Raw genomic sequence first — 63,884 nt, forward strand, 5'->3', positions numbered from 1 at the left:
CTACCATGTATAGTCGAACAGATGCACACCTGTACCTGTATAGTCGAACAGATGCACACCTGTACCTGTATAGTCGAACAGATGCACACCTGTACCTGTATAGTCGAACAGATGCACACCTGTACCTGTATAGTCGACACAGATGCACACCTGTACCTGTATAGTCGAACAGATGCACACATGTACCTGTATAGTCGAACAGATGCACACATGTACCTGTATAGTCGAACAGATGCACACATGTACCTGTATAGTCGAACAGATGCACACCTGTACCTGTATAGTCGAACAGATGCACACCTGTACCTGTATAGTCAAACAGATGCACACCTGTACCTGTATAGTCGAACAGATGCACACCTGTACCTGTATAGTCGAACAGATGCACACCTGTACCTGTATAGTCGACACAGATGCACACCTGTACCTGTATAGTCGAACAGATGCACACCTGTACCTGTATAGTCGAACAGATGCACACCTGTACCTGTATAGTCAACACAGATGCACACCTGTACCTGTATAGTCGAACAGATGCACACCTGTACCTGTATAGTCGAACAGATGCACACATGTACCTGTATAGTCGAACAGATGCACACCTGTACCTGTATAGTCGACACAGATGCACACCTGTACCTGTATAGTCGAACAGATGCACACCTGTACCTGTATAGTCGACACAGCAGGTTTCGGTAGTTAAGCGACTGCCTCTGGTGCCAAAGGTTACATGTTCAAATCCAGCGATAGAAAGTTGTTTTTGAGATTTTTGTTTTAAGCCTATCCAAAACTTGAATCCTTAATACCTAACCTTAAGATGTCAGAGTTAATGCCTAAACTTAACTCTAACCTTACAAATGTGTATTTCATGTCTAAGCTTCACCTTAAACACTTCAAAACATTACGTTTAATGTTTGAGAAACATGGATGAAAGTCTAATTCTGATGTGAGACTGTGAGAGATGGTTGTGTATAGTTTAGCATGCACACACTCTTCATAACACTGAAGACACACACACACAATTACTTACATATAGTACGCAAACACACTCTTTCTCTCACACACACACTCTCATTAGCCTAGCACCAACAGGTTCCAGAACTGTTTTTGTTTGCACTTCGTTATAGTCCCTGTGTGTGTGTGTGTGTGTGTGTGTGTGTGTGTGTGTGTGTGTGTGTGTGTGTGTGTGTGTGTGTGTGTGTGTGTGTGTGTGTGTGTGTGTGTGTGTGTGTGTGTGTGTGTGTGTGTGTGTGTGTGTGTGTGTGTGCGTGCGCGCGTGCGTGCGTGCGTTACATACAGATTCAGTTGGGCAGGGAAAAAGAACTATAACACAGAACTGACTTTAGATCAGTTGACACAGTCCCTCTGTAATCCCATCCATATAAACAGATCAGTTGTCACAGTCCCTCTGTAATCCCATCCATATAAACAGATCAGTTGACACAGTCCCTCTGTAATCCCATCCCTATAAACAGATCAGTTGACACAGTCCCTCTGTAATCCCATCCATATAAACAGATCAGTTGACACAGTCCCTCTGTAATCCCATCCATATAAACAGATCAGTTGTCACAGTCCCTCTGTAATCCCATCCATATAAACAGATCAGTTGACACAGTCCCTCAGATCAGGTAACACCTCTGACCTGTCTTAATGCAGCTTTAGTAGGGACCTCTTTTCATATGTGGAGAGAAATGACTGTGATACAGGGCAACATGATGGCTTATGGACTCTCTCTAACTGTAACGTCGACGCAGGGAGTCAGGAAGCAGGTGCTGTTAGTGAGTTTAATAATAATGAACGTGGAACGATACAAAACAAGAGTAGCGTCTGGACATGAGCACAGAACCAATACTGCCTGACGAGGGATGCTAGGGAGTGCTAGATAAAGGGGAAGTAATCAGACAAGTGATTGAGTCCAGGTGTGTCTAATGATGCGGCTCAGGTGTGCCTAATGAGGGTTGCCAAGGGGTGCGTACAAATGGGTTGCTAGGACCGGTGGTTAGAAGACCGGCGACGTAAGCGCCGGAGAGGGGGAGTGGGAATAGACGTGACACTCACCCACAGTACCCTGGGGTAGAGCACATCTACACATACACACACACACACACACAAATGTGCACACACACGCACGAAAGAGCTATTGAGGCATCTACGTCTCCAGTCACACATCTCTACCACATTCAGCATTGTTCAAATCCTCATCTCACCCATTATATCCCTTTCTCCCTCCATTCTCCATCCGGACAGTTCAGGGTGTTTTATATGGAACGTTACACTCACAGATCTAGGCTGTGTCCCAATTCCCACCCTATTCCCAACATAGTGCGCTACTTTTATGGGCTTTGGTCAAAAGTAGTGCACTTTCATAGAGTCTGGTAAAAAAAGTAGCGTACTTTATAGTCTGGTCAAAAGTAGCGCATAGTAGCTGTGCCACTAGAGATCCTGGTTCAAGTCCAGGCTCTGTCGCAGCCGGCCGCGCCTGGGAGACCCATGGGGTGGCGCACAATTGGCCCAGCGTTGTCCGGGTTAGGGGAGGGTTTGGCCGGCAGGGATGTTCTTGTCCTGTGGCGCTCTAGCGACTCCTGTGCGGCTGACATGGTCGCCAGCTGTACGGTGATTCCTCCGACACAGTGGTGAGGCTGGCTTCCGGGTTAAACGGGCATTGTGTCAGGAGCTGGGTTGTGTCGACCTTCGCCTCTCCTGAGTCCCATATTTGAGTTGCAGCGATGGGACAAGCCTGTAGTGCATATAGGAAATAGGGTGCGATTTGGGGTCAAATCAAATCAAATCAAATGTATTTATATAGCCCTTCTTACATCATATCTCAAAGTGCTGTACAGAAACCCAGTCTAAAACCCCAAACAGCAAGCAATGCAGGTGTAGAAGCACGGTGGCTAGGAAAAACTCCCTAGACAGGCCAAATCCTAGGAAGAAACCTAGAGAGGAACCAGGCTATGAGGGGTGGCCAGTCCTCTTCTGGCTGTGCTGGGTGGAGATTATAACAGAACATGGCTAAGATGTTCCAGTGTTCATAAATGACCAGCATGGTCAAATAATAATAATCACAGTAGTTGTCGAGGGTGAAACAAGTCAGCACCTCAAGAGTAAATGTCAGTTGGCTTTTCATAGCCGATCATTGAGAGTATCTCTACCGCTCCTGCTGTCTCTAGAGAGTTGAAAACAGCAGGTCTGGGACAGGTAGCACGTCCGGTGAACAGGTCAGGGTTCCATAGCCGCAGGCAGAACAGTTGAAACTGGAGCAGCAGCACGGCCAGGTGGACTGGGGACAGCAAGGAGTCATCATGCCAGGTAGTCCTGAGGCATGGTCCTAGAGCTCAGGTCCTCCGAGAGAAAGAGAAAGAAAGACAGAAAGAGAGAATTAGAGAGAGCATACTTAAATTCACACAGGACACCGTATAAGACAGGAGAAATACTCCAGATATAACAGACTGACTCTAGCCCCCCGACACATAAACTACTGCAGCATAAATACTGGAGGCTGAGACAGGAGGGGTCAGGAGACACTGTGGCCCCATCCGATGATAGCCCCGGACAGGGCCAAACAGGAAGGATATAACCCCACCCACTTTGCCAAAGCACAGCCCCCACACCACTAGAGGGATATCTTCAACCACCAACTTACCATCCTGAGACAAGGCCGAGTATAGCCCACAAAGATCTCCGCCATGGCACAACCCAAGGGGGGGAGCCAACCCAGACAGGAAGACCACGTCAGTGACTCAACCCACTCAAGTGACGCACCCCTCCTAGGGACGGCATGGAAGAACACCAATAAGCCAGTGACTCAGCCCTTGTAATAGGGTTAGAGGCAGAGAATCCCAGTGGAGAGAGGGGAACCAGCCAGGCAGAGACAGCAAGGGCGGTTCGTTGCTCCAGAGCCTTTCCGTTCACCTTCACACTCCTGGGCCAGACTACACTCAATCATAGGACCCACTGAAGAGATGAGTCTTCAGTAAAGACTTAAAGGTTGAGACCGAGTCTGCATCTCTCACATGGGTAGGCAGACCATTCCATAAAAATTGAGCTCTATAGGAGAAAGCCCTGCCTCCAGCTGTTTGCTTAGACATTCTAGGGACAATTAGGAGACATGCATCTTGTGACCGTAGTGTACGTGTAGGTATGTATGGCAGGACCAAATCAGAAAGATAGGTAGGAGCAAGCCTATGTAACGCTTTGTAGGTTAGCAGTAAAACCTTGAAATCAGCCCTTGCCTTAAATAGGAAGCTAGTATATCTCTTGACACAAGCCACTCTTGTGTCAAGAGATATAGTCCTAAAACACTTGAGTGTCTCCCTTGATCCTAGGTCCTGGCAGAGTTATGCAGACTCAGGACAACTGAGCTTTGGAGGAATACGCAGATTTAAAGAGTCCATAATTTGCTTTCTAATGATCATGATCTTTTCCTCAAAGAAGTTGATGAATTTATTACTGCTGAAGTGAAAGTCATCCTCTCTTGGGGAATGCTGCTTTTTAGTTAGCACTGGAGTAATTTTTTGCTTCTAGTGCTTCTAGCACTAACTGAAGTTTCTTTAGTGCTTTATCCGGGTAGCTGGAAAGTAGAGCATTGCAGTAGTCTAACCTATAAGTAACAAAAGCATGGATGAATTTTTCTGTATCAACTTTGGACAGAACATTTCTGATCTTTGTTATTTGATGGAATGAAAAAAACCTGGAAAAAAGCTGTCCTTGAAACAATCTTGATATGTTCGTCAAAAGAGAGATCAGGGTCCAGAGTAACTCAGAGGTCCTTCACAGTTTTATTTGAGACGACGGTACAACCATCAAGATGAATTGTCAGATTCAACAGAAGATCTCTTTGTTTCTTGGGACCTAGAACAAGCATCTCTGTTTTGTCTGAGTTTAAAAGTAGAAAGTTAGCAGCTATCCACTTCCTTATGTCTGAAACACAGGCTTCCAGCGAGGGCAATTTTGGGGCTTCACCAAGTTTCACTGAAATGTACAGCTGTGTGTCATCCGCATAGCAGTGAAAGTTAACATTATGTTTTCGAATGACATCCCCAAGAGGTAAAATATATAGTGAAAACAATAGTAGTCCTAAATCGGAACCTTGAGGAACACCGAAATGTACAGTTGATTTGTCAGAGGACAAACCATTCACAGAGACAAACTGATATCTTTCCGACAGATAAGATCTTGTCATGACTGTCCTGATCAGGTCAGGGTACAGGAGACCACCACCCTACAGATTATCTCCCAAAACCCCAACAGAGGAGGAGAGATCTAGGGGTCTGAAGATGTGGGGGGTTTTATGACACCTCACGCCCATAATAAACCTTAGGCCACTGAGAAATTCCTTTGTCCTCTCACTATGGAGAACTGGCCTCAGAACATTAAAACATGCAATAAAGGGACTTTGGAACAATGGTTTCCGTCAGCCACAATGGTGGTCATGACGAGAGGTGGAATATGAAAATGTATGTAACTTTTGAATTGTTATTAAAATGTTAAGAGATGACGTTATTATGAAAACATTGTACCTTTAAGAGTTTTCCCAGTATATGCCTGATGTTTATACATTGTACGTTGTGTGGAAAATATCCAAATCAAAGAGAATGTTTTGGTAAAGATGAGATGTGAAGGTAGTGTCTAAAATAGGATTTTAGTCTAAATCTAGGCCTTGCCCCTTAACTTGGTCCGCCCAGAGAATTGCCCTAAAGGCGGTTACACCCACTTCTGACCCGAGGGTATAAGACAGGAGAGTGAAGAATTAACATAGGGGACTAAGTGACCCCAAGCTGCAGCTAAGGTCTAACAAAGTCAACGAACCCCAAAACGAAACACAAGGTTGAAGACAAATAAATATTTTTCTACACGTGCTACGGACGAGTAGCTGTGTCTAAGCGGGTGAATTCAAGCCGAACCACACTCTCCATTGAATCGTGGTATATACACCGTTCGAGTCCGAAGCTGTGAGCTCTGAGCTACAGAGCTGTCTGTCCTCAGAAGACCCCTTTCAGATCAAGGGCGAGGGATCAGACCACTTAGCCAAGAAGGACACTGACATCGTGAGGACAACCAAAGAGTTGCGCCGGAGAAGTGCGTCATTGAGAAGCCTAAACGACACACGCGGAGCTTCCCACCTGAGACCTCCAACACGTAATTACATCATTATATTCTGACCCATAAGAGCGGCAGTTCGGGGCAAGGCTAGGTTTAAATAAGCATGGCTGACAAATGAATCCAAATGTATATTTCTCTCATGTACTTTCTTGATTTCTCTCTCTTTTAAATCCCCATTTTGGGTAACACGCGCCATAGTGTGTTGGCCCGTTATACTAAGTCCTAATCAATATCTAGACTGTGTTTTGTGTATGTGTAATTTTATCATCATTTTAGCTTGCTAGTAAATAAATAATCAACTAAGATTGGTGTGGTAAACTCATTGGTGAAGCCCGGGTCCGTGCAGATTCCCGGATTATGCGACGTTCAGAATGAGACTGTAGAGGAAATTGATTAATTTAGCGACTGTTGTAAAATCGATATTCTGATATCCTTTGAGTTAATTTGGGAAAGAGAAACTCAATCAAAATACTGTTCCCATGGTGCCCCAGGTTGATGAGTTAATAATTGCTTGATTCATCGCTTAATTCATTTAATCACGCAATTATAAACCGTTAATCATTCGATGAGCAACAGTCGTCACATTAACTAATACAACGTCACGACAATCTAAACCAGGCCAGAACTTGTCCGTGTAGACCAATTTGGGTTTTCAATCTCTCCAAAAGAATGTGGTGATCGATGGTATCAAAAGCAGCACTAAGGTCTAGGAGCACGAGGACAGATGCAGAGCCTCGGTCTGACGTCATTAAAAGGTCATTTACCACCTTCACAAGTGCAGTATCAGTGCTATGATGGGGTCTAAAACCAGACTGAAGCATTTCGTATACATTCTTTGTCTTCAGGAAGGCAGTGAGTTGCTGCACAACAGCTTTTTTCTAAAAATATTGAGAGGAATGGGAGATTCGATGTAGGCCGATAGTTTTTTATATTGTCTCGGTCAAGGTTTGGCTTTTTCAAGAGAGGCTTTATTACTGCCACTTTTAGTGAGCTTGGTACACATCCGGTGGATAGAGAGACATTTATTATGTTCAACATAGGAGGGCCAAGCACAGGAAGCAGCTAATTCAGTAGTTTAGTTGGAATAGGGTCCAGAATCCAGCTTGAGGGTTTAGAGGCCATGATTATTTTCATCATTGTGTCAAGAGATATAGTACTAAAACACTTGAGTGTCTCCCTTGATCTTAGGTCCTGGCAGAGTTGTGCAGACTCAGGACAACTGAGCTTTGGAGGAATACGCAGATTTAAAGAGTCCATAATTTGCTTTCTAATGATCATGATCTTTTCCTCAAAGAAGTTCATGAATTTATTACTGCTGAAGTGAAAGCCATCCTCTCTTGGGGAATGCTGCTTTTTAGTTAGCTTTGCGACAGTAACAAAAAGACATTTAGGATTGTTCTTATTTTCCTCAATTAGGTTGGAAAAATAGGATGATCGAGCAGCAGTGAGGGCTCTTCAATACTGCACGGTACTGTCTTTCCAAGCTAGTCGGAAGACTTCCAGTTTGGTGTGGCGCCATTTCCGTTCCAATTTTTTGGAAGCTTGCTTCAGAGCTCGGGTATTTTCTGTATACCAGGGAGATAGTTTCTCATGACAAATGTTTTTAGTTTTTAGGGGTGCAACTGCATCTAGGGTATTGCGCAAGGTTAAATTGAGTTCCTCAGTTAGGTGGTTAACTGATTTTTGTCCTCTGACATCCTTGGGTAGGCACAGGGAGTCTGGAAGGGCATCAAGAAATCTTTGGGTTGTCTGAGAATTTATCGCACGAATTTGGGGTCTGAGCAGATTATTTGTTGCGATTTCAAACATAATAAAATGGTGGTCCAATAGTCCAGGATTATGAGGAAAAATATTAAGATCCACAACATTAATTCCATGGGACAAAACTAGGTCCAGAGTATGACTGTGGCTGTGAGTAGGTCCGGAGACATGTTGGACAAAACCCACTGAGTCGATGATGGCTCCGAAAGCCTTTTGGAGTGGGTCTGTGGACTTTTCCATGTGAATATTAAAGTCACCAAAAATTTGAATATTATCAGGTATGACTACAAGGTCCGATAGGAATTCAGGGAACTCAATGAGGAACACTGTATATTGCCCAGGAGGCCTGTGAACAGTAGTTATAAAAAGTGATTGAGTAGGCTGCATAGATTTCATGACTAGAAGCTCAAAAGACTAAAACATTTTTCTTTTTTTGTAAATTGAAATTTGCTATCGTAAATGTTAGCAACACCTCCGCCTTTGCGGGATGCGCGGGGGATATGGTCACTAGTGTAACCAGGATGTGAGGCCTCATTTAACACAGTAAATTCATCAGGCTTAAGCCATGTTTCAGTCAGGCCAATCACATCAAGATTATGATCAGTGATTAGTTCATTGACTATAACTGCCTTGGAAGTGAGAGATCTAACATTAAGTAGCCCTATTTTGAGGTGTGAGGTATCACGATCTCTTTCAATAATGGCAGGAATGGAGGAGGTCTTTATTCTAGTGAGATTGCTAAGGCGAACACCGCCATGTTTAGTTTTGCCCAACCTAGGTCGAGGCACAGACACGGTCTCAATGGGGATAGCTGAGCTGATTACACTGACTGTGCTAGTGGCAGACTCCACTAAGCTGCCAGGCTGGCTAACAGCCTGCTGCCTGGCCTGCACCCTATTTCATTGTGGAGCTAAGGGAGTTAGAGCCCTGTTTATGTTCGTAGATAAGATGAGAGCACCCCTCCAGCTAGGATGGAGTCCGTCACTCCTCAACAGGCCAGGCTTGGTCCTGTTTGTGGGTGAGTCCCAGAAAGAGGGCCAATTATCTACAAATTCTATCTTTTGGGAGGGGCAGAAAACAGTTTTCAACCAGCGATTGAGGTGTGAGACTCTGCTGTAGAGCTCATCACTCCCCCTAACTGGGAGGGGGCCAGAGACAATTGCTCGATGCCGACACATCTTTCTAGCTGATTTACACGCTGCATCTATGTTGCGCTTGGTGACCTCTGACTGTTTCATCCTAACATCGTTTCATCCTAACAATATCCCTATACTCTCTACACTCAACGGTTTTAGATTTAGCCAGCACCATCTTCAGATTACCTTTAACGTCGGTAGCCCTGCCTCCTGGTAAACAGTGTATGATCGCTGGATGATTCGTTTTAAGTCTAATACTGCGGGTAATGGAGTTGCCATGGACTACGGTTTTCAACTTGTCAGAGCTAATGGTGGGAGCCTTCGGCGTCTCAGACCCCGTAACGGGAGGAGTAGAGACCAGAGAAGGCTCGGCCTCAGACTCCGACCCGCTGCTTAAAACCTCTCTGGGCTAGGTGGGACGTTAGCGTCCCACTCTATTCAACAGCCCGTGGAATCGCGTGGCGCGAAATACAAATACCTCCATTTGAAAGGAGGTATTTGAAAGACAAGACTCTCATTAATCCAACCACGCTGTCCGATTTCAAAAAGGCTTTACAGCGAAAGCAAAACATTCGATTATGTCAGGAGAGTACCCAGCCAAAAATAATCACACAGCCATTTTCAAAGCAAGCATATATGTCACAAAAACCCAAACCACAGCTAAATGCAGCACTAACCTTTGATGATCTTCATCAGATGACACTCCTAGGACATTATGTTATACAATACATGCATGTTTTGTTCAATCAAGTTCATATTTATATCAAAAAACAGCTTTTTACATTAGCATGTGATGTTCAGAACTAGCATACCCACCGAAAACTTCCGGTGAATTTACTAAATTACTCATGATAAACGTTGACAAAATACATAACAATTATTTTAAGAATTATAGATACAGAACTCCTTTATGCAAACGCTATGTCAGATTTTAAAATAGCTTTTCGGCGAAAGCACATTTTGCAATATTCTGAGTACATAGCTCAGCCATCACGGCTAGCTAATTTGACACCCACCAAGTTTGGGGCAACCTAAACTCAGAATTACTATTTGAAAAATTGGATTAGCTTTGCTGTTCGTCGTCAGAATGCACTCCCAGGACTTCTACTTCAACAACAAATGTTGTTTTGGTTCCAAATAATCCATAGTTATATCCAAATACCTCCGTTTTGTTCGTGCGTTCAGGTCACTATCCGAAGGTTAACGTGCAAGCGCATTTTGTGAGAGAAAAAATTCAAAATATTCCTTTACCGTACTTAGAAGCATGTCAAACGCTGTTTAAAATCAATTTATATGCTATTTTTCTCGTAAAATAGCGGTAATATTCCAACCGGACAACGTTGTATTCATTCAAAGAGTGAAAGAAAAAAATGGTGAGGTCTCGTGAATGCGCATCTCCAGTCTCACTGTCCCCAGGCAGACCACTTACAAACTCTGCTGCTGTACTTTGCCCAGAGACAGGAGACGCGTCATTCCGCTTTCTGAACGCTTTAGAGAGCCAATGGAAGCCTTAGAAAGTGTCACGTAACAGCACAGATTCTGTAATTTCGATAGAGATGCAACAGAAGGACTACAAATTGTCAGACAGGCCACTTCCTGCATGGAATCTTCTCAGGTTTTTGCCTGCCATATGAGTTCTGTTATACTCACAGACACCATTCAAACAGTTTTAGAAACTGAAGAGTGTTTTCTATCCAAATCTACTAATTATATGCATATTCTCATTTCTGGGCAAGAGTAGTAACCAGTTTTAATCGGGTACGTTTTTTATCCGGCCGTGAAAATACTGCCCCCTAGCCCAGACAGGTTAATGGGGACCCGCTCCGACCCGCTGCTTAATTCAACCATACTGACAGTCTCTAAGATGCTAATAGTGTCTCCTTCAACCATACTGACAGTCTCTAAGATACTAATAGTGTCTCATTCAACCATACTGACAGTCTCTAAGATATAAATAGTTTTCTCCTTCAACCATACTGACAGTCTCTAAGATACTAATAGTGTCTCATTCAACCATACTGACAGTCTCTAAGATGCTAATAGTGTCTCATTCAACCATACTGACAGTCTCTAAGATATAAATAGTTTTCTCCTTCAACCATACTGACAGTCTCTAAGATACTAATAGTGTCTCATTCAACCATACTGACAGTCTCTAAGATGCTAATAGTGTCTCATTCAACCATACTGACAGTCTCTAAGATAATAACAGTGTCTCCTTCAGCCGTACTAACAGTCTCTAAGATACTAGTAGTGTCTCCTTTAACCATACTGACAGTCTCTAATATACTAGTAGTGTCTCTGTCAATGTGACTGCCAGATTCCTTGAGAGGCCTATGGCACCTTGGAAAGTTCTTCCTGCGTTATATAAACTCCACCAGCATAGAGGTCAGAGGAGGGAAAGAGAGAGAGATAGATAGAGAGAGAGAGATAGAGAGCTATAAAAAGAGAGAGATGGAAGAGAGGGAAGATCAAATAAAGATATAAATAAAGGCGTTAAGATAGAATGGGTCAAACCTGTATCATGATAATCATGGTCATCAAAAGCAAACCTTTCATTTTTTAATACAGTCTTGTTGATAGAGGAGGAACAACAGATCAGGGGGAAATTGGAACCAGAGGGACGGCAGCTTAGCAGTGAGCATCCAAAAAGCTGGGAAGAAAGAGAAAGAGGAGAAATATAAACATTGTATCAGACAGGTTGGCCTCTCGGCAGCTCTAGTCAAACCATGGATACACCCCCGGAGAGCACTCCTTATCTTACCTCTGAAGCATACTAGATACAGTTCGATATTTTATGATAACTTGGGGATAGTTTTCTTTATTCTTACATATGAACACAAAATGGCAGCGTCTCAAATGACACCCCATCAAATATTTAGATATTAGTACAATTTATCATTTAATACCATCTCTGTGAAACCTATTCTTTATAGGGAAAATAATATCATTTTGGAAGCACACAATCACCTTCAAACACTGAACAATATTGAGTTGTTCCTAATCATGTGACTTCACCAGGGCAAACTCAGGACCCTACATTAGGTCCATCAGGCTTGGGTTTGGAGAAGGTCCCAATCAGGCTGTGGCCAAGACTGAGGTTAACATAATGTGTTTTTTAATGGAGAATCATGGCTGCTGTCTATCATCTGTCAACAGGTGACTCCCATTGTGAAACCATTGGCACAATTGGTAATTTTCCCGAGACAAAATCTCTGTCTGGCTTACTGGTCTTAGCCTTAGTCACCACAGCAAGGTTCTACTTTGCCAGGATGTGGGTGATGATTCATCTCCCGAAATGCCTTGCAGGTGGATCATACAGTAGAAGATTTCTGTTGTTTTTAGAACATAGCCTCAGACCTTCCAATAAGCAACGCTTGTTCATAACATATGAATAGGTATCTATGACAATGCCAATTGGACAACATTCTCAGCAATGACTTCATTCTCACAGACAATTCTAGATCTGTAGACTTCATGTCATCTTGTAAGGTGTGAATTCTGCACCACATGGTTTAGATGAGGAACTCTCACTGTTCACTAGCAAAGCTCTGCAGGATGTATACATGCAAAGAAAGCCGTGAAGATGGGGCGATGATGTTAAATCATGTTACCTATGTACATCGACAGACTGGGACCAGAAATCAGCCTGCACATTTCTAACACTTCTAGCCTGTTTCCCCTTGAGGCCTCGTTAGTAGCCAAATAATGATCATTCTCTGCAAAACCCCCAATTTAGACCGGTACACAGGGCTAAAGATGAATCAGGCCCATTTGGCATTTGCCCGTCTGACCTATGGCCAATCCGTTTCTGTCGATGTACTCCAACACACCTGCATCCCTTTCCAAGTGGACTGTAACTATCTCCTAAAATCAGAAGATGGTATCAGACATGCCTCTTCCTTCCACTTCCCTGCCAACTGCCTGAGATTCCGGGTCTGGAATTCCTTATTACTGGAAACAAGCTGTTCCCTGTCTTAGTGCATCATCTCCTTCCCAGAAACACACGGAGAGTCATCCGGAAAAATGTCCATACGCCTATCATCTTCCACCTCTCTCCACTGTCTAGACACGAGACAGGCTCAAGAAAAGTCCAGAAAACCCGGGATGCTCCCAGCCTTACCTCACCTGAGAGAATGAGAGAGCACTTCCCACCATGGAAGAATCTGCAGCGTTTCCAGAGCATGTCTGATATTCACGGTTTTCTGATATCCCCAAAGGTGGGATTTTTCAGAATGTTACTCCATTTGACTCCCCTCACTCTCTTTGGCAAGGCTTGAAAGAAAGAGACCAAATAAAACAGTAAGATAGACAAGGTAGAATAGATCCAGAATAGAGGGGTGGATTTAGGGCCGGCTCCAGACAGACGCAACATAAGTGGTCACTTAGGGCCCCAAATACACACACAGTACATTCGGAAAGCATTTAGACCCCTTTACTTTTTCAACATTTTGTTACGTTAGAGTCTTATTCTAAAATGGATTAAATTGTTTGTTTTTTACCCTCATCAATCTACACACAATATCCCATAATGACAAAGCAAAAACAGGTTTTTAGAAATGTTTGCTAATTTATGAAAAACAAAAAACAGCAATATCACATTTACATAAGTATTCAGACCCTTTAGTCAGTACTTTGTTGAAGCACCTTTGGCAGTGATTACAGCCTCGAGTCATCTTTGGTATGACGCTAAAAGCTTGGCACACCTGTATATGGGGAGTTTCTACCATTCTTCTCTGCAGATCCTCTCAAGCTCTGTCAGTTTGGATGGGGAGAGCCGCTGCACAGCTATTTTCAGGTCTCTCCAGAGATGTTTGATCGAGTTCAAGTCCGGGCTCTGGCTGTGCCACTCAAGAAAATTCAGAGACTTGTCCCGAAGCCACTCCTGCGCTGTCTTGGCTGTGTGCTTAGGGTCGTTGTCCTGTTGGAAGGTGAACCATCACCCCAGTCTGAGGTCCTGAATGCTCTGGAGCAGGTTTTCATCAAGGATCTCTCTGTACTTTGCTCCGTTCATCTTTCCCTTAATCCTGACTAGTCTACCAGTCCATGCCGCTGAAAAATATTTCCACAGCATGATGCTGCCACAACCATGCTTCACCTTAGGGATGGTGCCTGGTTTCCTCCAGATGTGACACTTGGCATTCAGGCCAAAGAGTTCAATCTTGGTTTCATCAGACCAGAGAGTCTTGTTTCTCATGGTCTGAGAGTCCTTTAGTTGGCTTTTGGCAAACTCCAAGCGGGCTGTCATGTTCCTTTTACTGAGGAGTGGCTTCCGTCTGGCCAATCTACCATAAGGGCCTGATTGGTGGAGTGCTGCAGAGATGGTTGTCCTTCTGGAAAGTTCTCCCACCGCCATAGAGGAACTCTGGAGCTCTATCAGAGTGACAATCGGGTTCTTTGTCACCTCTCTGAACAACGCCCTTCTTCCATGATTGCTCAGTTTGGCCGGGTGGCCAGCTGTAGGAAGAGTCTTGGTAGTTCCAAACTTCTTCCATTTAAGAATGATGGAGGCCACTGTGTTCTTGGGGACCTTCAATGCTGAAAACATTTTTTGGTACCCTTCCCCAGATCTGTGCCTCGACACAATCCTGTCTCGGAGCTCTACAAAAAATTCCTTCGACCTCATGGCTTGGTTTTAGCTCTGACATGCACAGCCAACTGTGGGACCTTATATAGACAGGTGTGTGCCTTTCCAATCAACTAAATTTACCACAGGTTGACTCCGATCAAGTTGTAGTAACATATCAAGAATGATGATGGAAATAGGATGCACCTGAGCTCAATTTCGAGTCTCATAGCAAAGGGTCTGAATACTTATGTAAATAAAGTTTTTTTTTATAAAAAAATGTAATTAGCAAAAAAAAATTCAACCTGTTTTCGCTTTATCATTATGGGGTATTGTGTGTAGATTTGTGAGGAAAAATGATCATGTTAATACATTTTACAAAAAGTCTGTAAGGTAACAAAATTAGGAAAAATGGAAGAGGTCAGAATACTTTCCAAATGTACTGTATATATATGTACTGTATATATATATATATATATATATATATATATATGTTCAAATGTACAGTATATATATAATTATTATTTTATAATTTTTTTGGAACTCAGTCGGGGTCTCAACTTATTGTTGAGAGTTAGAATAGTAGAATACACAAGGTGCAAGTTCGTAATGTGGTTGTGCATCAGCAAGTTTTCACTTGCTATGTCAGTCACTGACAGTCACTCAATTAGCCATGTCAGCTAGCAATTTTTAGATTGGTAAATGAGTCTAGCCAGCTATCTAACAGTAGCGATGTGTGGGTAAAATTACTGGGAAGCCAGAAAAGTTATATTACAACCTATGTGTTGTGATAATTGTGTTGTTTGCTCTATAACCTGTTAGTTCATATGCCTTGCCACCGTGATATATAGGCCTAAAGGCCGAGACAATAAGAAGACACAGTGGCAGAGTAAATTCAACCACGCCTTTGTTTCATCACAAAACATAATGTCTGTAACAAACAGTTACATGACCTACAGCATGGTAAACCAAGTGAACATTTTCGACATTTTCAGACTCCTGAACAACCACTGATTTATAACCACGGAGAGTTACCACAAGTTGCAAAGAAAACAGGAGCTGCCTCCACTATTCCAACACCATTTCAACTTCAACATCATCAAATCACCTCTGCTTAGTCTAATACAGTGACAACTAAAAGACACAAAAAACGATTTAGTCCAATCAACGTAAGCTAAAAATGATGTCGCTGTCCATGGTACTGATTTGTGTGTGTGTGTGTGTGTGTGTGTGTGTGTGTGTGTGTGTGTGTGTGTGTGTGTGTGTGTGTGTGTGTGTGTGTGAGTGTGCAAGTAGAATAAACATGTTGACTCACCGTACCTGTAAAGAAACACCAATGCCATCCTCCTCTCTTTCATATTTCCGAAACGGTCTATCACTCTGTCATACAGTACGTGCTTTTAGTATTTGTTGTCCTTGGCTAACTGGCTAAATTGCTTGCTCGCTAGCCTAACTTCCTTTCATGGGCAACAATGCACCAGGCCAGCTAGTTAATATTAGCCTATTACATCAAGCTACTTTTTGAACTTCCATCCTCTCAGGCCAGGGTCACAATATATCAATCTATGGCTGGATCAGAATAGCCAGTATGAAGAATTAAGTAAAACCACAAGTCCAAATCTCTATATCCACTCATGGCTGATTTAGGATAGGGAAGATTTTAGCAAGCTAGCTTGCCACCGAAGGACAATGACACAATGAGATGCAACAATTCAAGTTTTTTCTGTAAATGACATTCAGCTTTGTTGTGATTGGTGTGAAGCCAAATCCAAACTGGCTTCCCTTGACACTCTTTTTTGGTGCGCCAGGATCATTCACAGTTGAGCTCACTCAGTTTAGCTCAACGCTGATTGGGTATTATTTTATACTTTTGGGTAGAATCTCGCATAGGGCCCTCAAAAGGCTAGAGCCAGCCCTGGGTGGATGGAGAAGTGATGGAAGAAGGATGGGGTGTTCAATAAGCGTATAGGCCATCTCAGGGCCATCCATGCACTAGCTAAGCCTTCTCTGTCACAGACTGTTATTCTCCATTTGTTTCCCATAAAGACCCTATGGAAGTGTTTAGCTGCCTTTATCGGCCTGCATCCTCTCGGGTATATAACATTTGCTGCTTGCTTGCCGAAGCTGTCCTAATAAAGTTTATTGAAAAATATAGGGAGCCATATGTAGAGCGAAGTGTGACGATGGCAGACTGAACAAATTGTGTGTCTGGGATATGAATGATGGTGAGGCTCTCTCCCTCGTGTGTGTTTCTGTGTGCTGTTTAACAACCATGAGACAGACAGACAGAGAGAGAGAGGGGGGGGGGGGGAGAGAGGGGGAGAGAGAGGAGAGAGAGAGAGGGGGGAGGGAGAGAGAGGGGGAGAGAGAGAGGTAGAGAAAGAGAAATACTCCTAACCCAGATACAGTTCTTGCCCTGAGCTTCAAAGACCTAATGACCTTCAAGTACGAATTGTAACACGTCCAATTGTTTTTCGAGTCAGGAAGTGAGGACAGGAGTGAGTGTGTGTTTGCTCCTGTGTCCTGCGAGCACGTGTGCACACTCCTAAATTCCTTAAAGCATGTGGAAGAGTGATACAGGTTTTCTCACAGCAACAGTCCACAGTATCCCAGCTGTATATCCCCCTGGTACACGGCTCTAATTCTGCCAAATGATTTACATGGAACGTCTGCACAAAACCATTTCCTCCCCTCTCACTATCCAATGTGCACATTATCGGCCTACAGTGCATAGCACTGGAGGTTGGTGGCATCTTATTTGAGGAGGACGGGCTCGTGGTAATGGCTGGAGTGGAATAGTATCAAATACATCAAACACATGGTTTGTTGCCATTCCATTGGCTCCGTTACAGCTGTTATTATGAGCCGTCCTCCCTCACCAGCCTCCACTGATGCATAGACACACCTTATAGAGCTACAGAATGCATATGTATGTGGGTGTAAGCTAGAGCAGGAGCTCTTCTGTTTCACGTTGACAGCCCTCACAGTGTGTCCACTTTCCACTGTTTTCCTTTCAAATGTCTCTGATTTTACAGGCTGAGCAATGAATGTCTGCCAGTTAGCAATGAGTGACCGCCCTGTCCCTGGAGGATGGAAAGCATGCAGACATCATACTGACTGATTGATTGTATCAAACCTGTTTTGAACTCTCTGTCTGTGGAGGGGAGGTTGTTTTACCATTATCATACATTTAATTTGATAAAATAATGATGTGCAGTGTAACCTACTTACCCACGTATGTAAACCTTGTTTTTCAATGCCATAAATACCAACACTACCAAAATCTGAGGATCATCACCCACCCCAAATCATAACCGTCACCATTAAAGGGGTTAACACAAAACTGATCTTGGTTCAGTGTCTAAGGGGAAACTTCATTTTACTCTCAAAACGGGAAAGCGACCTGAAGAGAGAAATGTTTTTGTAGAGAGACAGTGTTGGAGTGTTGGGAAATGCAATGCCCACAGTAACCTCTGGTGGCTACGGTCAGTAGTGCAATGTACTGATCATCTCAAATCATGGAAACCATGGAACCGTGTGTGTGTGTGTGTGTGTGAGAGAGGGAAATGGCCAGCTCTGTGTGCTCTGCGGTGATTGACGAGGTGAGCGGTTGAGTAGGTGACTACTGGATGACATCAGTTCATTCACAGGTGTTACGGCCAGAATGGGCCTCTGGCTCAGGAACCAGAGGCCTTTAACAACGTCTTGCCTTGCTAGCCCCTTCCAAACACCCTGCCTTCTCTCTCACACACACACCCCTGTTCTAGGCACCCTGTTAAAAAGTGGCTGTTCCTAAAACATGGCACAGAGGCACATACGTCCACAGGTCCTGATTGCTTCTTTGTAACCTGAACAAACCTCAGAGGCATTATGTGTGTGTTATTGTTGCTTGACTTGACAAAGCTGCTCCAGAGGAACAATAGTCCCACAGTGCACTGGGGGTGTACCCGGCAACCAGCCACAGGGGAAGAGTCTGTGTGACACTTCATTACATTTGTGTGAGGAGACCTGCAACAGGTTAACGAGGCACACAGGCCCTACTATGTCACTCATGGACTAAAGTGTTTTACCACTTAGGGGCCAGCTGAAGCTGTGATTACTGCAGTGATACAGCACCCATTGGATATGTCATGATGAGTTTATTAATAATAACATCAGCCTACTTAATGGACCACTGCCATACAGTGTGACAGTATCTTACGTGACAACAAATAAATATCTTATACACATAGATATTAATAGAATCTTGATGATCTTGCATTTAAAAAGGGACAGACGAAAGTAAACAACACAAAACAACACAGTACAACACAATTGAGACCATCAACTTTGACTTGGTAATGAACCATCATATTACATTCAGTGATACACATTTGTGAAATTTATGAACTTTACAGAATTGCCAGTCAATCAAAAAACATACCATTAGGGTAAGACTCCTGGCCTTAGAAATTAACATATGAGATGAAGTATCCAAGGAGTTTCTCACCAAAGGAGCAGAGATTAAAGTTGAATGGTTGGGGGGGGGGGGGGGGGGGGTGAGATGAGCAGAGGTTAAAGGTCAGGAGTCATAGTTCTGCAGAAGGGTGCATCCATAGAGAATGATAGAGCCCTTTAGTGGCCAAAAATGCAGTTTCAGCATTGGCAGTGTCATTGAGGGCTTCCACCATTTCAATGTAGTCAACTGGGTGGGGATTCCTATGGGTTGTAGCCTCAATGGCACTGTCCATGCTGTCACAGACATTATAATGGCAAAGATGAGTGCTCTACCCATCTCTATGGGTATATCTCAAAAACAACCTCTCCTTTACTTTATCTGCACTACTGTGAAAGCACTAGATAGGGGACAGTTAAAAATGTTTTATTAAAATACACACACACATATACACACACACACACACATATATATATACATATATATACATATATGTGTGTGTGTGTGTGTGTGTGTGTGTGTGTGTGTGTGTGTGTGTGTGTGTGTGTGTGTGTGTGTGTGTGTGTGTATATATATATATATACATACATACATACATACATACATACATACATACATACATATATATATATATATATACACACACACACATACATATATATATATATACACACACACACACACAAAATTGCTGGTAGTTATGAAGCATTTAAAGGTTAATTCCACTCCAAAACTATATTTTGGTATTGTTTTCATTAGTCCACTGTTGATACAGTCCCACAATGTCTTGCAGGTCAGCAGTCAAGTTTAAGATATTGGACTTTCAAGAAGCAGTGTCACCGGCCACGTCATCCTGATGTAAAATGCATCATATATGTAAAAACGCATAAAACTTCCACCTGTCTGTCCTTTGTATTTAGACCAGTGCAGAGGAAGGAAAGGAGAGAAGGAGAGGAAGATGGATTTCAGACGCGCCCAAGGACTTGATTTCTTGATTCTCGGTCTCTGCTTTCTTTCAGTCTCTCAGTCAAGGGTTTATCATTATAAATCTCTCTCTCTCTCCGTACCTCCTTGAGTGACATCAGATTGAGGATGGATGGAGAGCAGGAAGAGAAGAGTGGTGGAGGGTGGTGGTTTCTCTCTCTCTCTGTTTCTCTCACTCATCCCCGGCCGGAAGGTTCTCCTCCATCCTCTTGATGAACTTCATGCGGATCTCTGTGACATTGTCTCCTCTCAGGGTGTCCTGAGCAAACTTCACATCCACTGCCATCTGTACCTGGAGGAGAGAGGAAGATATAAGATTTTCTTTTTTTAGAAGAAGTGGGAAAGTACTTTTCTCTACATAATAAAGCTTCACAACACATGAACATAATAACATACACTGAGTGTACAAAAGATTAAGAACACCTGCTCTTTCCAAGAATGACTGACCAGGTGAATCCAGGTGAAAGCTATGATCCCTTATTGATGTCACTTGTTAAATCCACCTCAATCAGTGCAGATGAAGGGGAGGAGACAGGTTAAAGAAGGATGTTGAAGCCTTGAGAAAATGGCTGGTGGTGTGGTGTGTGTGTGTGTGTGTGTGTGTGTGTGTGTGTGTGTGTGTGTGTGTGTGTGTGTGTGTGTGTGACATTCAGAGGCTCCCCGGTTTGTGTCAAGAACTGCAATGCTGTTGTGTTTTTCACACTCAACAGTTTGTGTGTATCAAGAATGGTCGACCACCCACAGGACAACCTGCAAACGTGACAACTGTGGGAAGCATTTCAATCAACATGGACCAGCATCCCTGTGGAACGCTTTGGACACAGTAGAATGTTCACACTACCGTGGCGACACCCTGTGCTGGAGCTGTTCTTTTCTTTTCACATTGTCCTTTTTTAGCACAGTTCCAACAAAGGTGCTGGATACATATCCAGACCAGCACAGTACAGCTTAGTTAGGCTAGTGTGAAAAGGCCTAAAGAGGCACCATCTATCCTTACCATCTCCAGAGCTCCTCGGAGTACCCCACACAGCAGGTTGGAGTAGACCAGGGAGCTGTGGTTGTCAGGCAGCTCTACAAAGTCCACCAGGGGGTTACTCTCCAGGATGAGGGACAACTCATCCCCTGCTGGGCTCCAGTTGGTCACACTGGGGGTGATGCCCAGGTACATCTTAAACGCCACCTAGTGGACAACACATGCAATCATACAATGCTGTTAGTGTTACAATGGTGTTAGTACTGCATTTATAAATGGAACAGAGACTATCGCTCTCATAAGATTCATCACTGAATGCAGACACTGACATTGTCACATGTGTTGCACTGAGAGAGGGTTGAAGAGAGAGGACTAGGCCAGGGAGTGTAAAATCTTTCTTTACCAGGGTCTCACACTTGCCGAGATAACAAGCGATCAAGTCGTTGAGGTCTGCCCTTGTGAATGTCTCTTTGATGGTAGTTTGGTTGTTAGCCAATGTCAAAGGTGAAACGTGCATAAACTGGGGACATATTCAACTCTGGTCTCTAACGCTCTCGTCGCAGAGCGCTAAGTCGCCATGTGTCTCCTCCTTGAAAATGACTGGTCGCTGGTAGCTGATTATCTCAGTCTAAACGGCAGTTGAGGCTACCAGTTCAATATCCAGCACAACATTCCATACTACTGCCTTCCCTATAACTGAACCTAGAGTGAGAGGTTACCCCTGTGAAAGGATTTAGCAGCACTGTTAGAACAGACTGGTGAGGGAGCCTGGATGTCAACCACCAAGTGAGACAAGTAGTGTTTGAGCTTGACAAGTCTACAGCAATTTAGTACTGGGCCTGATGCTCAGGAGTACAGCAGACTACTGTCTGACCACATAGACACAAGCACGAGTTTGTGTTTGTATGTGTGCGTGTGCGCATGGTCATTCCTTCAGTGTGAACTAAATGTACTTGGGCGAGGGGTTGTTTCACACTGAGTGTAGGTTGACAATGCTGCCTGGACTACTGTATAACAAAGACAACAAGCAGTGAAGAACAAGAGCCCCCACACACACACACACACACACAGGGACACACACACAGGGGAAAGGGGCCAGTTGGCTTTGCGGTGACATAGCTGAGATGCTTCCCTAGCTGAGTGAGTGCAGAGAAATGAAAAGCAGTAGAGAGGAGCTATGAAAGCTCAGAAACTATGCAGACTACTGCAGGTTGGAGTTCAAATTCCAGTCGCTGACTCCCTCGCTCTCTAACTCACTCATTCAGTTGTTCATAGTCAACCTCCTTCCCTCAGTCTTTTTCCCAGCTCTCTCTCCCTCCCTTCCCCTCTTTTCTTTCTCTCTTCCCCTGTCCTTTTCTCTTTCCCTGTCTGTTTCTTTCTTCATCTCTTCTTCCCCCCCTCTCTTCCCCCTCGCCTCTCTTTTCTGGGAGGGTTCCATGGTCACGCTCTGATTGGCTCAGGGACGTTCCCCTTACCTTAGCGATGACATCGGCCGTTTCTCTGAAATCCTGACACCTCCCAACGCTGGAGCGCGCCAAGAAGTCTTCGATGAGACGCACTCCGATATTATATCCCCTGGGGAAAAAACAAGAGGGGAAAAGAGTGAGTAAAGAATGGTGCCAAATACTCTACCACTTTAGAGCAGAGATTCACACCTCCCTTAAAGATGTCTTACTCTACCACTTTAGAGCAGAGATTCCACACCTCCCTTAAATATTTCAGACATGAACACTGGCTTAGTCAGACCTCAATGCTGAATTGAGCAAAGCTGAAAGAAAGAGGGAGAGAGATATAGAGAGCGATAGACAAACATCTGGACCCTATTAAGGAGTAAGATGAGATCGTCACCTGATTGAACCATACTTGGGACGTGCTACAGTAGGTGTATTAGTTAGGCAGAGCAGAAAACCTTTACAGACCCTTTCAGACCAACTCACACACACAAACTACATCATTGGTCTATTAGTTTCTAGGGTTAAGTTCAAGAGGGATGGAAAATTTGTCAGCGTGCTGAAGGTTAACGGGAAACTTCAGAGGCCGAAAGCAGTAGCTCCACTTTATCCATTTGTCAAGTAAAGGATAAACTGAAAATTAAACGTTGAGGAGTGGCACATTTTACATGTTCACAGCAAGCAGCACACTTCACACACACAGACACACACACACACACACAGACACACACACACACACACACACACACACACACACACACACACACACACACACACACACACACACACACACACACACACACACACACACGTGACTCAATTACTCTCCTTGTCTCCTTTCCTTGATCGATTATAAGTGAAAGGGCTAAGCAGTGTTTGTTGAGAAGAAGATAAGAAACTCACATCTTATCCAGCTGTTTGTTGACCTCCTCGTCATTCTCATAGTCCTTACATAGCTGGGTTACCAGGGCTCCATACGTCAGAGTGAACAGCTCCGAGTTCTACAGAGAAACAGAGATCTATTGGGTAAAATACCACAGTGAGCAATCACAGCAGCAAGATTTGTGACCTGTTGCCAAAAGAAAAGTGCAACCAGTGAAAAACATACACCATTGTAAATACAACCCATATTTAAAAAGTTAGGACACACCTACTCATTCAAGGTATTTTTTTTTTTACAATTTTCTACATTGTAGAAAAAACTATGAAATAACATATGCAATCATGTAGTAACCAAAAACGTGTTGAACAATATTTGAGATTCTTCAAAGTAGCCACCCTTTGCCTTGATGACAGCTTTGCATTATCAGAAACCAGCTTCAGGAAGTAGTCAACGGGAATGCTTTTCCAACAGTCTTGAAGGAGTTCCCACATATGCTGAGCACATATGCTTTTCCTTCACTGCGGTCCAACTCATCCCAAACCATCTCAATTGGGTTGAGGTCAGCTGATTGTGGAGGCCAGGTCATCTGATGCAGCACTCCATCACTCTCCTTCTTGGTCAAATAGCCCTTACACAGCCTGGAGGTGTGTTGGATCATTGTCCTGTTGAAAAACAAATGATAGTCCCACTATGTGCAAACAAGATGGGATGGCATATCGCTACAGAATGCTGTGGTAGCCATGCTGTTTAAGTGTGCCTTGAATTCTAAATAAATCACTGACAGTGTCACCAGAAACGCACCATCACCTCCATGCTTCACGGTGGGAATTACACATGCGGGAGATCATCCGTTCACCTACTCTGCGTCTCACAAAGACACGGTGGTTGGAACCAAAAATCTCACATTTGGACACATCAGACCAAAGGCCAAATTTCCACCAGTCTAATGTCCATTGCTCATGTTTCTTGGCCAAAGCAAGTCTCTTCTTCATATTGGTGTCCTTTAGAAGTGGTTTCTTTGACGCCATTCGACGAAGGCCTGATTCACGCAGTCTCCTCTGAAAAGTTGATGTTGAGATGTGTCTGTTACTTGAACTCTGAAGCATTTATTTGGGCTGCAATTTCAAAGGCTGGTAACTCTAATGAACGTATCCTCTGCAGCAGAGGTAACTCAGGTCTTCCTTTCCTGTGGCGGTCCTCATGAGAGCCAGTTTCATCATAGCGCTTGATGGTTTTTGCGACTGCACTTGAAGAAAAAGTTATAGAAATGTTCCGTATTGACTGACCTTCATGTCTTAAAGTAATGATGGACTGTTGTTTCGCTTTGCTTATTTGAGCTGTTCTTGCCATAATATGGACTTGGTCTTTTACCAAATAGGGCTATCTTCTGTATACCACCCCTACCTTGTCACAACACAACTGATTGGCTCAAATGCATTGAGAAGGAAAGAAATTCCACAAATTAACAAGGCACACTTGTTAATTGAAATGCATTCCAGGTGACTACCTCATGAAGATGGTTGAGAGAATGCCAAGAGTGTGCAAAGTTGTCATCAAGGCAAAGGGTGGCTACTTATAAATATAATATATAGTTAGATTTGTTTAACACTTTTTTGGTTACAACAAATTTCACAGTTTATGTTTTCACTACTATTCTACAATGTAGAAAATAGTAAAAACAAAGAAAAAAAACCTGGAATGAGTAGGTGTGTCCTAACTTGACTGGTACAGTAGTTACAACACTGTATATAGACATTTTAAATGTTCTTTTGGAACTGAGTGTAATGTTTACTATTCATGTTTTATTGTTAATTTCACTTTTGTTTTATCTATTTCACTTGCTTTGGCAATGTAAACATATGTTTCCCCATGCCAATAAAGCCTCTTATAATGAAATTGAATTGAGAGAGGAGAAAACTTAGTTGCCAGCACCCCCTGGTGTAAAAGCGTCAAAACTACAGACATCTTTAATTGATTCAAAGACAGCGAATAATTTATTTTATTGCAGATAAATCCTTTTCACAAATTAATTCGGCTTTACTAAAGTACGTAGCGTAGACCTGGGTCAGGTACATGGGTCAGCTACCTACGATAAAGTACCAATATCATCGGGGTACCAATATCACATTTTGACATGCCAATTGCCATCCATGCCAGGCTAACAGCTCGTGTTTAACAAATGCGAAAGGTAGCTATGCCCGAATAGAAAATTCTAAACACTTACTGGCATTTTAGTAACTAGCTAGCTGCAAACAAGTTGCAGTGACTTAGTGAGTGTGCCATAGTGCTAGCTAGCGAATGAAATGCTAGTTACAATAACTAACTAGCCAGACTAGACTAGCTTCCTGTATTTGTCATTCATTAAATGATCACTGAATATCAAATTTGCACTACAGTTAAGCTGATGTGTCGTTAATACATCATCAAAACACACATTATTGTATCAACATATGAAGCTGTATTGGGGGGTTAATAAAAGGTAGTTTGTCGTCTAAATTAGCTAGCGTTAGTTTAACTTAATACTGTAGCTAGCTAGCATGAATTAAGTATGCTAAGTAGCATTAGCAGAACGCGACTCCTTACCATCTTCTTGCTATCTGTGGTTCGGTTGGATTGCCTTGACATAGTGTATTGGGTCACAGACTTGTACAGATGATTGAGTAGTTATCCTTTATTTATTAGTTTCTTTGAGAGCGGTCCCTGTGATCTCTTTTCTGTATCAGCTGTCAAACACCCGACTTCCTGAAAAACAGGAACCGGAATCAGCGGAGGATTGTGGGAAATAGCAGCACCATCATCTGGAATACATTTTATCCCTCTGGCGAAAAAAAATATAGCTAACAAAAACACAAAGAAACCTCGACTTTCATACCTCTCAAAATGTCTAAACTGGCGTTGTTCAATGTGTATATTACTGAACGGCTAACAGCGGCGGCTGTAGAGATAGCTGGAGTAGTAGAGAGAACAGTAAATGAATACCAGGAGGAAATCTCTCGTTCAAAGGAGGAGAACGAACGTCTTCGACGTCTGCTGGATTTCAAACCGCACAGAACAGGTTTGTGTTGATTTAACGGTACATCGATCGAATCAAGTACAGATAGTTAATGATGTAAATACCCACTACTTGCTCTGTTCAACTTGAATCAGCGGTATTTTGGGATTTATTTATCAAACAGTAAGTAACTAGTTAGCTAAACATCTTGTAAACAAAACGTTAGCTAATGTTATTGCATGAGTTTCATAGGACAATGTGTAGTCCCAAGCACAGCGGGTCCCAAACTAGGGGTCGCGACCCCATGTTTAATTCGAAAATCCTGGTAAAATATATATATATATATATATATATATAACTCAGCAAAAAAAACAATGTCCCTTTTTCATGACCTTGTCTTTCAAAGATAATTCGTAAAAATCCCAAAACTTCACAGATCTTCATTGTAAAGGGTTTAACCACTGTTTCCCATGCTTGTTCAATGAACCATAAACAATTAATGAACATGCACCTGTGGAACGGTCGTTAATAAGACACTAACAGCTTACAGACGGTAGGCAATTAAGGTCACAGTTATGAAAACTTAGGACACTACAGAGGCCTTTCTACTGACTGAAAAACACCAAAAGAAAGATGCCCAAGGTCCCTGCTCATCTGTGTGAACGTGCCTTAGGCATGCTGCAAGGAGGCATGAGGACTGCAGATGTGGCCAGGGCAATAAATTGCAATGTCTGTACTGTGAGACGCCTAAGACAGCTCTACAGGGAGACAGGACGGACAGCTGATCATCCTCACAGTGGCAGACCACGTGTAACAAAACCTGCACAGGATCGGTACATCACACGTGCAGGACAGGTACAGGATGTCCACAACAACTGCCTGAGTTACATTAGGAACGCACAATCCCTCCATCAGTGCTCAGACTGTCCGCAATAGGCTGAGGCTGGACTGAGGGCTTGTAGGCCTGTTGTAAGGCAGGTCCTCACCAGACATAACCGGCAACAGCGTTGCCTATGGGCACAAACCCACCGTTGCTGGACCAGACAGGACTGGCAAAAAGTGATCTTCACTGACGAGTCGCGGTTTGGTCTCACCAGGGGTCATGGTCGGATTCGCGTTTATCGTTGAAGGAATGAGCGTTACACAGAGGCCTGTACTCTGGAACGGGATCAATTTGGAGGTGGAGGGCATCATTGGACTGAGCTTGTTGTCATTGCAGGCAATCTCAACGCTGTGCGTTACAAAGAAGACATCCTCCTCCCTCATGTGGTACCCTTCCTGCAGGCTCATCCTGACATGACCCTCCAGCATGACAATGCCACCAGCCATACTGCTCGTGATTTCCTGCAAGACAGGATTGTCAGTGATTGCCATGGCTATGAAGAGCCCGGATCTCAATCCCATTGAGCACGTCTGGGACCTGTTGGATCGGAGGGTGAGGGCTAGGGCCATTCCCCCCAAATGTCCGGGAACTTGCAGGTGCCTTGGTTGAAGAGTGGGGTAACATCTCACAGCAAGAACTGGCAAATCTGGTGCAGTCCATGAGGAGGAGATGCACTGCAGTTCTTAATGCAGCTGGTGGCCACACCAGATACTGACTGTTACTTTGGATTTTGATCCCCGCCCCCCCTTTGTTCAGGGACACATTATTCAATTTCTGTGGTACTTGTTCAGTTTGTCTCAGTTGTTGAATCTTGTTCATACAAATATTTACACATGTTAAGTTTGCTGAAAATAAACGCAGTTGACAGTGAGAGGAAGTTTCTATATATACACGCTCAAAAAAATAAAGGGAATACTTAAACAACACAATGTAACTCCAAGTCAATCACACTTCTGTGAAATCAAACTGTCCACTTAGGAAGCAACACTGATTGACAATAAATTTCACATGCTTTTGTGCAAATGGAATAGACAACAGGTGGAAATTATAGGCAATTAGCAAGACACCCCCCAAATAAAGGAGTGGTTCTGCAGGTGGGGACCACAGACCACTTCTCAGTTCCTATGCTTCCTGGCTGATGTATTGGTCACTTTTGAATGATGGCGGTGCTTTCACTCTAGTGGTAGCATGAGACGGAGTCTACAACCCACACAAGTGGCTCAGGTAGTAAAGCTCATCCAGGATGGCACATCAATGCGAGCTGTGGCAAGAAGGTTTGCTGTGTCTGTCAGCGTAGTGTCCAGAGCATGGAGGCGCTACCAGGAGACAGGCCAGTACATCAGGAGACGTGGAGGAGGCCGTAGGAGGGCAACAACCCAGCAGCAGGACCGCTACCTCCGCCTTTGTGCAAGGAGGAGCAGGAGGAGCACTGCCAGAGCCCTGCAAAATGACCTCCAGCATGCCACAAATGTGCATGTGTCTGCTCAAACGGTCAGAAACAGACTCCATGAGGGTGGTATGAGGGCCCGACATCCACAGGTGGGGGTTGTGCTTACAGCCCAACACCGTGCAGGATGTTTGGCATTTGCCAGAGAACACCAAGATTGGCAAATTCGCCACTGGCGCCCTGTGCTCTTCACAGATGAAAGCAGGTTCACACTGAGCACGTGACAGACGTGACAGAGTCTGGAGACGCCGTGGAGAACGTTCTGCTGCCTGCAACATCCTCCAGCATGACCGGTTTGGCGGTCGGTCAGTCATGGTGTGGGGTGGCATTTCTTTGGGGGGCCGCACAGCCCTCCATGTGCTCGCCAGAGGTAGCCTGACTGCCATTAGGTACCGAGATGAGATCCTCAGACCCCTTGTGAGACCATATGCTGGTGTGGTTGGCCCTGGGTTCCTCCTAATGCAAGACAATGCTAGACCTCATGTGGCTGGAGTGTGTCAGCAGTTCCTGCAAGAGGAAGGCCTTGATGCTATGGACTGGCCCGCCCGTTCCCCAGACCTGAATCCAATTGAGCACATCTGGGACATCATGTCTCGCTCCATTCACCAACACCACGTTGCACCACAGACTGTCCAGGAGTTGGCGGATGCTTTAGTCCAGGTCTGGGAGGAGATCCCTCAGGAGACCATCCGCCACCTCATCAGGAGCATGCCCAGGCGTTGTAGGGAGTCATACAGGCACGTGGAGGCCACACACACTACTGAGCCTCATTTTGACTTGTTTTAAGGACATTACATCAAAGTTGGATCAGCCTGTAGTGTGGCTTTCCACTTTAATTTTGAGTGTGACTCCAAATCCAGACCTCCATGGGTTGATAAATTGGATTTCCATTGATTATTTTTGTGTGATTTTGTTGTCAGCACATTCAACTATGTAAAGAAAAAAGTATTTAATAAGATTATTTCATTCATTCAGATCTAGGATGTGTTATTTTAGTGTTCCCTTTATTTTTTTGAGCAGTATATATATATGTGTGTGTGTGTGTGTGTGTGTGTGTGTGTGTGTGTGTGTGTGTGGTAAGATCATCTTTGTCACTCAATCATTGTAATGTGGCTAACCTTACGGCACAGGGGATGTTAAGTGTGCTGCATGCGTCTTTCTTTTTCCCATGCAGTTAAGCCAAAACCACGGGCCGTTATTCAGAGGGGCGTTCTACTACGCTCCCATTGGCTAGTTAGCGTTGTCTCACACACAGGCAATCAGCGCAAAGACAGTGACCTTCCAATGTATTGACGGTATTGATGGAGTATTGATGGAAAGTGAACAATTAGCTGCCTACCATAATGCAGGCCTATTATTATCATGTTTGGTAACATTTGCCCATGTATTTATTTTCAGCGTTTGAATGAGTTGTACAAATTTCTCCCTCAATTGAAGTCAGCTAAGTTAACCTAGGCTACTTAACGTTACTAGCTTGGTATTTGAAGTTGTTATATTATCATTAGTAATCTATTATCAGGTAAAAACACATGCCTATTATTAATAATTTCTCAAATATTTTACCTAATCATTCAGTCAAATACACTATGCTACAGCCATTTAATCTGTCTTTGAGCGTTAAGGGACGTTAATGGCTAGGTCGGTCCACAACGTTATATTATTTTATTTTTCAATCTTGAAATACAAGGGAAAATGTTATTCATCAGTGACTGAAATTTCACGCTACGTGATATTCACTTCCGGACTTGGAGAGCGCTCAAAGCGTTGTTGAATGCCCCTCTGAATGGTTAGCTCTTTAAACAGGTCAATATTCACAAAGCCGCTGGGCCAGACGGATTACCAGGACGTGTACTCAAAGCATGCGCGGACCAACTGTCAAGTGTCTTCACTGACATTTTCAACCTCTCCCTGACCATGTCTGTAATACCTACATGTTTCAAGCAGACCACCAGAGTCCCTGTGCCCAAGGAAGCGAAGGTAACCTGCCTAAATGATTAACGCCCCGTAGCACTCACGTCGGTAGCAATGAAGTGCTTTGAAAGGCTGGTCATGGCTCACATCAACAGCATCCTCCCGGACACCCTAGACCCATTCCAATTTGCATACCGACCCAACAGATCCACAGATGACGCAATCACACTCCACACTGCCCTTTCTCACCTGGACAAAAGGAACACCTATGTGAGAATGCTGTTCATTGACTACAGCTCAGCGTTCAACACCATAGTGCTCACTAAGCTCATCACTAAGCTAAGGACCCTGGGACTAGACACCTCCCTCTGCAACTGGATCCTGGACTTCCTGACGGGCGGCCCCCAGGTGGTAAGAGAAGGCAGCAGCACGTCTACCACGCTGATCCTTAACACTGGGGCCCCTCAGGGGTGTGTACTTAGTCCCCTCCTGTATTCCCTGTTCACCCACGACTGTGTGGCCAAACACGACTCCAACACCATCATTAAGTTTTCTGACGACACAACAGTGGGACAGCCTATAGGGAGGAGGTCAGAGAACTGTCAGTGTGGTGCCAGGACAACAACCTCTCCCTCAATGTGAGCAAGACAAAGGAGCTGATCGTGGACTACAGGGAAAGGCGGGCCGAACAGTCCCTCATTAACATCGGGGCTGTAGTGGAGCGGTTAGAGAGTTTCAAGTTCCTTGGTGTCCACATCACCAACAAACTATCATGGTCCAAACACACCAAGACAGTCATAAAGAGGGCATGACAACACCTTTTCCCCCTCAGGAGACTGAAAAGATTTGGAATGGGTCCCCAGATCCTCAAAAAGTTCAACAGCTGCACCATTGAGAGCATCCTGACGGGTTGCATCCCCACCTGGTATGGCAACTGCTCGGCATCTGACCCTAAGGTGCTACAGAGGGTAGTGTGAACGGCCCAGTACATCACTGGGGCCAAGCTTCCAGCCATCATACAATAGGCAGTGTCAGAGAAAAGCCCATAAAATTGTCAGAGACTCCAGTCACCCAAGTTATAGGGTGACTGGCACCAAGTCTAGGACCAAAAGGCTCCTCAACAGCTTCTACCCCCAAGCCATAAGACTGCTGAACAACTAATAAAATTGCCACTGGACAATTTACATTGAACCCCTCTCCCTTTTGTACACTGCTGCTACTCTCTGTATATTATCTATGCATAGTCACTTCACCCCCACCTACATGTACATATTACCTCTACTAACCTGTACCCCCACACTGCTGCTACTCTGTTTATTATCTATGTATAGTCACTTTACCCCCACCTACATGTATAAATTACCTCTAACCTGTACCCCCACACTGCTGCTACTCTCTGTTTATTATCTATGTATAGTCACTTCACCGCCACCTACATGTATAAATTACCTCTAACCTGTACCCCCACACTGCTGCTACTCTCTGTTTATTATCTATGCATAGTCACTTCACCCCCACCTACATGTACATATTACCTCTACTAACCTGTACCCCCACACTGCTGCTACTCTGTTTATTATCTATGTATAGTCACTTTACCCCCACCTACATGTATAAATTACCTCTAACCTGTACCCCCACACTGCTGCTACTCTCTGTTTATTATCTATGTATAGTCACTTCACCGCCACCTACATGTATAAATTACCTCTAACCTGTACCCCCACACTGCTGCTACTCTCTGTTTATTATCTATGTATAGTCACTTCACCGCCACCTACATGTATAAATTACCTCTACTAACCTGTACCCCTACCTACATGTATAAATGACCTCTACTAACCTGTACCCCACCTACATGTATAAATGACCTCTACTAACCTGTACCCCCACCTACATGTATAAATGACCTCTACTAACCTGTACCCCCACCTACATGTATAAATGACCTCTACTAACCTGTACCCCCACCTACATGTATAAATGACCTCTACTAACCTGTACCCCCACCTACATGTATAAATGACCTCTACTAACCTGTACCCCTACCTACATGTATAAATGACCTCTACTAACCTGTACCCCCACCTACATGTATAAATGACCTCTACTAACCTGTACCCCCACCTACATGTATAAATGACCTCTACTAACCTGTACCCCTACCTACATGTATAAATGACCTCTACTAACCTGTACCCCCACCTACATGTATAAATGACCTCTACTAACCTGTACCCCCACCTACATGTATAAATGACCTCTACTAACCTGTACCCCCACCTACATGTATAAATGACCTCTACTAACCTGTACCCCCACCTACATGTATAAATGACCTCTACTAACCTGTACCCCCACCTACATGTATAAATGACCTCTACTAACCTGTACCCCACCTACATGTATAAATGACCTCTACTAACCTGTACCCCCACCTACATGTATAAATGACCTCTACTAACCTGTACCCCCACCTACATGTATAAATGACCTCTACTAACCTGTACCCCCACCTACATGTATAAATGACCTCTACTAACCTGTACCCCCACCTACATGTATAAATGACCTCTACTAACCTGTACCCCCACCTACATGTATAAATGACCTCTACTAACCTGTACCCCCACCTACATGTATAAATGACCTCTACTAACCTGTACCCCCACCTACATGTATAAATGACCTCTACTAACCTGTACCCCCACCTACATGTATAAATGACCTCTACTAACCTGTACCCCACCTACATGTATAAATGACCTCTACTAACCTGTACCCCCACCTACATGTATAAATGACCTCTACTAACCTGTACCCCCACCTACATGTATAAATGACCTCTACTAACCTGTACCCCCACCTACATGTATAAATGACCTCTACTAACCTGTGCCCCCACCTACATGTATAAATGACCTCTACTAACCTGTACCCCTACCTACATGTATAAATGACCTCTACTAACCTGTACCCCTACCTACATGTATAAATGACCTCTACTAACCTGTACCCCCACCTACATGTATAAATGACCTCTACTAACCTGTACCCCTACCTACATGTATAAATGACCTCTACTAACCTGTACCCCCACCTACATGTATAAATGACCTCTACTAACCTGTACCCCCACCTACATGTATAAATGACCTCTACTAACCTGTGCCCCCACCTACATGTATAAATGACCTCTACTAACCTGTACCCCCACCTACATGTATAAATTACCTCTACTAACCTGTACCCCCACCTACATGTATAAATGACCTCTACTAACCTGTACCCCCACCTACATGTATAAATGACCTCTACTAACCTGTACCCCCACCTACATGTATAAATGACCTCTACTAACCTGTACCCCCACCTACATGTATAAATGACCTCTACTAACCTGTACCCCCACCTACATGTATAAATGACCTCTACTAACCTGTACCCCCACCTACATGTATAAATGACCTCTACTAACCTGTACCCCCACCTACATGTATAAATGACCTCTACTAACCTGTACCCCCACCTACATGTATAAATGACCTCTACTAACCTGTACCCCCACCTACATGTATAAATGACCTCTACTAACCTGTACCCCCACCTACATGTATAAATGACCTCTACTAACCTGTACCCCCACCTACATGTATAAATGACCTCTACTAACCTGTACCCCCGCCTACATGTATAAATGACCTCTACTAACCTGTACCCCCACCTACATGTATAAATGACCTCTACTAACCTGTACCCCCACCTACATGTATAAATGACCTCTACTAACCTGTACCCCTACCTACATGTATAAATGACCTCTACTAACCTGTACCCCCACCTACATGTATAAATGACCTCTACTAACCTGTACCCCCACCTACATGTATAAATGACCTCTACTAACCTGTACCCCCACCTACATGTATAAATGACCTCTACTAACCTGTACCCCCACCTACATGTATAAATGACCTCTACTAACCTGTACCCCTACCTACATGTATAAATGACCTCTACTAACCTGTACCCCCACCTACATGTATAAATGACCTCTACTAACCTGTACCCCCACCTACATGTATAAATGACCTCTACTAACCTGTACCCCCACCTACATGTATAAATGACCTCTACTAACCTGTACCCCTACCTACATGTATAAATGACCTCTACTAACCTGTACCCCTACCTACATGTATAAATGACCTCTACTAACCTGTACCCCCACCTACATGTATAAATGACCTCTACTAACCTGTACCCCCGCAAACTGACTCGGTACCGGTGTCTCGTTACTGTTATTCTTGTTGTTACTTTTTATTATTACTTTTTATTTTAGTCTACTTGCTAAATATTTTCTTAACTCTTCTTGAACTGCACTTTTGGTTAAGGGCTTGTAAGTAAGCATTTCACGGTAAAGTCTATACTTGTTGTATTGGGCGCATGTAACAAAGTTTGATTTGATTTTGAATAACAGGGCGTGGTTTTGGCTTAACTGCGTTGGGGAAAAGAAAGATGTGTGCTGCATGGCTATATTGAGGAAAAACGCATTCCATGGCATCAAATGGGAGGTTTTGGCACAGATAGGGCTCCATCTATCGCAGGCCTCTATAATGGTGTCTCCCTCTGCCATATGGACACATTGTATGACCCACCCACTGGGCTATAATGGATACACTAAGAGCAACTTGTGGCAAAAGAGCAGAGCGCAGAATTCAGAGATTTATTTTATTTAACTAGGCAAGTCAGTTAAGAACAAATTCTTATTTACAATGATGGCCTACCAAAAGGCAAGGCCTCCTGCTGGGATTAAAAATAAATTAAATTAAAATATTAGGACAAAACACACATCACGTCAAGAGAGACAACACTACATAAAGAGAGACCTAAGACAACATAGCATGGTAGAAACATGACAACAGCATGGTAGAAACATGACAACAGCATGGTAGCAACACAACATGACAACAACATGGTAGCAACACAACATGGCAACAACATGGTAGCAGCACAACATGGTAGCAGCACAAAACATGGTACAAACATTATTGGGCACAGACAACAGCACAAAGGGCAAGAAGGCAGAGACAACTATACATCACGCAAAGCAGCCACAACTGTCAGTAAGAGTGTCCATGATTGAGTCTTTGAATGAAGAGATGGAGATAAAACTGTCCAGTTTGTTGCAGCTTGTTCCAGTCGCTAGCTGCAGCGAACTGAAAAGAGGAGCGACCCAGGGGTGTGTGTGCTTTGGGGACCTTTAACAGAATGTGACTGGCAGAACAGGGGATGTATGTGGAGGATGAGGGCTGCAGTAGATATCTCAGATAGGTGGGAGTGAGGCCTAAAAGAGGGTTTTATAAATAAGCATCAACCAGTGGGTCTTGCGACGGGTATACAGAAATGACCAATTTACAGAGGAGTATAGAGTGCAGTGATGTGTCCTATAAGGAGCATTGGTGGCAAATCTGATGGCTGAATAGCAAAAAAAACCTCTAGGCGCTCGAGAGCACCCTTACCTGCCGATCTATAAATTATGTCTCCGTAATCTAGCATGGGTAGGATGGTCATCTGAATCAGGGTTAGTTTGGCAGCTGGGGTGAAAGAGGAGCGATTACGATATAGGATTTAACTTTAGCCTGCAGCTTTGATATGTGCAGAGAGAAGGACAGTGTACCGTCTAGCCATACTCCCAAGTACTTGTATGAGGTGACTACCTCAAGCTCTAAACCCTCAGAGGTAGTAATCACACCTGTGGGGAGAGGGGCATTCCTCTTACCAAACCATATGACTTTTGGAGGTGTTCAGAACAAGGTTAAGGGCAGAGAAAGCTTGTTGGACACTAAGAAAGCTTTGTTTTAGAGCGTGTAACACAAAATCCGAGGAGGGGCCAGCTGAGAATAAGCCTGTATCATCTGCATATAAATGGATGAGAGAGCTTCCTACTGCCTGAGCTATGTTGTTGATGTAAATTGAGAAGAGCTTGGGGCCAAGGTTCGAGCACAAGAATGGAATGGTCTACCGTATCAAAAGCTTTGGCCAAGTCAATAAAAATAGCAGCACAATATTGCTTAGAATCAAGGGCAATGGAGACATTGAGGACCTTTTAAGATATGCAGCAGTTAACTTCGATCGTAAACTATATCACGCACGCCTGTTTACAAAACTGTGGAGATACTGGATCAGAGCATGACAATGATCTATTTCACATCGAGGCTTGGTGGTTATCGAGGGGTATTGTTGGAAAGAGTTTTCGAATCGAGAGAGAAACTGTGGTCATTTGCAATGGATGTAAAAAAACAGACTTTATTGACTTTCTGTGTAATGAAAATAAAATGTCTCCTTGTCTCAGTAGCGAGTTTTCATGGATGCCAAGGGAAGCCAGGCTTTTCCAAAAATAAACATAACATATCTTTCGTCTCTCTGTGTTTAATAAATTTCCTTCAATTCGCAAGAGGCTGAATCTATCTCACAGGAGAAAGCATCCGAGCGAGCGAAATAGCGACCTCTGTCTCTATGTGTAGGCCATCTATCTGATGCTGTCTGGTCCAAACGAGTATGACATTGTTGCCGTCAGTAGCATTGAACGCAAGGGAAGCCAGTGAGCATTTGGCCTCCCTTGATTTAAAAATAATAAAAAGTGTAAAAAATGACCCAATCAGCGTTGAGCTCAACTGTGAATGGTCCTGGCACACCAAAAAAAATTCATTTTGAAGGGAAGCCAGCTTGGATTTTGGCATCACTCCTATCAAATCGCCTTGCGCATCGAACAACTTGAATTGTTGCATCTTTTTGTGTTGTCCTCTGGTGGCTAGCTAGCTAGCTAACATTGGCCCTTTCCTAAATTAGCCATGGATGGAGATAGGGATTTGGACTTGTGGTTTTACTTAATTCTCCGTACTGGCCAATAATTATAACGGCGATTCTTATCCAAACATTAATTCATACATTGTTGTGCCCCTGGCCTGAGAGGATATGTATGTATCTAGATGTAGTGGAAATTAAATAAGTTAAATAAAAATAAATAGAGCAAACAAACAATGCAATTATCACAACACATATGTTGTAATATGGCTTTAAGGTGGGGGGGGGGGGCTTCACACCGCTCCTGCCTTGTCTATGTAACAGACATGTGACCGACGGGCTCGATTCGTCCTATGTAGCAACATTTGAAATGGTGAAGAGGTGACTCCGGGATGCTGGCCTTCTAGGCAGAGTTGCAAAGGAAAAGCCATATCTCAGACAGGCTAATAAAAGAAAAGGTCAAGATGGGCAAAAGAACACAGACACTGGACAGAGGAACTCTGGCTAGAAGGCCAGCGACTCCGGGATGCTGGCCTTCTGAACTATACTGAACTCTACCCTACTCTGCTGTACTGCACTGGGGTGTCCAAACTTGTGAAACATGAGAATGACATTCATATCCATAATTATGCATTGATGTGTAGTACAGATCAGGGACCCATGATGTAATTGCGTTACCGTAATGAACTTTTAAATCAATAGTTTTTGTTTGACATACATTTTTAAGGTGAAAACTCAAAGCGTAATTCCAATGCCATGAAACTACCCATATGTTGTTGTTTATCTACCATAGTGGAATGCACTGACCGTAAATCACTCTGCATAAGAGTGTCTGCTGAATGACACATTTTTATGTAAAAACAAACACTTGCAAAGCATGCTGGGTATTATTCTATTGATCTCTGCCCCCAAACAAGTACAAATTTGGTCGGACCAGACCAAATCGGAACGAATCATAGACATCTAGGATGTTTCACAAATTTGAACAGCACAGTACGTTACGGCAAAGTTCAGTACAGCAGAGTAATTCAATAGAGTACACTACATTATACTGTACTGTACCATACTTTACTTTTCTTTACTGTATTTTACTGTGCTGTCCAAACTTGTGAAACATAGATGTCTATGATTGGTTCTGACGTCCGTGGGTGTTGGAATCAAGGCCAATCCGGACCGCACCAAAGAAAGACGTTGCCATGGGTCCATGCTTACTGGTTTGTTAGTGCTCAAAGCTACATTTTGTAACTTAGAAAGCTGGATAACTTAGTGTCTTGCACATTGGTAAGGCTAGCAGCAGATAAAGTATCTGACATTTACTGTTGTAACTATCATGTCGAATAATGCAAAGGTGAGAGGCATTCTGACAAAGTTACCTGTCGAGGTCAAGTCTTAAGTCCGAGGAAAGTCAGAGTCCTGGACTGGAGTACTACAACACTGGATAGGCATGTGTTATTTACATAAACAAACGTTCAATTATGTATTGGTCACTTATTTATCCCTTTCCCCCCCTTTTTTCTAGACCCCCAGCAGCTTACGCTCCCAGTCTCTGAAGAGGAGGTTCCCCCTGAGCAGCAGCACTGTGAGCAGAAGTGGAGCCCCAGTCTGGAGAAGGACCCAGAGCCCACACAGATTAAAGATGAACAGGAGGAAATCAGGACCAATCAGGAGGAAAAGCAGCTTGAAGGGCTGGAGTCTGATACCAAAGACTCCATATTCACCGTCTGTGAGGAAAGTGACTGTGATCCAATGGATTTCTCGAGCCAAACTTCCGAGAGCAGAGAGAGGGATGTATTATGCGTCCGCATTCCTCAAGAGATCAAAGCCGAGCCTGATGGAGAGCTCTACACAGTATCAGAAGCAACCAGTGCCTCACACTCCCTCTCAGAAGGATATCCAGGCTGTTCTGCAGCACAGAGTGAAAACAGTGGAAGTGACAATGAAGTGGAGAGCGGGGGACTACCGTCGGGATCAAAGGCACTGAAATCACCCAGAAAACAAGCAAAGAAAAGACTAAGCTCCCATACCTCTGCTGGAAGCGGGGCGACCACAAATGCTGCTCCTCCTTATTGTTGCAAGTTGTGTGGAAGTACATTTGTGTACATTGGTCCTTTAGTTAATCATGTGAAAAATGTGCACACAAAGCTTACCGCAGAATACCGTTGTGGTGTATGTGAAGAAGTCTTTGAGTCCATAGCAAGTCTGACAGAGCACCTGCAAACCCACATTAAAGCAACACGCACTTGTAATGTTTGTGGCAAATGCTTCCCTAGTGATTCTAGTATGAGAACACACATGGTAACTCACACAGGAGAGAAACAGTATCAATGCAAAGAATGTGGAAAATGTTTCAAAAATAAAGGCTATATGCACTTGCATATGAGGCGTCACACGGGGGAGACACCATTTTGGTGCAAAGATTGTGGCGAAAGTTTCACTTGTAAGGGATACTTGAAAACACATATGAAGTTCCACACAAATGAGGAACCACAGCCCACACTGATTAAAGATAAACAACAGGAACTTGGGACCAGACGGGAGGAAGAGCAGCTTGAAGAACTGGAGACTGATACCAAAGACTCCATATTCACCGTCTGTGAGGAAAGTGACTGTGATCCAATGGATTTCTCGAGCCAAACTTCCAAGAGCAGAGAGGGGGATGTATTATGCGTCCGCATTCCTCAAGAGATCAAAACCGAGCCTGATGGAGAGCTCTACACAGTATCAGAAGCAACCAGTGCCTCATACGCCCTCTCAGAAGGATATCCAGGCTGTTCTGCAGCTCACAGTGAAAACAGTGGAAGTGGCAATGAGGTGGAGATCGGGGGACTACCGTCAGGATCAAAGGCACTGAAATCACCCAGAAAATGGGCAAGCACCCATAACCGTGCTAGAGGCAAGGTGACCACAAATGCTTCTCCTTATTGTTGCAAGCTGTGTGGAAGTACATTTGTGTACATTGGTCCTTTAGTTAACCATGTGAAAAATGTGCACACAAAGCATACGAAAATGTGTGGAGTGTGTGAGGAGGTATTCGAGTCCATAGCAAGTCTGACAGAGCACCTCCAATCCCACATTAAAGCAACACGCACTTGTAATGTTTGTGGCAAATGCTTCCCTAGTGATGCAAATCTGAGAACACACATGGTGTCTCACACAGGAGAGAAACAATATCAATGTAAGGAATGTGGGAAAAGTTTCAAAACTAAGGCATATATGAAATTGCATATGAGACTTCACACGGGGGAGAAACCATTTCAGTGCAAAGAATGTGGAGAAAGTTTCACTTGTAATGGATACTTGAGAGCACATATGAAGTTCCACACAGGGGAGAAATCATATCGGTGTAAGGACTGTGGGCAAGACTTCGACCAGAAGGAACAACTGGAAACTCACATGTGGACTCACCAAGGTCAGAAACCACATGGTTGCAAACAGTGTCCGAAAAGCTTCAAGCGCAAGGAAGAACTGACCAGACACACAGCGGTTCACACAGGAGAGAGACCTTTCAAGTGCACTGTGTGTGGACATTGCTTTGCCACCCCAGGCAACCTGACACAACACCTGACCACTCACTCTGGAGTGAAACCGTATCACTGCAAACTGTGCAGCAGATGCTTTAGAAACAATCCACTACTTAAAAGTCACCTGAGGAATCGTCACAAATGTTATGACAGTGCCATATTGTCAGAAGATGACTTAAGTTCCTTCATATGATGTGGGAGTGCCATGTAGTTAAATGCTTCTAGGACAAAGTTACAAAATTTATGTTGGCTCTTACATGAATGTCACCTCACTGTCTCCCATTTAACCAGTAGATACAGATACTATTAGAAGTTTTAACATCAGAATTATCGACGGCGAGAATGAATGGTGCTAGTCAAGGAACAACTGAGACCTGGACAAATATACTTGACTCTGTAAAGAATAATCTCAGCTAAAGCCCAACACATGCATGCATACATACAAACTATAAGGCCCAAGACATACAAACAAACTATAAGGCCCAATACATACATACAAACTATAAGGCCCAATACATACATACAAACTATAAGGCCCAATACATACATACAAACTATAAGGCCCAATACATACAAACAAACTATAAGGCCCAATACATAAAAACAAACTATAAGGCCCAATACATACAAACAAACTATAAGGCCCAAGACATACAAACAAACTATAAGGCCCAAGACATACAAACAAACTATAAGGCCCAAGACATACAAACAAACTATAAGGCCCAATACATACAAACAAACTATAACGCCCAAGACATACAAACAAACTATAACGCCCAATACATACAAACAAACTATAATCCCCAAGACATACAAACAAACTATAATCCCCAAGACATACATACATACATACATACAAACTATAAGCCCCGATACATGCATGCATACAAACTATAAGCCCCGATACATACATGCATACAAACTATAAGCCCCGATACATACATACATACATACATACATACATACATACATACAAACAAACTATAAGCCCCAATACATACATACATACATACATACTATAAGGCCCAACACCATACATACAAACTATAAGCCCCAATACATACATACATACAAACTATAAGCCCCAATACATACATACATACATACATACTATAAGGCCCAACACCATACATACACCAGTGTTCCTCTTTTTTACTTTTGTTTTAGGCCCACGGGGAAGGGGTTGTATGGTGAGGGTTTTCTCTGGTCACCGGGGAGGTGGATAACATGAGGTGCGTTCAGTTCGCTTTAACGTTTGCTACATTGTGAAACAGTTTGTACTGAACAGACTTTGAGGTACATTTGATCCCGTTTTGTGGGTGTGGCTTGAAGCAATGAGTGACATATTTAAAGGGCAGCGGCCATGCTGACAGCGTTCCCCAACACACAACCCAACCCCTCCCAGTTTTTCAACTGGTTGTTCAGTACAGCACCGTTTCCTTTCTATTGAATGTAAAAACGTACCGAACGCAGACCTGGTTTCAGGGTGGGTCGGGTGGCACACTAGTTTTTTGTTTTCTTTTCCTGTACATACTGAATTGATTATTACTTAAACTCTGAAATATACTTTGTTGTTATGTACCTTTTTTGTCGTTTTTTATTTAAACATTTTTTTGTGGCAGCCCACAGGTAAAACAAGAATATGTGTGAAATAATTAATGGATAATGATTTAAATATTGTACCTGTAATCCCCCCCCCCCCCCAATGAAAAAATGATATCAAAAATAGACATGTTGTCTTTTGATTGGTGGTGCTTTAGAACGTACAGTAGAATGGATAAAACAATATAGTATCTGCTCTCAATCTCTCCTCTGTCAGGCTGTCTTCTTCCAGAGTTATTACATTTACATTTGAGCAGATGTAAATGTTATGTTATGAATGCTGATCTGCTTTTTACTATTAAATAAAGGCCTTCTTTATAAATTCCCATGTGAGCACTCTATTTTCACTTTCACAAGGATGATAACACATTGTAAATTACAAAACTGTCCCTGTTCATTGTGTCTCAAAAGAAAAAAAGGGTTCAGTGGGGTATGAACTATTTTTTTTAAGGATATTATGTGGGTGCTACAGAGTAGAATGAACCTTCCTTTTATTGAGATAAAATGTATGATTATTTTTTGCAGTCCATTAGGAGTACACACAAAAACCTTTAACGGTAGACTCAGCTAGATGACGTTCCCACAAGCCTCACCACAGATATTGCAATGGGCGAGATGCACGACTTCGCTTGCACACGTGCGGGGTTGGGGATTAACAGATTGCAAAAAATGGTAACTGTAATCTGTTGCTTTACCAGCAAAAAAAATGTAATCAGATTACAGATACTTTTGGAAAAGCTAGATTACTTTGAGGATTTCTTTTAAATTGAGAAAGGATGTTAGAGGAAAAAATTCTCACCCATTACCTTTGCTTGAGGACTTCATTGCACAACACATCAGCTGTCTATGACCAGGCGAGGGAAAAAAACTTTCCAAGTCAAACCTTCATATCATAACCGCTAACCACCACGCACAGCCTACATCGTTATCACCATACAGTGAGGGAAACGAGTATTTGATCCCCTGCTGATTTTGTACGTTTGCCCACTGACAAAGAAATGATCAGTCTATAATTTTAATGGTAGGTTTATTTGAACAGTGAGAGACAGAATGTCAACAAAAGAATCCAGAAAAACGCATGTCAAAAATGTTATAAATTGATTTGCATTTTAATGAGGGAAATAAGTATTTGACCCCCTCTCAATCAGAAAGATTTCTGGCTCTTTTATACAGGTAACGAGCTGAGGTTAGGAGCACACTCTTAAAGGGAGTGCTCCTAATCTCAGTTTGTTATCTGTATAAAAGACACCTGTCCACAGAAGCAATCAATCAATCAGATTCCAAACTCTCCACCATGGCCAAGACCAAAGAGCTCCCCAAGGATGTCAGGGACAAGATTGTAGACCTACACAAGGTTGGAATGGGCTACAAGACCATCACCAAGCAGCTTGGTGAGAAGGTGACAACAGTTGGTGCGATTATTCGCAAATGGAAGAAACACAAAAGAACTGTCAATCTCCCTCGGCCTGGGGCTCCATGCAAGATCTCACCTCGTGGAGTTGCAATGATCATGAGAACGGTGAGGAATCAGCCCAGAACTACACAGGAGGATCTTGTCAATGATCTCAAGGCAGCTGGGACCATAGTCACCAAGAAAACAATTGGTAACACACTACGCCGTGAAGGACTGAAATCCTGCAACGCCAGCAAGGTCCCCCTGCTCAAGAAAGCACATATACATGCCCGTCTGAAGTTTGCTAATGAACATCTGAATGATTCAGAGAACAACTGGGTGAAAGTGTTGTGGTCAGATGAGACCAAAATGGAGCTCTTTGGCATCAACTCAACTCGCCGTGTTTGGAGGAGGAGGAATGCTGCCTATGACCCCAAGAACACCATCCCCACCATCAAACATGGAGGTGGAAACATTGTGCTTTGGGGGTGTTTTTCTGCTAAGGGGACAGGACAACTTCACAGCATCAAAGGGACGATGGACGGGGCCATGTACCGTCAAATCTTGGGTGAGAACCTCCTTCCCTCAGCCAGGGCATTGAAAATGGGTCGTGGATGGGCATTCCAGCATGACAATGACCCAAAACACACGGCCAAGGCAACAAAGGAGTGGCTCAAGAAGAAGCACATTAAGGTCCTGGAGTGGCCTAGCCAGTCTCCAGACCTTAACCCCATAGAAAATCTGTGGAGGGAGCTGAAGGTTCGAGTTGCCAAACGTCAGCCTCGAAACCTTAATGACTTGGAGAAGATCTGCAAAGAGGAGTGGGACAAAATCCCTCCTGAGATGTGTGCAAACCTGGTGGCCAACTACAAGAAACGTCTGACCTCTGTGATTACCAACAAGGGTTTTGCCACCAAGTAATAAGTCATGTTTTGCAGAGGGGTCAAATACTTATTTCCCCCATTAAAATGCAAATCAATTTATAACATTTTTGACATGAATTTTTCTGGATTTTTTTGTTGTTATTCTGTCTCTCACTGTTCAAATAAACCTACCATTAAAATTATAGACTGATCATTTCTTTGTAAGTGGGCAAACGTACAAAATCAGCAGGGGATCAAATACTTGTTTCCCTCACTGTATTAGCTAGCTAACGTCATAGTCAACATAGCTACTAGAATGAATGTGTTAGTAAACCTTCTACAATCATGCAATACGGTATACAGTCAGCAAGCAGTTTAGCGAAACCAAAAGCATACCTTGACTTGTAAGAGTTCCCGTGTTGGATAGCCATAGCCAGCTAGCTAACATAGCATAACTCTGTGTTTGAGTAGGCTAAACTAAACTCAGCAAAAAAGAAACATCCTTTTTTCAGGACCTTGTCTTTCAAAGATAATTCGTAAAAATCCAAATGACTTGATAGATCTTCATTGTAAAGGGTTAAAACACTGTTTCCCATGCTTGTTCAATGAACCATAAACAATTAATGAACATGCACCTGTGGAACGGTCGTTAAGACACTAACAGCTTACAGACGGTAGGCAATTAAGGTCACAGTTATGAAAACTTAGGACACTAAAGAGGCCTTTCTACTGACTGAAAAACACCAAAAGAAATATGCCCAGGGTCCCTGCTCATCTGCGTGAACGTGCCTTAGGCATGCTGCAAGGAGGCATGAGGACTGCAGATGTGGCCAGGGCAATAAATTGCAATGTCTGTACTGTGAGACGCCTAAGACAGCGCTACAGGGAGACAAGACGGACAGCTGATCGTCCTCGCAGTGGCAGACCACGTGTAACAACACCTGCACAGGATCGATACATCCGAACATCACACCTGCGGGATAGGTACAGGATGGCAACAACAACTGCCTGAGTTACACCAGGAACGCACAATCCCTCCATCAGTGCTCAGACTGTCCGCAATAGGCTGAGAGAGGCTGGACTGAGGGCTTGTAGGCCTGTTGTAAGGCAGGTCCTCACCAGACATCACCGGCAACAGCGTCGCCTATGGGCACAAACCCACCGTTGCTGGACCAGAACGGACAGGCAAAAAGTGCTCTTCACTGACGAGTCACGGTTTTGTCTCACCAGGGGTGATGGTCAGATTCGCGTTTATCGTTGAAGGAATGAGCATTACACCGAGGCCTGTACTCTGGAGCGGGATCGATTTGGAGGTGGAGGGTCCGTCATGGTCTGGGGCGGTGTGTCACAGTATCATCGGACTGCGCTTGTTGTCATTGCAGGCAATCTCAACACTGTGCGTTACAGGGAAGACATCCTCCTCCCTCATGTGATACCCTTCCTGCAGGCTCATCCTGACATGACCCTACAGTATGGCAATGCCACCAGCCATACTGCTCGTTCTGTGCGTGATTTCCTGCAAGACAGGAATGTCAGTGATTGCCATGGCTATGAAGAGCCCGGATCTCAATCCCATTGAGCACGTCTGGGACCTGTTGGATCGGAGGGTGAGGGCTAGGGCCATTCCCCCCAGAAATGTCCGGGAACTTGCATTTGCCTTGGTGGAAGAGTGGGGTAACATCTAACAGCAAGAACTGGCAGATCTGGTGCAGTCCATGAGGAGGAGATGCACTGCAGTACTTAATGCAGCTGGTGGCCACACCAGATACTGACTTACTTTTGATTTTGACCCCCCCTTTGTCCAGGGACACATTATTCCATGTATGTTAGTCACATGTCTGTGGAACTTGTTCAGTTTGCCTCAGTTGTTGAATCTTGTTATGTTCATACAAATATTTACACATGTTAAGTTTGCTGAAAGTAAACGCAGTTGACAGTGAGAGGACGTTTCTTTTTTTGCTGAGTTTAGCTAGCTGCATTCACTAGCTAAGTGAGAGAAAAAATACAACGAAATATAGCTAGCTCTCTTGCTTCTCCATTTTTAAAGAAATTAATTTGTTAACTGTTCAACTATTGTCTTTCTCTTTGAGTGATCTACTCATTACATTTTATTCATTGCAGTGCTAGCTAGTTGTAGCTTATGCTTTCAGTACTAGATTCATTCTCTGATCCTTTGATTGGGTGGACAACATGTCATTTCATGCTGCAAGAGCTCTGTTAGGTTGGAGGACATCTTCCGGAAGTTGTCAAAATTACTGTGTAAGTCTATGGAAGGGGGTGAGAACCATGAGCCTCCAAGGTTTTGTATTGAAGTCAATGTACCCAGAGGAGGACGGAAACTAGCTGTCCTATGGCTACACCACGGTGCTACCCTACAGAGTGCTGTTGAGGCTACTGTAGACCTGCATTGCTAAACAGTGTGTTTTAATCAATTATTTGGTGATGTGAATATATTGAGTATAGTTTTAACTAAAAATAATAACTTTTTCAATGTTTCACAAGTTTTATTTTTATTCAATTCATTGAGGAGGATGGTCCTCCCCTTCTTCATCTGAGGAGCCCCCACTGGTATATATGGCATTTTGGGGGGCATTTATTGTGTTTTCCAGACAACATTTTAAGATATACATTTTTTTTACATTTTCCCCTTAAACATTTTAAGCCATCATCTGGCTGTATGTACAAATTATTTATGGAGATATGGCCCTATATTAGACTACATTTTGTGGCTCTACAACAAAGTCCAAAACATTTCCCGTAGCTGGACTATGGTCAAAATGACCTCATAGGTATAACGAGTATTGTATAATCAGAATCATATTCTATAGGATCTGTGGGGTTTATTTAGTGGGTCGATAACATTACAAAGTCATTTTGATATTGTTTGGAACTATTTTACCCTATTTTCTTTTAACAGGAAAACAGAATGGCAGCCAGGTATTTAAAAGGTGCCCTGGTTGACTGCCATGCTTCCTCGACTGCCTATAATATTTTAAATGTTCCTTTATGTATCTAGTTTTAGGGTGATTCTGCAGCTACGGGCACTTCTATGTCCTCGAGTCAATTTTGGGGATTTTATAAAAAAATAAAACAAATACAAATATTTGTATGTTAAGTTCACACTGGAATCCATATTCCTCCCTAAAATCTCACCAGAAGGAACAGATTGATGATTTCGGCCATGGTATTCTCATTTTCCTTGTATTGTTTAACTTTACCTAACAAGCATCAGGTGCCTATTTTTTGGAATACTCAGGTGCTTCAATTTATTTGTTTGTTCTTGTATGACCAGAAGGCCTATTTTGTTTACAAACTTAAGAAGAAGACTGAAAGCTGTATTAATTTTTTATGTATGCAGTAACTAAGATACTGTTTTAAAGGGCATACAGGTCTGCTCTGACTTTACACGGTTATTGTTCTATTTAGTTCTTAATACTTATTTCCAAGTGAAAAAGGTCTTAGGCACATGTATATGTAAAACATTTTTTATTCGATTTTTTTATGATCAGTTTTCATATGCACTTAAAATAGCAGGTACCCTTTTATTTAAATTATTATTTTGTATTTTATTTCTCAGAATAGTTCCTGATTACACTAAAGAGGGTTTTTAGTCTCTCTTACTACAAGAACCCTTGGTTTGGTCTTGAACATAATTTTCAGTTGAGTTGAATTTCAAAAGCCGGAATACATCTAGCTCAAAGTTTATGGAATAAGCTATTTTCACTTTAAGTTGACTTAAATGGTGCAGATCTCGGTTCTTTATCGCTTACGTTCACTGCTCCTACGTTTTTGACTCATCCTACTACAGTTGATACTTTTATATAATCTTTGTTGTTTTGTCTTTGTCTATAGTTTCTCTTAATGTTAGGGGGTTATGAAACAATGTGATGCGCAAGGCCTTTTTTTTATTTGCTAAACAATTTAGAACAGATTTTTGCTTTTTTCAAGAGTCTCACTCAATTTCGGCTGATGCCAACTTCTCAAGGTCACAGTGGGGCAACGATATTTGGCTTTCCCATGGATCTGAACGCTCCGCTGGTGTCACTACAATGAAAAATACCTTTGGTGGTAATATTCTACACTCTGAATGTGACCCCTTTGGTCACTTTATTTGTCTTGTAATCAGTTACAATGATGTTACGCTCATTACTGTAAACTTCTACGGGTACAACACTAAACATGAGAATGATGAGTTGCTTGAATCTATAGAGAAACATATACTTCATTGGTTATCTAAATTTCCGAATTCGTTATTATTTACAGGAGGGGACTTTAACATTACTATAGATAATTCAACTGATAGATGGCCCCCAGGTAGGCCAACCAATCAGAATTTGAGTTTAATACTTTTTATGGAAAAGTTTGATCTTACTGATATATGGAGAGAGAGGTTTCCAGCCGACAGATCATTCACTTGGAGAAATAAAACAGGTTCCAGACAATCCAGAATAGATTTTTGGCTTATATCCAAAAGTATTGATAGTGAGTGTGTTACTACAAATATTTGTACTACTCCCCTCACAGACCACAGGGCCATTTACATTGATATCAAAATATTTACCCCTGATACTAACCTTGGTAGAGCATCCTACTGGAAGCTAAATAGCTCATTATTAAATAATGATATAGTTAAGTTTGAGGTTAAAGATCTGCTTTCACATTTTTGGGAAAGGGCTTGTGAAGAAAAATCTTATTGCAAGAACTGGGAGGTCTTTAAATTTGAGGTGTCCAAATACCTTAGAAAATATGGTAGTAATCTTGCTAAGACCAGAAGAGCTGAGGAGGACAAGGTGGTCATTAAGATAACTTCCTTTCTCAGAGATCCCCAGCCAACCTCTCGGGGGAGGAGAAGATGGAACTGATTGAGTTACAAAATAAACTGGATAATATATATAGCGTAGCCTAGTGGTTAGAGCATTGGATTAGTAACCGAAAGATTGCAAGATCAAATCCCCGAGCTGACAAGGTACAAATCTGACACTCTGCCCCTGAACAAGGCAGTTAATTCCCTTTTCCTAGGCTGTCATTGAAAATAAGAATTTGTTCTTAACTGACTTGCCTTGTTAAATAAAGGTTTAAAAAAAAGCAGAAGGAGCCTTTATTAGATCTAGAAATAAATGGATTGAGGAGGGAGAACAGAATTCATCCTATTTCTTTAGACTTGAGAAACTTCACTCTAAAAATAACACTATCCATAAGTTAAACATTGATGGTGTTAAAACAGATGACCAAAAATTAAACGCTAAATACTGAAGCAATTTTTACAGAAAATTGTATAGCTGTACGTACTGTCAGGAATCCACAGATGTGTTTTTTGACTCACTGAATAATGTTCACTCTATCAGTGATACAGAATCTAAACAGGGTGATGAACCAATCAAAGTTGAAGAGATTATAGAGTCTATCAAACATCTAAAGAGCAATTAATCACCAGGTGTTGATGGAATTACATCAGAATTTTACAAATTATTTTCTGAACAAGTATCTCCCTTCCTATTTGAAGTATTTTTAGAGAGTATTAAAAACAATGTTCTCCCTCCTACAATGAGTCAGGGGTTAATAACACTGATACCTAAGCCTAAAAAAGAAGTGCTGCTCATCGATAACTGGCATCCAATTTGTCTTCTTATTAATGACTATAAGATATTAGCCTTACTTCTTACAAAAATAATTAAAGAAGTCCTGGATGCAATCATTGATGAAACACAATCTGGCTTTATGAGGAACAGACAAATTTCTAACAATGTCAGACTAGTATTAGACATACTTGACTACTCAGACCTAATAACCGAGGATAGCTTCATATTATTTTTAGATTTTTATAAAGCATTTGTAGAGCATCAGTTCCTCTTCCACTCCCTTGAGAGACTTGGCTTTGGGGATTTTTTCTGTAAGGCTATTAAGACTATACAAATGGTAACAGCTTCATCAAATTGAAATATGGCACCTCACCAAGATATGAGTTAAAGAGAGGAATTAAGCAAGGTTGTCCTATCTCTCCGTACCTGTTTTTATTAATCACCCAACTTCTTACAAATTCTTTAAATAATAGTCCTGTACAAGGTATTTCCATAGCTAGTAAAGAAATTATTATAAGCCAGCTGGCTGACAATACTACACTTTTTCTGAAAGATGCTAACCAAATTCCCATATCGATCAATGTGATACAATCCTTTTCCAAAGCGTCTGGTCTATATCTTAACATTAATAAATGTGAACTCATGGCTGTCAAAGATTGTGTGACACCTTCATATTATGGTATTCCAGTAAAAGAAGAACTTACATATTTAGGCATAACCATTACAAAGGATCAGAAGTCTAGAGGCTTACTAAATTTTAACCCTCCTATTAAAAAACCCCAGAAGAAGCTAAATCAATGGCTACAGATGGACTTATTTTTAAAAGGAAGAGTCCTAATAACCAAGGCTGAAGGTATCTCTAGACTAACATATGGCGCTCTATCTTTATATCTTGACAGTAAAATAAGCAAGGAGATAGACCAGATGCTTTTCAACTTTCTGTGGAGAAACCGTACCCATTACATTAGGAAAACTGTTGTAATGAACACTTATGAGAATGGTGGGCTGAATTTTCTGGACTTTACTACCTTAAATAATACTTTTAAGATCAATTGGATAAAACAATTCCTAGGAAGACCCACTTCTATGTGGAATTTTATTCCTCATCATGTCTTCTCTACTTTCGGTGGCCTTAACTACATGTTGGTTTGCAATTATAATATTGACAAAGTTCCAGTGAAACTTTCTGCTTTTCATCAGCAAGTTTTCTTGTCATGGTCCTTAATTTATAAGCATACTTTTTCTCCACACAGATATTATATATGGAATAATCGGGATATATTGTATAAAAATACTTCTTTGTTTTTGGAATATTGGTTCCGAAATAATATCCTATTGGTGAGCAAACTGGTAAATAATATCCTATTGGTGAGCCAACTGGTAAATAATATCCTATTGGTGAGCCAACTGGTAAATAATATCCTATTGGTGAGCCAACTGGTAAATAATATCCTATTGGTGAGCCAACTGGTAAATAATATCCTATTGGTGAGCCAACTGGTAAATAATATCCTATTGGTGAGCCAACTGGTAAATGCAGAGGGTCTTTTACTCAGTTATAAGGAATTCTTATCACTTTACAAGGTCCCTGTAACACCTAAAGATTTTGCAATTGTTTTAGATGCCATTCCCTCAGGTGTTGCTTTATTATTCAGTAACATGTCAAGACCCTCAGAGCCGACCTTCCGCTGACCCTGTTGACTCATCAGTAGGAAAGACTTGTTTCTCTTTTGTAAGAAAACTGTGGCAAGACATCAGTAGATTTATAATTGAACACATTTATGAAGATCTTACACTATTGTGGAGAGATGTACTGCTTGGATTCTTTACCTACGATAGAAATAAGCCGAAACATTTTTATGTAATTTATTTCATTATTCTTTTGGCCAAATTTCATATTCACAAATGGAAATTTACAAACAAAAAAAACACATTTTCTTACCTTACAAAAAGAAATTTAACTGTATTTTAAGGCAATTAAATACTCTACTAACAAAAAAGCTGTTAGAATTATAAGTGTATGTATGTCCCTTAAGGTCCTTGTGTAATGTGATATTGTACCCCCTAGCCCAATTGTCCTTTGTATATTATTCCAATATACGTGTGTTCCCACATTTACTTCCTGTATTGATTTGTTGTTAATTTTTTGGGGGTTTATAAAAAGTTACGCTAAAAAAACATTTAAAAAAAAGTTGTTCCAGATGTGATGTCCAGAAGTTGAAGAGAAATCGAGGTAAATATTGCTTGTGTAGAGAATATATTAATTGTCAGTCATTTCCAAACAGGCTATAATTTCTTTAATTTGTGGTAGAACTTTAACCCTCCCATTTTCCTTGGGTCACAAATACCCGCCCTTGTGATCAACACTGCCGCTGTCCTCGGGTCATTGTGACCCCCACCACTATGTTGAACCAACATGTATTTTATATTTTATTGAAAAAATTGTTGGGATCATTTGTGTGAAGGAGGCAGTGAGAGTTTCTGTAACAGCACTGAAACCAATACCCTCCAGGATAGTATTCAACCTGACAATTCGTTGACCTGTCCTAGACTGACTCCAGTAGTACACAAGTGGACTGGTGGCTTTATTCATGTACCCATGTAAGATGTAGGAAAGAAAAGGTACCAATATTGTCATGGGTACACGTCCGTACATGTCCAGACATGTGGAGACCTGTCCTAGACTGACCCCAGGAGTACACAAGTGAACTAGACGTCCGTATATGTCCAGACATGGATCAGTGAACCCAATCCCCTCCGGGATATTAGTCAACTTGAAAATTCCATGACCTGTCCTAGACTGACCCCCAGGAGTACACAAGTGAACTGTTGTCCTTATTCATGTGTCCATGTAAGCTGAAGGAAACAAAAGAGATACTAATATTGTCATGGCTACACGTACGTACACGTCCGTTCACGTCCGGTCTTCTCAGAGGCAACATCCTGAGAAAGTATGGCCTGGTCAAAGCCACAAACAGAGAATTTGGATATTCAGCAAAAGCAATGAGGGCAAATGAAAACAGGCCATCAGGTCTTCAATATTCCAGGAAAATCTGTGTTAACAGAATTAGCACAGCCACAGAAGAGAAAATCACTAGATTCTATGAACGTGATGACAACAGCAGAGCAATAACTGGGAAAAAGGACACACTAACGAGGAACAAGAAGAAAAAGAAGAGGATCTTCTTGAATGGCACAATTCAGAACCTTTATCAGAAGTTTAAGAGGGAATATTCAGAAATTCAAATTTCCTACTGTGAATTCTGCAAAAGCCATCCTTTTTGGGTTGTCAAGTCAACAGTCCAGGATAGGGACACATGCCTCTGCAAAACCCACCCCAACCTCCAGTTCATGGCAAACAAACTACAGCATAACAAAGTGATCAGCTGCAGCAACATTGAGAAAGTTATTGAGTCTTTGTGCTGTGAGAACCTGAAGAAAGAGTGCATGTATAGAGTGCTCCCTTTGCCAAGCAAAAGAGCATAAAACATCTACCTTTGATGCTGGTGAGCAGACATGGTGGTTTGAGTGGAAAAACAAAGCTGAAGAGAGAGAGAAGAAAAACAAAGAGGGAAACATGGAGAAGTTCACTGTACATTTGACAGTAAAAGAAAAGGTATGTGGCACACTGCAGATTCTATTGGAGGACTTTTCCAAAAGGATTGAAAGAGAAGTTGGGGAAACACGTGTACAACATTCGACACCAATACTCCAAACTGAGAGAATTAAAAGACAATCTGGGGAAAGAGGAGATTATTGTGCATATTGTCTTTGCAGAGAACTACCTGTGTAAATGGCCAATGAGAGACGACATCATATGGTACAGACCACAGCATGTGCTTGGACTAGTCCCTGAGCCCCATCCAGTGACCAAAAGGCACATGGAGCTGGATGCCTTGGTCTGGGAGGAACTTAGCTCTCTTTCTAGGCCTTAGATACACTTGGAAACTCACTATATAGTACATACAAAGCAGGGCATAAAATCATATATTAAATAAAACATGTGTGGCTCTCAGTTAACTCTTCCCTCTACATATGTGCTAGAATTTCTATTTGTAGCATCTAAGTGTAGTCAAGGACAACACATTGTTCTCATGTTGAAAGGGTGTTAGTTCCAGTGTTTTGGAATCTTACTTTGTATTATATTAATGAAATGTTTAACAATGCTTGTTGTTCAAAATGTTTGCAATAAAATATTGTTTTCATACCTTTTTTTTTTTTACATAGATGTCATTTCCACCACACCTTGTCTATTCCATCACAACCCATATTTTTTAGGTAAATGAGTATGTTATGTATCATTTACATACATTTCTTTGTTTTAGATATGGAAATCATATGGTTGTTATCATAATCTCACAAAAAGGTTGGGTGGAAATATCTTATTTTTCATGATAAATAAATGTTTTCAGCTGTCACGAAGGCACGTTTATACATTCAGGCATTGTGTTGAATTATTAATATTAGGAAAACCTTAAAAAAACACTTAAAATAATATTTAATAGACGTTCATTTACAAATGTATAAGAAATCCGTTATAAATCAATTGAATGATATTTCATTTTCAAATAAAATGGATGTTTAATGACGTGATGGAAATGACATTTGTCTATGGCTGTCTGGGAAAAATGACAAAAATATATACATTCCTGAATAGTACGATCGCAGCCATTATCAGATATTGTTTCTAAACAAATCAAAAACAAGTACAATACTGGTAAAATGGTGTTTGAATAAGTTTTAATTTCTGAAAGTTTGCACTGCCAAAGTGGCCGAAGTTGCAGAATCACCCGATCACTAATTAGTGTACCAAGTTTGGTACTTGTATCATAAAGTTGAACGATCTCGGGTATGTTTGGTTCTTATGTGCTGGACAACAGAGGTCACGCCAAAACTCTTATTTTGAAGCATTGACTAAATCCGGAAGAAGCATCACATGTGTCACGTGATTTAACAGGATATTTAAGCTCCTGGCGCGAGTTGGCGAGAAAGAAACGTGACTCCGAGAATTAAAGAAGCAAGGACAACTTCGCTATAACACTCACGGAAGCTGCAAACAGTAAGTTACATTATATGGTATTCTAAAATGTTTAATTTCACTCAAAGGTCAAATATACTCAAGTCAATGAGTGTTTCACACAAAGGATAGCTCGTTATTTTTTACAATTTGAAAGTTAGCTTGGCTGTACTTAACGTTTTTGTACTAGATTTTGCCCTACTGAAATTATTTTTGTTTTCTACTTTACTAATTTGGTCCACGTTCTTTTTGAGTAAGACATAGTTAACATAATCTATTTAGCCAGTTGCCATTACACGAAACCTGGTCATACCAGAGATTCAGGTAACTTTCCCCTTTTGTCTGGCCATACCATGCCAGCCACCTCAATGCGTTTTTGGCGGTTTCTTTATATTGTTAATGTTAACTAAAAATTTAAAACGCACTCTTCCAGTATCAACAGACATTCTCGCCTGCGTTGCAACGATGTTATTTTGTCGTTCTCCAGTCAGTTTCAAGCGTAGTAAATGGCCTTTTTAGGACTAACAATTTACGTTAATCACCAGTGTTAAATATGTCCCTTAGGAAAATTTAAACCTGGGAATAAATCCTGAGTACTTCAAGGTAAAAGCGGCAGGTAGCCTAGTGGTCAGAGCGCTGGACTTGTAACCGAAAGGTTGCAAGATCGAATCCCCGACCTGACAAGGTAAAAACCGGTCGTTCTGCCCCTGAACAAGGCAGTTAATCCGCTGTTCCTAGGCCATTAATTGAAAATAAGAGTTTGTTGAACTAATAATCCCAGCCAATGTCTGCTATCAGTGTTTTGTCTGTAATTTGGTTCAAAGGGGAATCTCAAGGTATTGATCGTTTTTTAGTCACATTGTTAAAATGGATTTAAGAGATTAAAGTTGTTTGTTACTAGCCAGGACCAATTCAATAAATCACAGCACGTTTTTTGGGTTATTTTAAATCGCTTTTACAGATTTTTATTTTAAATATTCCTGAAGTAGAAATGTTGCTGCTTCCTGTTATGTATTTTTGAAAATAGCATAACGTCAAAACACCGGTTTAAAATCTCCGTAATCCACATGTTGAAGACTACGCATAAAAATGAGTACCTTAAACTGCTCACTCATCATTTACCAAGCGATCACTCAAAATTGTAATTGATGAGCTTGTTTACTCTGATTAATCTGCGAGCGTTATTGATCATTCAAATCTACACTGTACGGTAATAGGCCAATTCACTGCTACGTGTGCCATTTGCGCTCTACAAAGACCATCCATAATGAGTTTCGGTATACTACATATACCTGTCGATAAAATAACATGTAGTAGCCATTTAGCAACTCAGCTTCTTGTGGGCCAGTAACAAAAGGTAAACGCAACACTTTTGACTGGATAATTTCAACGAATAATCTCCACAGTTAGGCCTAAATGGTGAAATGCGTACTCTTATTTCAGTGATTTTTTTGACTGCCAAATATCCATTTGTGTTTGTGGCCAGCGGCTTTTATAAAGAGCACCCCTTCCTCCCCCCTTGCGGTTTGAATTTCATAACTGCGAGCTAACGCCTTGATCAGACAGACGGTTTCCTTGCGGTTTTTGGCACACCAGAAGTGCATTAATTTCCAAAGGAACGCTGCGTTTGCCTTGCACCATGGTGTTGCTGTGTTCTGTGGTGCATATGTTGGAAATCAGTTTATGCATTATATTTTATTTGTATACTTAACCTTTATAATAATTGTCAAGTGTTGCACAGAACCACTAAAAATGTTGTATTACATAATGAAGTTAACTGGAATTTTAGTTTTGATTGATGCAATGACTGTCGGTGTGAGGACAGACGAGTACGATTAAACCAAAGATGCAGGAAATTGTTTAAAGCAATCACCAATCTGATGTAAAAAAAAAAATTGTAATTTCACTCAACTGATGTGTTAGGTAGTAACAAACTGTCCACATTGGGGAAATTAGCCAATTGTGCAATTTTGGGTGATACTTTTGTGTATGTGGACACCCTTTGAAATTGGTGGATTGGGCTGTTTCAGCCACACCTGTTGCTTACAGGTGTATAACATTGAGCACAGCCATGCAATTTCCATCGAACATTGACAGTAGAACGGCTACTGAAGAGCTCAGTGACTTAACGTGGCACTGTCATAGGATGTCAACTTTCCAACAAGTCAGTTTGTCAGATTTCTGCCCTGCTAGAGTTGCTCCGATTAACTGTAAGTGCTGTTATTGTGTAGTGGAACAGTCTAGGGGCAACAACCTGAAGTGGTAGGCCACAAGCTCTCAGAACAGGACCGCAGAGTGCTGAAGCGTGTAAAAATAATCTGTCCTCTGCAACACTCACTACCGAGTTCAAAACTGACTCTGGAAGGAACTTTGGCATAACTTTATCGGGAGTTTCATAAAATGGGTTTCCCAAACCCTAACACCATGTGCTATGCCAAGCGTCGGCTGGAGAGGTGTAAAGCTTGCCGCCATTGGCCTCTGGAGCAGTGGAAACGCATTCTCTGGAGTGATGAATCACGCTTCACCATCTGGCAGTCCGACAGGAACCCTACTTGCCAGACTGCGTAGTGCCAACTGTAAAATATAATGGAGGAATAAAGGTATTGGGATGTTTTACATGGTTCTATCTAGGACCCTTAGTTCCAGTGAAAGGAAGTCAATGCAACAGCGTATAATGACATTCTAGCAGATTCTGTGCTTTCAACTTTATAGCAAGTCTGCTTGTCAGCCAATAATACCTGACAGTCTGCTGCATGCTTGCTCTAGTAATGCCAAGTTAAAATGTTCGTGTGCCTCGCACAAACAGTTTGTGTGAAGAGACCTTACAAGTGGTTAACAGGCCTTGAACAGTGACCTCCTTCAAACTAATTATTGTCCACACACCTTGGAATTAACTCAATGTTTTCGAATTCAACCTTTACCTCAATTTAATTGCTTTGGTTTGTTTGCACACTAACTTGTAGTTGTCCATAATGAGCTTTTTGAGAACAGTTCCCACGGTAATTACTTGTTCAAGAATGTCAGCGAGTAAGATGATGACTGAAGGCCAATCGCAGCCCGTGGGAATTAAAGGCAATCGCCCCATCAATGGTGCTCGGAGCAGGATGGGCCTGCCCCTTTCCCTTGCCTGCCAGTCAGTTGGATACCAGACATGGGTTCAAATGCTACTTAATCTTTCCAGTACTGTTTGCTTTAGCCTGCCTGGTAGACGGGGTTTGGACTTTCTGTTGGTTCTGTTCCAACAGGAGTTCAATCAAGCACAGCTGTAGTACTGAATGAATTTGAGTAACATTTGAACCTTTACTTCAGTCAGATGTGTACAGCCATTCAGTCACTTATTTTTCCATCCCACGATGACATCGAGTGTAACCGGAGTAGGAGCAGTTGAATGGCACTATGCCCAGGTGAATGCTCACAATACTTGGGTCAGGGAGTGCAGATTGGGTTGTTTCCCACCAATGTTGCACCTTAATGGTTTCTAAAGGGTGGTGTAACTAAAGCCTCACTGATTCTGTTTTGTGTAATCACATGAATGCTGACTTGTACAGTTTTGTTAATTACTTTTAAATGTAAATGTGAAGTTTTGTTCAGTTTGACATGTTACTATTCATTTGAATGTGGAGGTGACTTTATATGCATTTTATTTTACAGCTTTTTTGGGGGTAGATCAGTCAAGACCATGGGACCCACAAGGAAAACCCTGCAAGTCCTCCAGCCTTCTGCAGTCAATAAAAACGACGGCAGGGTAGTACCGGTATGCAATTGGAATTTGTCACTGATGTTGCTGTATTTGGTCAACTAAAGCGATTTGGTCAAATGTCTACCACCAACCACTGTGCAGGTCAAGTAATTCTAGGTTTTCATGTGTTCAGACAGGAAAGGCGGTTTCCAAAAGGAAACGGTGGAACGCTGAACAAGTGAAGGGCTCAAAGAGGGTGAAGGCCGAAGTTGCTGTCACATCACCAAAAGCAGAGAATGACAATCGCCCCGACGGCGTTACCAAGGAGACCTACGAGCTAATGGTCAAAGGTATGTTCGTATTCAATGTGTTACAAGGACATCGTTTTTATGGCTGGTCATCATCCTTACCCCATTTATCCCAACAATGTTTCATCAACATGGACTTGGCTCACATTTTGTCTACATGTACGATGTCTATTAAAATCCCATAGAATTTAATGTATTTTTTATTGATCTATGGTGTTTGTCCAGTAGTTTAATTGAAATGGCCTATCCCCTCTGTTTCAGAAACCCCTCCCTCTTCCTATTGGAAAGAGGTAGCCGAGGAGAGGCGTAAAGCGCTCTACAAAGTGCTCCAGGAGAATGAGGAGGTCAGTTAATCACTGAAGGCTGCTGACTAATGTTTAATCAACTTGTCCTGTTCCCACGGTTCAAAATGAGTCAATCACATAGTCTCTGGCAACACTCCAGCTGGAACAATGGGTGTTGGTCTGAACTATCCATATCTCTGAAACCATTAATCTCGTGGAATTCTGCCCCATGTTGTCTTTTGGGGCCTTGGCGTATAGTGGTATTTTGGCCATTGACCCTAAGCTGATAACGTTTAACATTTTAGTGGATGGTAAAGTCTGAAGCTACCTTTAAAAAAATATATCTTTTTTTTATCTGCCACATTCTGAGTGACTTTATTACCTTGTTTGAGCAGTTGCACAAAGGCATCGAGGCCAAGGATGAGCAGATAGCCCAGCTGAAGACAGAGAATGATGAGCTTCAGGAACTGGCCCAACATGTACAGCACATGGCTGACATGATAGAGGTAAGAGCTGGGAAATTGATGGCCACAAACTTTATTTTCTGTCTCTTTAAGGTCTATGGATGCTTTTAAATCTAAGGTAGCGTGTGATGTTCAAAGCTAAAATTCTGTTATCTACTCAGAGGTTAACTGGAAAGAGTCCGGAAAGTCAAGAGGACCTGCGTGAGATTGCGCTTGGTGCCGAGGACGATTTTGAGGAACTAGACGAATCTGATGGCCCCAGTACCAGCAGTGACTTCACACCCAGGTCTGATGTCTTTGAGGAGGATGTCACAGAAGATGAGGTCACAGAACAAAAGGAAGATTAACCCTCAGGGGAGGATGATTGACTGAATGTACTGGTGAAATCCCTTCAGGCAACGCCTGTGCTTCTCACTTAACATTCTGGCATTGATGCCTGTAGTTACATTATATTCTTTGCTTAACATCTGAGGTACTTGCGTAAGATTTTTACTTTAACCACACCCTTTTTGCCACACGGCTTTGAAAAGAGGCGCTTCCCTAATTTTTATTTTTGCTTTGCTATTGACTTTTAAAATGGCATTTGTTGGTGTTCAATTAAACTTAGGATTTTGTTATAGTGCAGTTTTAATGCACTCCGTACATAAGCTTCAGGACTGTCCTATGAAATAAACCTTTTTTTTTTTTTTTTATCGCTTGCATTTTAATTCCTGAAACCAGTGTGATGTCACTTAGCCTATTCGTTGTAACACTAAAAGGCATCAATTACGTTTGAAGAGCCATAGTGTCTCTGCAATGTACGCAGGGTGTTGTAACACCCTGTGGTGTTTTAAATCCTATTATATACTGGGTGTTTTGAGCCCTGAATGCTGATTGGCTAAAAGCCAGTCACTGCCCTATCCCATCTGGACCAGAGGAATGCTGTTCATTGACTACAGCTCAGCATTCAACACCATAGTACCCTCAACTCATCAAGCTTGAGACCCTGGGTCTCGACCCCACCCTGTGCAACTGGGTCCTGGACTTCCTGACAGTTTGCCCCCAGGTGGGGAAGGTAGGAAAAATCTTCACTCTGCTGGTCCTTAACACTGGGGCCCCACAAGGCTGTGTTCTCAGCCATCCCCTGTACTCACCCACACCTCCAACTCGATCATCACGTTTGCAGATGACACTAAAATGGTAGGGTTGATTACCAACGACGAGACGTCCTACATGGAGGTGAGGGCCCTCGGTGTGTGGTGTCAGGAAAATAACCTCACGCAACGTCAGTGAAACAAAAGGGATCGTGGGCTACAGGAAACGGCTAGGGAGTACCCCCTATCCACATCGACGGGACCGCAGTAGAGAAGGTGGAACGTTTTTAACTTCCTCGGTCTACATTTCACTGAAATGGTCCACGCACACAGACAGTGAAGTACAACAGTGCCTCTTCAACCTCCAGGAGGCTGAAATGTCTTGTCACCGACAACACGCACCAACTTTGACAGGTGCACATTTGGGCGCATCCTGTCGGGCTATATCATGTCCTGGTACGGCAACTGCACTGGCCAAAACCATAGGCCTCTCCAGAGGGTCGTGAGGTCTGCACAACCCATCACTGGGGGCAAACTACCTGCCCTCCAGGACACAGGCAACACCCGACGTCACAGGAAGGCAAAAAGATCATGAAGGACAACCACCCAAGCCACTACCTGTTCACCCCGCTTCTAACCAGAGGGTGAGGTGCGTAAAGGTGCATGAGCGCTGGGACAGAGCGCTTGAAGAACCACTTCTATCTCAAGGCCGTCAGCTTGTTAAACAGCCATCACTAGCGCAGAGAGGCGGCTGCCTACCTACAGACTCTATATCACTGGCCACTTTAAGTGGAACACTAGTCACTTTAATAATGCCTCATCTCGCATTACTCATATATGTATATACTGTATTCTTTACTATCTATTGCATCTTAGCTGCTCTGTCACTGTTCATCCATATTTTGTACTTGTATATTCTCATTCCTTTACTATATTGTGTTTATTAGGTTTTGTGGAATTGTTATACTGCTGCACTGTCAGATCTAGAAGCATAAGAATTTCACTACTCACAATGCTGTGTGACCAATAAAATTTGATTTGACATTTATTTTTACTGCTGTAATTACGTTGGTAACCAGTTTATAATTGCAATAAGTCACCTCGGGTTTGTGGTATATGGCCAATATATCACGGCTAAGGTCTGTATCCAGGCACTCCGCTTTGCAGCTTGACTAGAACAGCCCTTAGCCGTGGGGGCCTTATTACTTAAGTATACAGAGTAGTTTTCCAATGCCTTGCCATGAAGGGCACTTATGGGTAATGGAGGGGGAGCAGACCTTGAATATCCCTTTGAGCATTGGGAAGTTATTAATTACACTTTGGCTGGTGTATTAATACACCCAGTAACTATAAACATCCTTAACTCTGTTGCCAGAGAGGAAGGCCACCACTCAGGGATTTCACCATGAGGCCAATGGTGACTTTAAAACAATTAGAGTTTAATGGCTGTGATAGAACTAAGGCTGGATCAACAATATTGTAGTTACTCCACAATACTAAAGTTACAAATATTCCAAAACATGCATCCTGTTTGCATTAAGGTACTAAAGTAACACTGCAAAAAAAACAATAGCAAATCCAACAGAGTACCACACTTATGGGAATGCTTGTCATTGGTAGGGACGAGGGAGTTTTTGGCAAGGATACAGAATGGAATAGCGCTAAGCATCAGCAAAAGCCTAGAGGTACACCTGGTTCAGTCTGCTTTCCAACAGACACTGGGAGACAAATTCACCTTTTCAGCAGGACAATAACCTAAAACACAAGGCCAGAGCTACACGAGTTGCTTACCAAGGTGCCATTGGATGTTTGAGTAGCCTAATTAGCAAATTTTCCCCCAACATCACCTTGAGGTGAACATTTAAATGGCCTGGAAAATAACAGTATGTTTTGTATGTAAAGACAGCCTTCTAGCTAGCTGACCACCGATTTAATTTTATTCATTGAAATTTGTTAGGTTTTGAGTTCAAAAAAGTAATATATTTACACATTTTGTGGGACACGCTATATATTGTAAAATTCAACTGCGACAGACCACACCATTTAATATCCAACGGTTTACTTAATTTATTCATACATTTTACATGTTAGCAATAAACTGGTATCTACGAGGTGCTCTCTTTTTGAACAAAATTTTAGATCTCTTGTAATTGAACAAAATGGTAAGGTGGCCAATAACTGAGTACCGTATGCCGATTTAATACGATACATATTTGTTTTGTTGCTAAACCGCTTATAAAAAAGCTGATAGTATTTACACTGAAATGCCAAACATGCTAATTGCTAACCAGCTAACATATTTATGATGCTAATAATCACAAAACATTGATGGCCTGATCACAAGATAACACTGTTGAAGGTAATATATTTCTTAAACGCTGTTGAATATCCCGATAATACGGGGTGCTACGGTACAGGTTTTACTTAAATCGGCGTGAAAATTCTATGGCGAGACTTGACAATGGCAATGATCAACAACCAACTGACAGAGCTTGAAGAATATTTTTCTTTTGCAGATATTGTACAATCCAGGTGGGCCAAGCTCTTAGAAAGACTCACTGCTTTTATCGCTACCAAAGGTGATTCTAACATATTTTGACTCAGTGGTGTGAATACTTATGTATTCTGTATTCTTGTGTAGGCTGTAACACAATGTGGAATAAGTCGAAGGCTATAAATACTTTCTGAAGGCATTTTAGCTCGCCGGCTGTAGCTCTGACCTCTAGGCTACCTGCTACATAACAGACTTTGTGATAAACAAGGG

The 63,884-nt window shown here is 42.3% G+C and overlaps 2 protein-coding genes and 1 non-coding gene across 5 annotated transcripts; 2 read left to right on the plus strand and 1 right to left on the minus strand.

Moving 5' to 3' along the window:
- Positions 1 to 18,692: 18,692 nt before the first annotated feature.
- On the minus strand, positions 18,693 to 26,167 carry LOC106570549 (trafficking protein particle complex subunit 3). Of its 2 annotated transcripts, none has more exons than XM_014142993.3 (5): positions 25,878 to 26,167; positions 23,315 to 23,412; positions 22,436 to 22,535; positions 20,985 to 21,167; positions 18,693 to 20,279 (listed from the first exon to the last, which is right to left on the minus strand). In XM_014142993.3, exons 1-5 carry the CDS (start codon positions 25,917 to 25,919, stop codon positions 20,160 to 20,162), a joined length of 543 nt encoding a protein of 180 aa, XP_013998468.1. In that variant the 5' UTR covers positions 25,920 to 26,167; the 3' UTR covers positions 18,693 to 20,159. The 2 variants fall into 2 exon arrangements, with proteins under 2 accessions (XP_013998468.1, XP_045550881.1); XM_045694925.2 differs by having other exon boundaries at positions 23,315 to 23,430; positions 25,878 to 26,076.
- LOC123726859 (uncharacterized) lies at positions 26,070 to 42,785 on the plus strand. The gene is made up of 2 exons (XR_014380453.1): positions 26,070 to 26,349; positions 38,854 to 42,785. It is a non-coding gene; the product is annotated as an uncharacterized LOC123726859 (transcript).
- Positions 42,786 to 55,267: 12,482 nt separating this feature from the next.
- On the plus strand, positions 55,268 to 60,737 carry LOC106570548 (geminin). Of its 2 annotated transcripts, none has more exons than XM_014142992.3 (6): positions 55,268 to 55,354; positions 58,964 to 59,066; positions 59,185 to 59,341; positions 59,561 to 59,643; positions 59,979 to 60,089; positions 60,209 to 60,737. In XM_014142992.3, the coding sequence occupies exons 2-6, from the start codon at positions 58,992 to 58,994 to the stop codon at positions 60,392 to 60,394; spliced, it is 612 nt and encodes a 203-aa protein (XP_013998467.1). In that variant the 5' UTR covers positions 55,268 to 55,354; positions 58,964 to 58,991; the 3' UTR covers positions 60,395 to 60,737. The 2 variants fall into 2 exon arrangements, with proteins under 2 accessions (XP_013998467.1, XP_045550882.1); XM_045694926.2 differs by lacking the exon at positions 55,268 to 55,354 and adding an exon at positions 58,609 to 58,716.
- The last annotated feature ends 3,147 nt before the right edge of the window (positions 60,738 to 63,884 follow it).

This window comes from Salmo salar, chromosome 14 (genome assembly GCF_965601325.2).
Source record: "Salmo salar chromosome 14, fSalSal1, whole genome shotgun sequence".
Lineage (NCBI taxonomy): Eukaryota > Metazoa > Chordata > Actinopteri > Salmoniformes > Salmonidae > Salmo > Salmo salar.

What these genes read in the sequence shown, in the direction of transcription:
- LOC106570549 (XM_014142993.3), bottom strand. Translation starts at nt 25,919, where the DNA reads ATGTCAAGGCAATCCAACCGAACCACAGATAGCAAGAAGATG. An exon ending in CGGCCGATGTCATCGCTAAG is followed by an intron (nt 21,168 to 22,435) that starts GTAAGGGGAACG and finishes GTTGTCCACTAG; the next exon opens with GTGGCGTTTAAGATGTACCT. An exon ending in TCCGAGGAGCTCTGGAGATG is followed by an intron (nt 20,280 to 20,984) that starts GTAAGGATAGAT and finishes TCTCTCCTCCAG; the next exon opens with GTACAGATGGCAGTGGATGT.
- LOC106570548 (XM_045694926.2), top strand. An exon ending in ACGACGGCAGGGTAGTACCG is followed by an intron (nt 59,067 to 59,184) that starts GTATGCAATTGG and finishes TCATGTGTTCAG; the next exon opens with ACAGGAAAGGCGGTTTCCAA. An exon ending in ACATGGCTGACATGATAGAG is followed by an intron (nt 60,090 to 60,208) that starts GTAAGAGCTGGG and finishes TTATCTACTCAG; the next exon opens with AGGTTAACTGGAAAGAGTCC.